This window comes from Chenopodium quinoa, unplaced genomic scaffold (genome assembly GCF_001683475.1).
Source record: "Chenopodium quinoa cultivar QQ74 unplaced genomic scaffold, ASM168347v1, whole genome shotgun sequence".
Taxonomy (NCBI): Eukaryota; Viridiplantae; Streptophyta; class Magnoliopsida; order Caryophyllales; family Amaranthaceae; genus Chenopodium; species Chenopodium quinoa.
Window position 1 is genome coordinate 1,051,381 of NW_018743444.1, and position 72,089 is coordinate 1,123,469.

At 39.2% G+C, this 72,089-nt stretch overlaps 2 protein-coding genes and 1 pseudogene across 2 annotated transcripts; 2 read left to right on the forward strand and 1 right to left on the reverse strand.

Annotated features, from left to right (window-relative positions):
- Positions 1–22,146: 22,146 nt before the first annotated feature.
- Positions 22,147–24,038, forward strand: LOC110739178 (DNA topoisomerase 6 subunit A-like). Its single transcript, XM_021919643.1, has one exon. It carries the CDS (start codon positions 22,353–22,355, stop codon positions 23,685–23,687), a length of 1,335 nt encoding a protein of 444 aa, XP_021775335.1. The 5' UTR covers positions 22,147–22,352; the 3' UTR covers positions 23,688–24,038.
- On the reverse strand, positions 24,005–38,590 carry LOC110739165 (annotated as a pseudogene).
- Positions 38,591–38,802: 212 nt separating this feature from the next.
- On the forward strand, positions 38,803–42,312 carry LOC110739179 (serine/threonine-protein phosphatase 7 long form homolog). The gene is made up of 7 exons (XM_021919644.1): positions 38,803–39,077; positions 39,613–39,710; positions 39,789–40,445; positions 40,536–40,675; positions 40,751–40,838; positions 40,936–41,370; positions 41,452–42,312. The coding sequence occupies exons 2-7, from the start codon at positions 39,618–39,620 to the stop codon at positions 41,854–41,856; spliced, it is 1,818 nt and encodes a 605-aa protein (XP_021775336.1). The 5' UTR covers positions 38,803–39,077; positions 39,613–39,617; the 3' UTR covers positions 41,857–42,312.
- The last annotated feature ends 29,777 nt before the right edge of the window (positions 42,313–72,089 follow it).

The window sequence follows — 72,089 nt, forward strand, 5'->3', positions numbered from 1 at the left end:
TTTTTTTTTGTTAAAAAATCTAAAATTTGTTTGATTTTTCGTTTAGCCATGGTAATAGATTATTGTTTGTATATTTTGCATGTTAATTTAATCGTTTCAAAACCAATTTTTGCCATTTTTTTATGAAATTTTTGTTTTGAAAACTTCTATCATAATCAGATCTAGTATTTTTCGTTATTATCGCTCACTTTCCTTAGTATGGAGTCGGATCTGGTATTATTCGTCATTATTAAGTTCGCATTAGATTTTATATATTTCTATTATCATTTTCAATTTCGGTTTCAGCTCTTCAAATTTAAGTTCTGGTATACTTTATTTTTTATTTTTAAATTTCTTTTAATTTAGAGAATTTCCTGATGAATTGTTCTTTCGCTTGTTAGTTTTTGAAATTAGTTTTTTTTTCCTTGCTTTGATTTTTTTGTTCATTCATCAATTTAAACAACTTTTATTTTAGATCTAGTATTTAATTTCTTAAATTAAATAATTTATCATTTTTTTAATGTAAACGAATTTTATTTTGTATCTTGATTTTTAAATTTTTGCTTTTTCCTTTTTTTTCATTCCTTTATAATTGTTCTGGTTTATTTCTAGATCATAAGTTGTTTTAATTTTTTTTTGAATAGAAATTTGTAGTTTCAAGTTTCATATGATGATGACTAGAGGCAAATCGCTTGTTGGGAAGTGTCAGCGAAGCAGAAGTGGTTGCCTAAGAAATGATTTTGATGCTGGTTTCGCAAGCTGGATATATGAGCGTTCAGCTACTCCACCTTCCCTGCTTCAATTCCCATTGTTTTTTTTTTTGATAAGGGGGTTGAGTAATAAAATTTGTTTCTTCAATTTATAGAATTTTTGTTTTTTATTTTTATGTATTGAATTTTCTTTGACATCTGTACTATGAACGTAATTTTTGAGGAGTATACAAGAGTTATTTTTCTCCTTTGTATTTAATTATGAAAAATATGAATGAAATTACGTAGTATATAAGTTAATATTGATGAATCGAATTGTAATTATAAAAATCTAATAAGCTATTTTTTTTATTTAAAATGTGACCAAAGAGACCCTTTGAGTTAAAAAGCGAACTCACTTTTCTAAAAAAAAGAGACTGCCTAAATAAGTTAGGCGGTCTCAGTTTTCTTAAAATAGAGACTGCTTTTCTTATAATGGCAGTCTTAATTTCCTAAAAGTTGAGACCGCTTTTCTTAAAGAGGCGGTCTTAGCTTTCTCATTCTAGAGACCGCTTTTAATAAAGCAGTCTCTTTGCCAAAGAGACCGCTGCGTTAGAGACCGCCTCTAAGGCAGTCTCTTTCGCTAATTTCGGCGGGTCTCTTTGGCCAATTTTGTAGTAGTGAGAATAAAGTAGAGGCCTATTATTAGGGCAGGTTCAATCTCTTTTAGGTTGGATTTGTACCAGCATCCTTGAACTTCCAGTCATGGTTCACCTATTGGAGTTGACGATCTCATGGATCGATAAGGGGTGTAACCTTCACCCTGTGAACGGTTTACAAGTTCCTAAAACTTGTTGGCGACTCTTTTGCTCTAGCTTCTTTCCCTTTGGACGCCACCATGCTTAAGTATAAGATCATAGTGGGGTTTAAGTTTGGGGTAATGTTTGAGATGTTCCCTACAAAGATTCTTTTGAAGCAAGCTCATGGCAATAGGAAAGCTCAAGATGCAAGGAAGTGGGTTCTCCAAGTTCTAGCTCTTACGCTCTCAAGTCGTGCTCTCATGAAGATGGGGTGTTAAACCCACTGTCAAGTGCTTTTTAAGACTGCCCCTCTTGGTGTCCATCATCATCATTCGTTGCGCTCAATCAAAGCCATTACCGAACGCACGAACCTCGAGAGGAAAACCTAGAGGAGCGCAGGTGCGTGGCCACCTCGCGCGGGCGCGCAGCACAGTGGCGCAACCGCGCGGCCACCCCCCGCGAGCGCGCAGCACAGTGGCGCGGGCGCGCCCCTCCGAGTCCCTGTTTTGCTTGTCTTCATTTCGCGCCTCCTATAAAACCAATTTGTAACCTGATTTTTGTAAGTAGATTTAGATTGAAATTGGATGATAATTTTAGCTTAGTTGAGAGCTTCTCTCTCTAGTTTTCGAGTTAGTTTAGGAGTAGATTTTAGTGAGAGAATGTGAGGAATTTCAATGGTGATTGAGAGATTGAAGATTTAATGGTCACAATTGTGTTGAAGATCTTCTGTATTATCAATGAGCATTTCTAACTCTATCTCATTTTATTGCTTTGTTTAATATTCTTGTTTTTTTGGATTGATTGTGATGTTTGATGCTTTATTAGTGTAGTTGTTCTTCATATATTGTTGATTTTTGATTTCTTTAGTTGTTAATTGATTAGATGATGATGTTAGGGTAGTTGTTTGGCTAGGGATTGGGTAAAACTTGTATGATTGATTGATTATGCCTAATTTGGGGATTATGTTGATTAATTATTGAGATAAGTGATTAATGGAAATTGTGCATGTGTGTAATTCGATAGGCCTTGAGAATTATGCTAGATTACATTGTAATTGCTAACGATACTGACCATTGATTTAGGAATTGCAATTGCCGATTGAGTTTGATTTGTGACGTTCCTAGTTAGTGTCTCTCGTAGTTGGTGCTAGTTAAACCTCTATGAGATAGCTTGTCGAACTCTTTTAATTGCTCTTACCATTAGTTTTCGCAACCATTGATTTGCATCTTGTTCCCGAATTGCTACAATTGTCATGATTGCTTGTTGATCCCCATTCCCTAGTGCTTTATTTGTTTGGTTTCTTTGTTTTTTAGTTGGTTAGTGTTTATCCCCATTCCCTCGTCAAAATGGCGCCGTTGCCGGGGAACGGTGTCTATGCTTGAGTGTTTTTTATTGCTTGAGTATCGGTCTTAGTATATATTTTTCTTTTATTTGATTTTTGTTTGTCTTGTAAAAAAAAATCCAAGTACCTCGCTTCTTCAATTAGAGAATGAGCCATTTTGGGTGTACTTTAATAGACTAGAGAACTTCATTATTTACCATGGTTGTGATCTTTGGCAGGCTTGCGAGATTTGTTATCATGATTTGAATGAGCAAATTAGAGACATTATTGAAAGCATTTTTAATGGTAGATTTCATTGTCAATCGATGATGCTTGGGACTTTTATGTATGGTTTGCTAGAGATACTTATGATCATGGTCATGGTTATTCAAATGTTATTGTTGATAAATGTTTCTTTTTCTTTTTGGACAGCTGATCAGGCTCTTCAACTACCAAACGTCTTTTTGCTTTTTGCTCTCTTCGGTTTTTCTGAGCCGACTGAGCAGACCGACTTTCTTTTTGTTTGTCAGACTTCTTAAAATCTAACTGATGGCTGGACAAGCAGAGGTTGGTAGCTTGAGTAAATCTTTCTGACTCTATTGGCCTCTTGGATTAAACAGACCCTCTTCCGAATAAGCTCGACCATCCTTTAGACCCTTGAAGAAGTTTGTATAGGCTACCTCATCAGAGAGCCCCTGGTTTTTAATTCTCACCAAATTGAACTGTCTTACATAGGAGTGAAGCCCTTCTCTCTCTCTCTCTCTCTCCGTCCCTGCCTTACGGTGCTCAAGTCAAGACTTGTTTTCTTGGCAGGGATGCTCATTGAGAATTTGGAGACAAATAGGAAAGCAAGCTTCCTGAAGCTGTCAATGCACCCGGCTAAAAGATTGTTGAACTATTGTTGGGATATTCCCTTCAAGGTATCCGGGACGCATCGCACCACATAGCATCCTCCAACCCCTGCATGTGCATAAGGTTGGAGTATGCCATGAGGTGGTCCTTCGGGTTGGAGGTACCATCATAGGCACCTACCAACACACTCTTAACCTTGGCCGGCTGTGTCGCCTTGGTTATCTCCTTGGTGAACGCAGAAGTTTGTCCACCAAGTTTGAGCAGACGGAGCTTCCAGTCCAAAGGTTGGACCATTGTATGTCACCTGTCCTTCAAAGAGGGTCGGCTGCATGAAATGAGGGGCGTATGGCTCGTATGTCATATGGGGCACATACGGGGCATTCCCAATCATCTGAGGGCGAGAGTGGACGGACTTACCGCCTGTATGGATCTCATGAAAGGATTAAGTATTCCTTACAGATGTATTCTTGAAGCTGTTTGGAAAGCTTGATATAGAGGCTGACTCAGACAATTGTTGGTTCCGATTTCGTTCGATGATATGTCGAGAAACGGTAAAGGTTTTCTTGTTGCCATTAGGCTGAATAGCACGGAGAACCTTCCTTGTGACCGTCTAGGGCAAAAGGATCTTGGTCAAGCCAATGGCAGGCGTAGCCTTCTCCTTTGGATGTGGAGTAAGTCGCTTGTCTCTGACTAACTTACTCCTCTCAGCTCGAGGGGATTTTTTGGCCGACTGACTCTTGTTAGAGCCAGTCGTCTTCTGGTTGATCAGGTCCTCGATCTCACCCTTGAAACTTGTCATGAATTTCATGAGCTCGTCTCGGGTTACTAGATCCTAACCTCCGGATGCCTTGGTATTCTAATATATCCAATTTATATAGTGTTTTACCCCCGTCCTACGGTCATAATTAGTAGTGTTTTTGGCTATTTAGGGCCACTTTTATTACTAATTTGTGTTTTCTAGTGTTTTCGTAATTTTACTTGAGTTTTACAGGAAATTGCACTTTTGGAGCATTTTCCCGAGTTTTCATGGATCGACTACGGAGGATAGAAGGACACGACCATTCTTGAAGCCCAGGATCGGTGAGAGCCGGTTATTAAGGGCTCGGTATGTGATACCGGGGCTATTGGATCGACTAATCAAGACCCGATGAGGAATCCGGATTGGGCTGAGGAATCGAGCCCTATCGAAATCCAAGCCTCAAAGAGGAAGCCGGGCCCGATCGGGCAAGCATACGCCCGATCGGGCGGCTGCGCGCAAAGGCACCCTCAAGGAAGAAGCGCGCCCAATCGGGCGAGCGTAGGCTCGATCGGGCGCAGCATACCAAGCATGGGCAAGTAAAAAGGCGGGCCCGATCGGGCGGCCCTTCGCCCGATCGGGCGCGTGTTTTTCGTAGAGCTGATTAGTTTTGTTTTAATTTTTGTTTTGAGGAAGGTTTAAGTACGAATTATGTACGTAAATTCTGATTACCATCTTTCTTAGACTTTTTCTTTCTACTTAGGATATTTTCTCTGTCTTAATTTCTCTCTCAACTTTGTTCTTAATTACTTTCATTAATCCAGAGTTTTTTTGGTAACAATTTCTTCTCTTTTAATTTCATTTATTTTATTTACTTCTTTGATTATGTTTTGCTTTATTCATTTGATTAGTTTAGTTATGATGATGTTTGAGTAGTTTTATTTCTAGGGTTTATGGGGATCTAATAAATAATATGAAGGGGTAAATTTATGATTGTTGATTATCAATGCTTGGTTTATTTCCTATTGATTGAATTAATGCTATGCAATTAGGTTTGGCCAGATTTAATTGTATGAGTTTAGCAATATTAATTCGAGATTCGACAAATGAGAATTGATGTTTAGGTTTAGTTTCAATAGGCGGACTAATTTATAAATGGTTTAGTCGAGATTCGACAGATGAGATTTAATACCGGTGAATTAACTCTGTGATTATAATACGTAGTGAAAGTCCTTTATAATCTGATTAATCAATGCTTGATGATTGCTAATTATGATTTGCCCTGGAATATTGTTTATTAGTGAACCTATGCCCTAGGTCTCTTAATATTTGATTTCTCCCTACTTTATTTCCTTCGATCTTATTTTTCATAGTATAGACTTTATTTACAATAATATTGGTTACTTTGATAATTTAGGTTATAATAATTAATTAGGAGTAGAAAGACTTGTTTCCCTGTGGAGTTCGACCCTACTTCCCTATCTACTTTAGTTAGAGGACTTAGGTAATTATTTTTTATTAGGGGATACGACTTTACCCTGTCAAAATTTGGCGCCGTTGCTAGGGAAACGGTTCTATTTTTATTTTCTGATTAATTTTTTTTGTAGTCTAGATTATCTCCCTTTGTCTCAGAGAATGTTAGTTTTTTGAGGCAATTCTCATATTTGTCTTTTAGTTCCTTGTTTATGCCCAGGTGTTCCAGATCAGGTTACATCCCATTTGATCCTGAGATCGAGCGCTCATTTCATAGGCAAAGGAAAATCTATAGACAAATTCTGTCGGGTTCTGAGGAAGACAACAGTCGAAGAGACCCTCCCTCTGATTCTAGTGACGCAGAAATTCCTTCAAATTCAGAATCAGAGATGATGGCCCAGAAGAAACTCAGTGACTACTTGCAGCCAAAGCTCACAGATTTCCCGCACCTTACTCCCACTCCGGCGCTAGATGGAGTTCAGTTTGAAATCAAGCCCCAAATTATCACTATGATAGAGAGGAAGCAATTCAGCGGAGCTAAGGGTGAAGATCCTAATCTTCACATCGCAGATTTCTACCAGTATTGTAACACCATTAGACAAGCCGGGGTCACGCAGGACCAAATCAGGGAGATTATTTTTCCTTTTTCATTATGTGGCAAGGCTAAATTATGGTTTAATGGTTTTAATAGAAATTCACTTGGTATTACTGACTGGGAAACTCTTGCTTTGAATTTCTATAATAAATATTATCTTGTAGAGAGAACAGCGGTACTAAGGAGTGTTATTCAGAACTTCGCTCAAGAAGCCTACGAAATGCTATATGAGGCTTGGGAGAGGTTCAAGGACCTACAGAGAGAATGCCCCCACCACAATCTAGCACAATGGTAATTGATCCAAGCATTCTACAATGGACTTAGAAATTCTTCTAGATCAGTGCTAGATTCTGCAGCCAGTGGGAGGTTCATGAATTTAAATGTGGACGATGCAAGACAGGTTATCGAAGACATGGCAATACACAATTCCCAATACGGGAATCCGAGGGGGTTTGCAAATAAAGGAAAACATAATGTTGATTCTGTATCCTTTTTGCAAGCTCAATTAACGTCTATTTGTAAAAAATTAGATAATCTTACTGTTGCTCCTAACTCTGTAGCTAATGTTTCTGCTGTTGCAAACAATGAAGCTTTTTTGTGAAAATTGTGGAATTGTAGGGAATTGGGAGCAAGATTGTAGAAGCTCCATGGAACAAGTTAATGCCTTTCAAACCTATAGGCAGAATAACCCATATTCCAACTCTTACAATGCCGGTTATCGAAACCACCCATATCTTTCATACCGGAGTACCAATGTACAAAACCCTCCACCTCCACAATAACCACAACAACAACCCCCACCACAGCAAAAATATTATCACCCAAATTCCGGCCAGAAAAGCCAAGCATCACCCTCATCATCTTCCGACCCTGCCATGACAGAAATTAGAGCAATGCTTGTCAATATGCAAAAGCATATGGAGAGTAGGGATGCGCAAATTGATTCTATTCTAGCCCACAATAAAATCATGGATAATCAAATTGCACAACTTTCATCAACCCTACAATCCCGTCAACAGGGAGCTCTACCATCACAACCTATCCATCCTACAGATCATGCCAATGCAATCACTATAAGGAGTGGTTCACAATATGATGGACCTCCTATGCCAAAGGAAGATGGACCAGTTCCTGATCTAGATTCCTCTATACCAAATGCTAATCCTGCTAACCCTGTAGGGATACAAATAGATACTAACTCTACTAATGTTTCTGTGCAGGGTAAATCTCAGGATAAGGGAAAGGATGTGCAGAGCCCGGTTATCAAACTTCCATTCCCTAATAGACAACTGAAGAGTAAGTTTGATAAACAATTCAGTAAGTTCTTAGAGGTTGTGAAAACCTGCAGGTAAAAATTCCTTTCACAGATTTAATCACTCAAGTTCCTGCTTATGCTAAATTTATGAAAGACATTCTGACTAGGAAAAGGGCCTTTAATGAAGTAGAAACTTTAGCTTTCATAGAGGAGTGTAGCGCTTTATTGCAAAACAAATCCCCTCCTAAATTAAATGATCCCTTTAGTTTTTCTATCCCTTGTCAATAGGGAATGTTTTTATGATAAAGCTTTGTGTGATTTGGGTGCTAATGTCAGTGTTATGCCATCGTCTGTTTGTGCTAAACTTAATATGGGAGAATTAAAGGTTACTAATATAACTTTGCAAATGGCAGATCGTTCCGTAAAATACCCCTTAGGTATTTTAAAGGACGTCCCTGTCAGACTTGGTAAATTTTTTATTCCTGTTGATTTTGTTGTTTTAGACATGGCCGAGGATACGCAAATACCCATTATATTAGGTAGACCTTTTCTTCATACTGCAGGAGCCATTATTGATGTTAAAAATGGCAAACTAACCCTTTCTGTAGGTGACGATAATGTTACTTTTAATTTAGGGAAAGTTTTGAAAGGGCCTATGCTAGAGGAAAATTGTTGTATATTGATGTAATTTATATAATGGATGATATTTGTGATGATAGCTTGCCACAGGTTCTTGCGAGGGATCCCCTAGAGGAAGTTCTCTGCGGGAATTTATCTATAGTCAATGCAAACGTTTGGGGTAAAGAGGTACTGGATATTGAAAAAGCTCTTTCCTTAAAAGAGTTAAGCCCCAAGGAAACAATGAAGGTAGTAAATTTAGTTCAGGAATCAAAACCTGCAGAGGTCAAGAAACCTGAACTAAAACCTCTCCCTTCTCATTTAAAATATATTTTTTAAGATGAACAGGTACTATACCCCGTGATCATCAGTACTGCACTTAATGAGTTACAAACTTCCCAACTTCTAGGGGTTCTTCAAACCCATAAGAAAGCTATTAGGTACAGTATTGATGATCTCAAGGGTATTAGCCCTGACTTTTGTATGCACATGATACATCTAGAAGACAACTATAAGCCCTGCATTCAACCCCAACAAAGATTAAATCCCAACATGCAGGAAGTAGTCAAGAAAGAGGTTATGAAACTACTTGATGCAGGTATTATCTATCCTATTTCTGACTCCAAATGGGTAAGTCCTGTGCAGGTAGTGCCAAAAAAAGGGTGGTATGACTGTGATAACCAATGAAAAAAATGAATTAATTCCCACTAGAACTGTAACAGGGTGGCGTTTGTGCATTGATTATCGTAGATTAAATATCGCCACTAAAAAGGACCACTTCCCTCTTCCCTTTATAGATCAAATGCTTGGGAGGTTAGCTAACCATAAATTCTTTTGCTATTTGGATGGGTATTCGGGATTTTTCCAAATTCCGATTCACCCTGAAGATCAGGAAAAGACAACTTTTACATGCCCTTATGGCACTTTTGCATATCGTAGAATGCCTTTTGATTATGTAATGCACCCGCTACCTTTCAACGTTGTATGATGAGCATATTTTCTTATTTCATAGAGTCTATTATGGAAGTCTTTATGGATGATTTTAGCGTGTATGGTTCTTCATTTGATTCATGTTTAATTAATCTCGCTAAAATTTTAAAACGATGTGAAGAATGCAATTTAGTCCTATATTGGGAGAAATGTCACTTTATGGTGACAAAGGGAGTAGTTCTAGGTCACATTGTATCTAATAAGGGCATACAAGTAGACAAAGCTAAGATTTCAGTGATTGAGAAATTACCTCCCCCAGTTAATGTTAAGGGAGTTAGAAGTTTCTTGGGTCATGCGGGGTTTTATCGCTGCTTTATCAAAGATTTTTCTAAAATTGCTAAACCACTGACTCAGCTTTTTCTCAAGGATGCTCCTTTTATTTTTACTAACGAGTGTCTTGAGGCTTTCAACAAGATTAAGCAGGCTTTGATATCGGCACCCATCATATGTGCTCCCGATTGGAATCTTTCTTTCGAGATCATGTGTGATGCAAGTGACTTTGCGCTAGGAGTCGTGCTCGGACAACAAAAGAACAAGGTTTTGCATGCTATTTATTATGCAAGAAAAACTTTGGATGAGGCCCAAGTCAACTATGCCACTAAGGAGAAGGAGTTTCTTGCTGTTATTTATGCTTTAGAAAAATTTAGATCATATCTTGTTGGTTCTAAAGTCATTGTTTTTACTGACCATGCAGCATTGAAGTACTTGATAGCTAAGGCGGAATCAAAGCCAAGGCTACTCCAATGGGTTCTTTTGCTCTAAGATTTCAACATTGAAATAAAAGATAAAAAGGGAGCAGAGAACGTAGTGGCAGACCACTTGTCACATATCAGGTATGATGAGGGTAAGGATTCTCTTCCTATAGATGATTCTTTCCTTGATGACAACCTATATGTAGCTGTAGAGAAACACCCATGGTATGCAGATTTTGCTAATTATTTAGTGCGTGGTACTCTACCCCTGACTTGTCCTACCAATAAAAAAAGAAATTCCTTTCTGATGTTAAACATTATTTTTGGGATGATCCTTTTTTGTTTCGTGAGTGTGCAGATGGATTGTTTCGCAGGTGTGTTCCCGAATGGGAAGTCCACAGTGTGCTTACTAGTTGCTGCACCTCACCCTATGGAGGACATCATGGCCCCACTAAAACAGTGGCCAAGATTAATGAGTCAGGTTTTTATTGACCTACGATGTTTAAGGATGCTAACATTTTTGTGCAGGCTTGTGACTCTTGCCAGAGGACTGGCAACATCTCGCGGAGGCATGAGATGCCCCAAACCGGAATTTTAGAAGTTGAAATTTTTGACGTTTGGGGTGTTGATTACATGGGACCGTTCCCTTCTTCAAAAGGGAACCTCTATATTCTTGTTGTCGTTGACTATGTATCCAAGTGGATTAAGGCCATCACCACTCCTACCAATGATGCCAAGGTGGTCCACAGACTTTTCAAGAAGACCATCTTTCCAAGATTTGGCGTGCCTAGATCGATAATAAGTGACGGAGGTTCTCACTTCCATGAACGGAAGTTAGACACTCTCCTCAAAAAGTATGGTGTCTACCATAGGACAGGTTTAGCCTACCACCCCCAAACTAGTGGCCAAGTTGAGGTTTCTAACCGTGAGATCAAGGCCATTCTAGAGAAGGGTGGTGGTAAAGTCAAGGAAAGATTGGAGCGACAAGTTGGATGACACCCTTTGGGCGTACAGAACTGCATTCAAGACCCCTATAAGTACTACTCCGTATAGACTCGTGTACGGTAAAGCATGTCATAACCCGGTCGAATTGGAATATAAGGCATATTGGGCTATTAAGGAGCTCAATTTAGATGCCAAACTAGTGGGAGAAAAGAGGTTACTTCAACTCAACCAACTCGATGAGTTTAGGTTAACGGCCTATGATAGTGCTCGAGTCTACAAGGAGAAGACGAAGAGGTGGCACGACAAGATGATCCTTCCGAGAGAATTCAAGGAGGGTGATAAAGTGTTACTATTCAACTCTCGACTTAAATTTTTCCCAGGAAAGTTAAGGTCAAGGTGGTCGAGTCCTTTTATTGTAAAAAGGGCCAATAAATTCGGTTCTGTGGAGGTTTTCGACGAACATGGTAATGATTTCAAGGTTAATGGCCAAAGACTCAAGCTATATCATGAGGGGGCTACGATTGGTGCATTTGAATTACTTCACCTAAGCGGTTCCGATTCACTTTGAGTTTCAATGTGGTAAGAGGGTCGTTCGGGACCTAGATAAACCAGTGCTTTGCGGGAGGCAACCCGTATTTATTGCTTTCTAGACTAAATTTTTTATTCATTTTTTTACTTTTTCTTAGAGAGGTGAGGAGAGTGAAATTTTACCTTTCATGAGTGTTTTGCACAGGTTTTAGATCACAAAGTACGGAGGTTTCAAGAGAAAAAGGCGAAGAAAGAGAAGCTCCAGGATTGGGTACGGGCCCGATCGGGCGAGGCTCGCCCAATCGGGCGCGCACCTAAGGTTCGGAATTGTAGAATATTTCGCCTGATCCGGCAAGGAGTCCCGATCGGGCACGCAATATTGATTTTGTCGGAGCTTAATTTTTCCCGAACGGGCAAGGGGTCCCGATCGGGCGCGCAAGTGAAGGAAGAAATTGAGGGAAACTTTGCCCGATCGGGCGAGGCCGCCCGATCGGGCGGATTTTTGGATAAATCGAGCAAAAAAAGAAATATCGGGCGAAGCTCGCCCGATCGGGCAGGCGAATTGGCGATTTCGAGGTTCGAGTTCGCGCCCCCGATCGGGCAGAGGTCGCCCGATCGGGCGCGCACTTTACAAATCGTCAGGAGCTACCTTCGCCCGATCGGGCGAGGCTTGCCCAATCAGGCGCGCCTATTTTATCCGGGTGTTTAAACCCTCCTTCTCCCTTTCTCTTTTCTTTTTCTTTCTTACTTCATCTTTCTCTTTCACACTTTCTCTCTCTAAAACCTCCATTTTCAAACCTTCAACTCCACTTTCAATCCAAGATCTCCTCAAATTCACCCATCAAAACCTCAAAATCTTTACATATTCTTAATCCTCACACCTTCCTCTACATTTTCCACCCATTTTCTCCCACTTTCTCTCATAATTCCTTCTAACCCTTAGAGAGAGAAAGCTCCAAATACCAAATTTTTCACATACACATGGCTTCAAAGTGTTCTAGGCAACAAAGGGGCGAAAGTTCGAGGCAACAACAACCAATAGTCAACCCGGAGCTTCAAGTACCGGGATGGGAGGAGGTTGTTATCACCTCTGAGGAACAACGGCCTAGGATGCTAAATCTCATCGATCGACAAGTAATCTCAACCCGCTTTGTTCATCATCCCACATTATCTAGATTAGGTCTTGATAAATATGTGGAAAAATTGTTTAAGGGTATAGGCATGAGTGGATTTTTTCAAATGTGCCATGATACATATGATAATTTAACATTAGAATTTATCTCTAGTTTTAATGTTATTAAAATGAATGCTATAATCACTCATGTGCAATTCCGATTATTGAACAACGATGTGCGTTTAACTCTTAAAGAATTTGGGAAGTTGTTTGAATTGAAATCGTATAAACCAATCGAACCCTCCCAAGACCACATTGTCGTGGTCTACAAGAGACTCACTGGGAGGGTTTGGCTAACCTCCAACACGCCAAAGGGACGTGGATTCAACATCCCGTCCCAAAGTTTTGGCAAAGATTTGTCGGCCTCACTATTTTTGGGAGGTATGAACCGGCAAATGTAGGGAGGGATGAATTAGAATTATTAGCATCCTATGTTATCCCTAATGCTGAAAAATTGAACATACCCCATAGGATAGCCAATCACTTTCAAAGGGCGGCCAATGCGGCCGAAGCGGGTAGGTCTAGGGCACCTATTGATTTTGGGGGGTTAGTGACCCATATTGCCATAAAACACCTAGGTTGGAACCCGGATGGGCATAGGAAAGTAGCGGGATGAAACCTCATGGACCTAGCCTATTTAGGGAGTCTAAATTGGGTGCAACTCGTGGGAGGTGACACTTGGTGGATAGTCCACCGATAATCGGGTAGGAGGGACCAAGCCTTTACCTTACCCTACCCCGCCTTGACCAAATTTGAGAAGGGAAATCCTTCTTACACATTTGAGATGAACGGTCAAGGCGAGGTTCAAGCACCTCACCCTTCACCACAACCCCACCAATCACCCCAAGACCAATCCCCCCACACCATTCACCACGCTACCCACCACCTCCACCCTTCACCTATGGCATACCCACTTCCTCGGTTGATTATAACGTCGACCCCAATGCCCCTTATGACTTTTCAGCTTTTAGGAGCCAATTGAACCGTATAGAGATGGGGCAAGGGAGAGTAGAGGGCATGATGCAAAACCTAGATTCTAGGTTAAGCACCTTGGATGGTCGGGTAGGTCACATAGAGAGGAACCTTGGGAGGGGTCTATACCCCATGTACAATGACTACGCACGCCGAGGGGCTATTTCCCCCGAGGCTTTAGTTCCCGACTGGTTCCAATACCCCCAAGGAGGGTATTCCACCCCCGGAGCATTTGGTACTTATGTGGACTACTCTTCAGTCCATGGATATGGGGGTGATGCTCCTTTTGGGGGTATAGGGGGAAATGTGAACCCTAACTACCTGCAGGTGGTTCGGGTTATGGTGGTGCTGGAACGAGCCAGGGTGGTGCCGCTCGAGCTATGGAGGAGGGTATGAGAGGATGGATGATGATGAGGAGTAGCTTCTCCTAGCTATACCTTCCCAAGTAAATGAGGGCATTGCTTGATTTGGCTTGGGGGGAAATTTCTTGTATATATGGTAACTCTCTTTCTCTCTTTTCTATTTATTGCTTTCCTAGTGTAGTTTTAATTGCTTTCCCTTATGAAAAAAATACAAAAAAATTTGAAAAATAAAAAAATTCAAAAATACGTTCCAATGAATTGTAAATCATGCTTCCTTGTGTCCCATACTTAGAAAATATTGTTTTGATTCTTGGTATATGATAATGAGCTTTGTGAATTTGTTGATCATGATTTGAAGTTTAATTGTTTGGATTCCTAAACATGCGTCAATTTTGCCAACTATTTGTGAATATAGTGCTTGACTAGTTGATTTGGTTAGGAATGTGTGTTAGTTCCTGGTATGTCAATGAATTTGAGTATTGGTTTGCAACTATTAGTAATGTTTGTGTAGCTCAATATTATGCACATTGAGGAGGACGAAGGCATTTGTTCTTTTAGGAAGCCTTCAGACGATATTAGATACATTTGTTCCCTTCTTGTTACCCATGTTGTTGCTTGTGCCCTTTTACTGTTTATTTAGCCACATTACAAGCCTATATGAGCCCCATTAATTACTAGTCTCAAGCTTGGCTTGGGGGAGCTATTAGTTGGTGAGGTGAGGGAGTTGTGGTGTGCACATCATTTGCACAATGTAGGAATAAAAGAAGAGTGATTGTTCTTTGATATTATGATTGGAAAATATTGATGTTTTGTGTTACAAAGTTAAAAATTTCCAATATGAGGAAAAAGAAAAAAAAAAAGAGCAAAGAAAAAAAGATGTTTCATATGTTCAAATGTTCTATTTGAAGGTTGTTCAAGAAAAAAAAAAGAAAAAAATTCAAAAGAAAAAAAAAGAGTTTAAGTTTGAAAATAAGAAAGAAAAAAAAGAATGAGTTCAAAGTTTGTTGTTCACTCAAGTTTTACATTGTTATATTCTTATGAGTGAAATTGTAAGTGTTGGGATTGTTTATATTGTTTGGAGTTGTATTTGGTGGATTCTTGTTGGAGTTAGTTATGTTGTTGGAGATGTATGATCAACATCTATTTTTGATCATGGGTTTAGTAGGATTTGGATCCATTAATGCATAGCTTTTCTCTCACATATTCCCAAATTTATCCTACCCTTTACCCTAGCCTTACATTACAAGCTTTAAAGACTTTCTGACCTTGTGCATAGAGTTGTATGAATGTGAAAGTGTTGTTTACCAATGCAAGTTATGATTTGACATATTTCGAGTCGACTAGTAGGTTGAGCGTTCATTGTTATAAACACACGAGAGTGTGAGTTGGGAGGGCATTGTTCACAAATAAAGGGGTTGGTTGGAGAGCAATCTAGTACATCTTTTACTCACCACATAAATGAGAGTTGAGTGCGTGAGCACTAGTCTTGAATTCTATATACTCATGTGGTTTGCTTTACTTGACAATTATTGGGGATGAAGGATGATTAGATGAATGAGATTGATTGACATTGAAGCATGTTCATTAGATTTATCTTGAATCGTTTGTGCTTGATTTTGTTTATTGGGATGAGGCATGTTTATATGTTCATTGATGAGTTCTTTGCTTAGGGACAAGCAAAGGTTTGTCTTGGGGGAGTTTGATATATCCAATTTATATAGTGTTTTACCCCCGTCCCACAGTCATAATTAGTAGTGTTTTTGGCTCTTTATGGCCACTTTTATTACTAAATTGTGTTTTCTAGTGTTTTCGTAGTTTTATTTGAGTTTTACAAGAAATTGCACTTTTGGAGCATTTTCCCGGGTTTTCATGGATCGACTACGGAGGCTAGAAGGACACGACCATTCTTGAAGCCCAGGATCGGTGAGAGCCCGGTGATTAAGGGCTCGGTATGTGATACCGGGGCTATTGGATCGACTAATCAAGACCCGATGAGGAAATTCGGATTGGGCTAAGGAATCGAGCCTTATCGAAATCCAAGCCTTGAAGAGGAAGCCGGGCCCGATCGGGCAAGCATACGCCCGATCGGGCGGCTGCGCGCAAAGGCACCCTTAAGGAAGAAGCGCGCCCGATCGGGTGAGCGTAGGCTCGATCGGGCGCGGCATACCAAGCATGGGAAAGTAAAAAGGCGGGCCCGATCGGGCAGCCCTTCGCCTGATCGGGGGCTCGTTTTTCTTAGAGCTGATTAGTTTTGTTTTAATTTTTGTTTTGAGGAAGGTTGAAGTACAAATTATGTACGTAAATTCTGATTACCTTCTTTCTTAGACTTTCTCTCTCTACTTAGGATATTTTCTCTCTCTTAATTTCTCTCTCAACTTTGTTCTTAATTACTTCATTAATCCAGATTTCTTTTGGTAACAATTTCTTCTCTTTTAATTTCATTTATTTTATTTACTTCTTTGATTATGTTTTGCTTTATTCATTTGATTAGTTTAGTTATGATGATGTTTAAGTAGTTTTATTTCTAGGGTTTATGGGGATCTAATAAATAATATGAAGGGGTAAATTTGTGATTGTTGATTATCAATGCTTGGTTTATTTCCTGTTGATTGATTTAATGCTATGCAATTAGGTTTGGCCAGATTTAATTGTATGAGTTTATCAATATTAATTCGAGATTCGACATATGAGAATTGATGTTTAGGCTTAGTTTCAATAGGTGGACGTACTAATTTATAAATGGTTAACTCGAGATTCGACAGATGAGATTTAATACCGGTAAATTAACTCTGTGATTATAATACGTAGCGAAAGCACTTTATAATCTGATTAATCAATGCTTGATGATTGCTTATTATGATTTGCCCTGGAATATTGTTTATTAGTGAACCTATGCCCTAGGTCTTTTAATATTTGATTTCTCCCTACTTTATTTCCTTCGATCTTATTTTTCGTAGTATAGACTTTATTTACAATAATATTGGTTACTTTGATAATTTAGGTTATAATAATTAATTAGGAGTAGAAAGACTTGTTTCCCTGTGGAGTTCGACCCTACTTCTCTATCTACTTTAGTTAGAAGACTTAGGTAATTATTTTTTATTAGGGGATACGACTTTACCCTGTCATATTCCCTGGCGGTGGTCAAGCAGACTTGCTGGTACTAGCTTCATTGTTTACTCGTTCTAGCTTGTCTTTGGAACGGATTTTCTTGGCAATGAGTGACCCATCAGAGGCCACATATGTTTCGACGTCCACATCGTGGTCGTCTTCATGGTCTGTAAAGACCTCCCCATCAACCGTGAACGGGTAGGGTCTGGCGGTGGTACAGAATCTTGAACCTTTTTGAGGTACTCTCCCCATAGACGGCGCCAAATGTTTTGGGTGTTTTTGTCCCTTGGGAGAGTTACAGCTCGAAGACTGGTCTGGTAGCGCCTGTACCTACAAAATAACGAAGACTTCGGGTGGTTGGAGCTCTGCCTCCGACGATCAAGTTAGATAGTGTTGGAGAAAGTGAAACGGTGCGGAAAGTAAAGTGAGATCTTCTTGGATTCTGAGATAATGTGTTTTCTTTGATGAGAGAGAATGTAGAGTGGTGTAATAAATGGTTGAATCTAACCTAAAAATGGGGGATATCTCCCTATTTATAAGATCGTTGGAAATTGTGCCCTCTCTTAGGTTTTCTGACCTAGATTTGGGGCCTGCGTCGTTTTGAGGCTTTCTCGAGAATTACGCCTTGAAGGCCGCAATTTCAGCAGATATCTTAGGCTAACATGTGTCAGTTGGTGAGCGCTCAGGTGGAGTTGTCCAGGCTTAACACGTGTCTATCTCTGATTTGTCCACGTATTTATGGTATTTTTACCCTAAACAATACCAAAGTATTCGTCTCTTCAGAGACATCTGATAAAATTGGAACGATACAGAAAAGAGTAGCATGGCCCCTGCACAAGGATCACATGCATAAATGATACCAAAATATTTAGTAGTACCAACAAATCCAAAAATATTTTATTGGTATCAACATATTATTTGTTGGTATTTAGATGATATTATTTAAACACAAGTTAGGGCCTATTCTTTTTAATTTATTTTCAGTTCAGTTTTATTCAATCATTATTTTTTCCTCATATAAAATATTCAGTTCAATTTTGTTCTGTTTAATTCAGTCAATTAGAACAAGCCCTTAATACCAATGCCAATTTTTAAATGAGCTGGTAGAGGTGTCCACCGTGCGAGTCGTGCGAGCTGGGTTAGGGTTAGGTGGGTCGCGGGTTGGGGTTTCATGACACACGGCACGACACACGTAGGGTAGGGTGGGCCGGGTCGTGGGTTGGGTCGGAGAAGTTGGACACACCAGGGTTAGGTTCGTGGGTTAGACGAGTCGTGGGTGGGTCGAGCTGGGTTTGTGGGTTAGACGGATCGTGGGTGGGTCGAGCTGGGTTTGTGGGTTAGACGGGTCATGGGTGGGTCGAGCTAGGTTCGTGGGTTAGACGGGTCAAGGTGGGTTAGTGAGTAAGGGTGGGTCGAAGGGTGGGTTAGTGGGTTAGGGTCGGGTGGGTTTGTGGGTTAGGTGGGTTAGGGTCGGGTGGGTTTGTGGGTTAGGGTCGGGTGGGTTTGTGGGTTAGGTGGGTTAGGGTCGGGTGGGTTTGTGGGTTAGGGTCGGGTGGGTTCGTGGGTTAGGGTCGGGTGGGTTGTGTGGTGTTTTAATTTTTACAAAATTAACAATTTGATGGCTTGCTCTTAATTAAGATGCCTACGTATCCTTATATTATAAAATAAGGAATCAAAGCCAGCGTAGTTCTTATATTGTACTTCTTTTGAAATTTGGGGGGGGGGGCTTGGACCTATCTTTAGAAAACTAAAATTTAATTTTGCAATTAAATTGTAATTTTCGAAAAATAAGTTGCCTACGTATCCCGAAAGAATCAAAGCCCACGTAGTTCTTAGCGTACCTGATTTAGACTTTTCTAGCCACCCATGTTTGTTGCATCATCATCCCCGGAAGCTGCATCATCCGTTGACGACTCCAATATCATCACATGATCATCTTCATCGTCTTCGTCTTCCTTTAAACCTTGAGTTCTTCTTTCAGCTTGATCCCAATCTTTCTTACAAACACAAATTTGAATGCTTTCCGGAGTTAAGCGAGATCTTTTTTCATCTAACACTCTTCTACCTGCACTAAAAGCAGACTCGGAAGCAACAGATGAAGCGGGAACTGCAAGTATATCTTTTGCAATTCTCGCCAATATAGGAAAACTTTTTTTATGTTCTTGCCACCATTTTATAATTTGAAAGTTGTTGTTGGTCTCATGTTGATATGACAAATAATCATTAATAGCAAGTGTTGAAGAAGATGATGATGAGAATGATGTAGATGCTTTGTGTTTTTTTTTTCATAACTTTATCAAGAAAACCAAATCTAGAATCGGAAGTGCTAGTAGTAGTTGGTGTTGCCAAATCAAAACCATAAATAGATGCATAATGATCATAAAGGTCTCCCAAAACAGATTTGCATTTGTTAATATATTCACTAACATCATAATCGATACTTAAACTTGTATAATAAAATTCTAAAAGATTTTCCAAACCTTCAGCTTTGACACCGGGGTCAAGAATAGCAGCAATTCCATAAATGATTGGAAATTCACTAAAATAAGTATGCCACTTACGTTTCATGCTATCAAGAACGGGACGAAGTCCATCAATCTTCATATGCTCTTCGATGGTGTGAACAACTTTAACACACTCAATTATGACTAAATGAACGTTAGGCTCATAAATATAAGAGAAAATATGAGTTGCACTATCAAAAGCATTTAAAACATCACGAACAAAAGAAGCATTAGTCCAATGACTTTCGGTTATTAACTCAGTAGGATCAACACGAGTCTCATTGTAAAGTTGGGTCAAAATATCACGATACTTTATAGCATCACTCAACAACTTGAAAGTAGAATTCCAACGGGTAGGGGTATCAATAGACCATTGTCTTTTCTTAAGACCTCTCTCTTTACACATAGCTATGTACTTTCTTCTAACTGACTGAGTAATCCTAATCCATTTTATAACTGTTCTAATTGGGTTTAGCAATGGTTGCAACTCAGCGAGACCCTCTTGAACAGACAAATTCAAAATATGAGCACAACATCTAACATGCAAGAGACTACCACCCAACAACAAATTCAACTCGGAGTCATTTTTCAAATAGTCAATACACTTTGTGTTTGCAGTTGCATTATCAAGAGACAAAGAAAAAACTTTATTATTCAAGTGAAATTCTTTTAAACAATCCAAAATACGAACTTTGATGTTAAAACCGGTATGCCTTTCTTCCATAGCTTGAAAACATACGTTTTTGAATAAACCAATCATCATCCACCCAATGAGCAGTAATGCAAAGAAAAGGTTCGCCAAAACTAGAAGTCCATGTATCACTTGTAAAACTAACACGACCATCAAAAGTACGAAATAATTCAATCAAACCACTCCTATACTTATAATAAGAAGTTTGTGTATAACGTCTTAGGGTATTTCGGGGGACACGAGTAAATGCAGGTTGTAATGCAACTTTATTAAAATGCTCAACGTTTGCATTTTCACCGTAACTAAAAGGGTATTCATTAGCAATAACTAAAGTACTCATTTCATCAATCATTCTATCTTTATTATAAATGAAAGGTGTACCTCCGCCGGGTTGGTTCATGTATCCACCCAATTGTGTTTGGACGCCACCCCCGAAGGACGGGGGCCATTTTCGAACAAGTCGTGTTTATTTTGCAAATGCCGACTCAAGGTTCCGGTTCCATCTCCCGTTTTCCAATTATATGACTTGACATTTGCACCTAGCGCCTTGCAAACTAGGCATGTACACGTGAACCTCTTTGGTTGACCAGGTTGTCATCCCGGGGGTGTGACCTCAACTCGTTCAAAATGTTTCCACACCCAAGAAAAATGTGCTCGACCTCTACTTTCACCGCCACCACATTTCATAAATCAAATTATTAAAATTAATTTTTAAATGCTATTCATGAAAATAAGCTTTTAAATTTTAAATATTTTAATTATACTTATTTAAACGCATTTTTCATGGTAATTAACTAATTGTAAATCATAGAAAATTGGAAACTAAACTAACTTTATAATCATTAATAATAGTTTTTTTAAATATTCATAACAATAAAAATTTAATTAGAAATTACCTTGAGATGAAGGTTGAGATGTTGGTTGCGATGGAGGTGGCATAGTTGAACTTGATGATTGGTGGGACTCGTGGGAGAAATGTTGTGGTGGAGACGTTTGAATATTTTGCCTATCTCCTAAACCATAATCTCCATATTCATTGACAAATTGGTTTAAATTTTCCGTATTAATTTCATACGAAAAATTTGCACCACCACTCCTTTGGCTACCACTTCGACCACCACTTTGACTCCTTCCCATTCCTCCTCTTGAGCTCATTTTTTTTTGTATGATTACTAATTATAATATGGAGAAGAACTTTTTTTTTTTAGAATCTTAAGAATACTAATAATAATATTAAGGAGATTTTTTTTAACAAAAATATAACTCTATATAACACTTGAGAATTTGAGAACAATAAGAATTTTTAAGTAAGAGAGAAAGAAAGCTTGAATTTGTGTGGAAATTTGAGTGAAATGGAATTGGTATTTATAGGAAAAATAGAATGGATGATCATACACTTAAAAAACTAGCCGTTAGATACAAAAAACTAGCCGTTAGATACAAAAAACTAGCCGTTTTTTTTTTAAAATGGATGTTAGGCCGTGCGAATTGTGCGGGCTGTGCGGGCCGTGCGGGTTGTGCGGGCCGTGCGGGTTGTGCCGGCCGTGCGGGTTGGGTGGGTCATGCGTGCGGGTTAGGTGGGTTGGCTCGTGCGGGTTGGGTGGGTCATTCGTTGCGGGTGGGCCGTGCGGGCTGGGTTGTGCCAGGTGGGTCGGGTTAGGTGGGTTCACGGGCTAGGTGTGTCGAATTAAATGAGTCAAAACGGGTTGTGCGATTTGGGTCGAATCAAACGGGTTAAACTGAGCTGGGTTGAAATGGGTTGTGTCGAAAATTTTGGACCCACGACACAACCCGGATTAAATCCGAGCTGTGCCGGGCTGTGCCGGATTGAAACCGGGTCGGACCCACGTGACCCACCAGCCGTGCGAGTTAGGGTGGGCTGGGTCCAACCCGGCCCACTGGCCACCTCTATGAGCTGGTCTGCTGGACCTTTGAGTCGCATAGAATTTGCCCATTGAACCTTTTTTTTTTTTTTTTTTTTTTTTTTTTTTTTTTTTTTTTTTTTTTTGGTGTAATATATCACTTCCCGCCTCACACACTCTTCTCCATCTCAAACTGAATCACCATGGGAGAAGAGAAGAAGAACAACAAGCGCCGCCGTCCCGACACCGACAATTCAAATTCCGACACCGACGATTCTCTCTCCACCATCAAAACTCCTTATCTTTCTCACAAATCCGCCCCTTTCCAAAAACGCCTTAAACCCGACACCACAATCCTCGAATCCCTCAAACAACTCGCTTACTCCATCAAAAACCCTCCTCCTTCCTCCTCTAAAAAACCTATTACTCTCGCCGACGTCTCTGCTTCTCTCTCCTCCTCCTGCCGTGAAGTTACCGACCTTTCTCTCTCCTCCGTTCAGTCAGAAATCGAAACCCTCGTTTTATCCCTCACTAAATCTATTCTCGCCGGAAATGGTTTCTCCTTCAGTGTACCCTCCCGTGCTTCATCCAACCATCTTTATATTCCTGAGCTAGACCGTATTGTTCTTAAAGACAAGTCCTCTTCTCGCCCCTTTGCCGCGGTTGGATCTGTCCGTAAAGCTACTGTGACTGCCCGGATTTTGTCGCTGATTCACCAGCTTTGTCTCCGTAGCATCCATGTTACGAAGCGTGATTTGTTTTACACTGATGTGAAATTATTCCAGGATCAATCTCAGAGCGATGCTGTTTTGGATGATGTTTCTTGTCTTCTTGGGTGTACTCGGTCGAGCTTGAATGTGGTTGCTTCTGAGAAGGGGATTGTTGTGGGTAGGCTTGTGTTTAGTGATAATGGAGATATGATTGATTGTACGAAAATGGGTGTTGGTGGGAAAGCGATTCCGCCTAATATTGATCGTGTGGGGGATATTCAGAGTGATGCATTGTTTGTTCTTTTGGTTGAGAAGGATGCCGCTTTTATGAGGTTGGCTGAAGATCGGTTTTACAATCGATTTCCATGTATCATCATTACTGCGAAAGGGCAGCCGGATGTTGCCACTAGGTTGTTTTTAAGGAAGTTGAAGCTTGAGTTGAATTTGCCTGTGTTAGCTTTGGTGGATAGTGATCCATATGGGTTAAAGATCTTATCGGTTTATGGGTGTGGCTCAAAGAATATGTCGTATGATAGCGCAAATTTGACTACACCAGACATCAAATGGCTGGGTATTAGGCCAAGTGATTTGGACAAGTATAAGATTCCAGAGCAATGTAGGTTGCCAATGACGGAGCAGGATATTAAAACGGGCAAGGACTTGCTGGAGGAAGATTTTGTGAAGAAGAATCCTGGTTGGGTTCAAGAGTTGGAGTTGATGGTTAAAACCAAACAGAAGGCTGAAATTCAGGCTCTCAGCTCTTTTGGGTTTCAGTACTTATCTGAAGTTTATTTGCCCCTCAAGTTGCAGCAGCGAGATTGGCTCTAATTCGATCTGTTTTGTATTGGTATTGAAGAGTGTCAATACTTGTATGCATAGAGGCAATGTGCATTGGCAGTGCGTATTATGTATCTGAGATTTTGCTAACAAGATGTATCTGAAATCTTTTTTACATGTCATATTTCTGAGTTCCAAGAGTCCTGTTATATTAGTTTGTTGTATGAAATCATTTTTTACATGTCCAATATTTCTTAGTTTGTTCTTGGTTATGACGATTAAGATGCATAGTTGCATACACTAAGTGTCATGGACGCAGGGGTGTGTATTGCCCAAAGCATCCACAAGTGTGACAGAATTTGCTCGTATTAATGAAATAAAAACAGTAAGTATTTTATTTCACCATTTCTATTTATTGGAATTTCTGTATTCATACAAGGCTCAGCTTACATAGCTATATAGCTGTATGAGATATTTCGTATAAAAATGTTGTTAGATTTATTACAGTATGAAATAATGTACATGTACAATTAATGTCTATAGCCAGCATCCGACCTTTGTAACCAATGGTTCAAAGATTTCCTTGGGACCAATAGCCTTTGCAGTACTGCAGGTCGTCGAGCTGAAGTGTCTAGACTATTAGGCAAATCACTCATTTTAGGAGCACCTCTCGAGTTTGAACCTAAATTGGAAGCACTTTCTTTATCTTTGGTTCTGTCAATTGTCATACCTGGATCTTCTGCAATGACTTCAAGCCCAAGTTCCTTCTTCAAAAGATTTTCTATTGCATCTCTGACCATACACCGTACGCCTACTTTTGTGATTCCTATGATAACTGTTAGATCATCTTTTACAGAACATCCTGCAATGAAATAAGAAGTTGAACACTATTGGATAACAATATTGCTGTTTATGGGACAACAAAAAATCGAAAGGAAATAGAAAGGCATATGATGTATATTAAAGAACAGCTAATTCAACTTAGCTGTCTATGCTGTACTAAAATGCTTTTCTAGTTTGGCAATTTCCTCCCCCCCCCCCCCCTCCCAGCACACACAATCATTGTACTTCAATTCCATTTTCATACCTGATTTATAATTTTCTTTAATCATACGTAAAGCTGCTAGAACTACAAGCCGAGCTTCTACCTGCACAACAAGTAGAAAACGTTCAATGAAGAAAAAGGCAGAGAGCTGAAGGCTTGAAACTGCACTCATATCAAATTACAACTCAGTGGAGTCTGTAAAGTGGTAGATAAGTTATAAAACTTTCAACATTACAAATATACCATGATTAGGAGAGTCTTCAATCAAGACTAAACAACAATATTCAACAGATTGACCTTTTGACAAAAGTGCTATGCTTAGTGTGTGACTCGGATTTTGTTAAAAAAAAGCTAAATAAACTCAACTATCCTGGCTTTTGCTACGGGCTCAACTTTGAAGCTCCAGACAAGCACTCTAAATAATAGGCTTGCTATGCAGATTCAATTGTGTAATAGGTAGTCAGAATTGCACACATCAATTCTATGAGGCAACATTGGGTGGGGAACCTAAACCATCTCCTGTTTTCTCTATAGTCTATAAACTATGCCTACTTGCCTTATCAAGCCAAGGAAAATTAGAAAAGATTTGCTGCTTTGATGCCACTGTCTTGATTACTTTGAATGTGAAAATCTTAATTAATAGCCAATTTGTTTAACTCAGGAACAAAATCATATCAAGGTCTCATTAGAGAAAGAATAAAAAAAATCCAAATTTCTAATGGTGGTACATGAAGATGGAAATAAAGTTTAATAAATTGATTAGCATTAGTTATAATTTGCTTTTTCATCTATTTTTATTAAAGCAATGCAGAAGAAAAGAGGCGGGATCTCAAGTCCCAAAAATTTGTATCTCTTCACTACAAAATGAAATGTTGCGTGTAATGAAAAAGCAAAGCTTCAAATTAATAGTACTTCAAATATATATTCAATGAGAAGATAATACCTCAGTCAATCTTATGCTAACAATAACAGAATTAGAATAACTATATCTTGAGATTCAATACCAAACAATGGATTCAACTGAAGTTATACAGATTTTGTGTTTTAGCTGAAGTAATTACATTGATATACAACATAAAAATTAAAATAAAATTATTTAATTGGTTATTTAAGAGAAAATAATAAATATAAGTGAATATTTATATTTTAGTAATTCTTTTTTTTTTTTAGGTTACACCATTAAACATACCTTTGTCAGCCCCTGAATATCAACTGCAAGACTTTTAACTGTGTTCTTCCGTAAATGGGTTGCTACCCTTTCAAGAATCTGACTTCGCATTTCCCCTAGGTCAGCTTTGTTGCGTGAATATGAAAGTCCTTGCAGATTATTCCCTTGAATTACTCCTTCACACCATTCTTCAATCAGTAGTTTAAGATAGTAGTCATTGGATTTGTAGCTGATAGATAAAGTTAATGGAAAATCAAGAAGCATGTGAGAAAATATTATTTCATCAGAGCATGATATGCTGTGGAAACATATATCCATAAATATCAAGACTTTGACTGAGTCCCAACATTCAAAACATTCAACATGCATGTGTATAAATCTTATGAACAGTATCATGCATGTGTATAAATCTTATGAACAGTATCATGCATGTGTATAAATCTTATGAACAGTATCATGCATGTGTATAAATCTTATGAACAGTATCATGCATGATATGATGATTGATACAATATCACCAGCTATAACACATAGCTGAACTGCAGGAAGCTGAAAGGCAGCAAAGCAAGATATTAAATGATTCAGGCCCCATAACACTGCTCCCCAGCAATTTTTAAGTCAAAATAATATGAACAACTGACAAGTTCACATGAGGCATAATGACTCCAGTAGTTATTTGTCTTCTAAACAATAAATCAATTAATAAAAGCCTTAATCCCATAAATGGGGTCGGCTACATGAACCAAATTTGATTATCTAGTGTGGTCATCCACAAAAATCTTCCTCTTCCATCCCTTACGATCCAATACATCATCATCATGCAACTCCATATACTTCATAATTCATATCCTTCCTAACTCCTTCCAACTAAGTCATTTTCGGTCTCCCTCTCCCTCTTTTAACCCCTCCATAGTCCCACTCTTCCACTCTTCCACTCTTCGTACCGGTTACATGCCCAAACCAAAGCAGACGATTTTCCCTTAGTTTGCACTCCTACTTTCTTGTGAATAACCTCAATTCTGATTCTATCTCTTAGATCGTATATGTTGTTTATGTTCAGCTTGGTGGATACTTTTAAATATTTTATAAAATAATATAGGTTCCGTTTAGTATGACGAAAAACATTTTCAACGAAAACAGATTTTTCATTAAAAAGCACAATTACGATGTAATTTTCCTTCGTTTGTAAATGGGAGTGAAAAGGTGAGGATGGATGAGGAAAAAAAAAGGAGGTTAGAGGGAGGAAAATGTGACATCCCTTCTTTTGTAAATGAAAATGCTTTCCACTTAAGGCTAATTTTTCCACAATTAGAAACTTGTTTCCCACCCCTTCACTAAACAAACATAGGAAAATGAAGGAAAATCATTTTCCATGAAAACATTTTATATCAAACCAAACACTCCAAATAAACTTATAGTGCTAATTGTGCATACATGATATATCTTACTTTTTTTTTTTGAATGGGACGTGATATAGTTAACTTAAATATAACTATATGATTTTTATATGGAAAATTTGTCACAGACCCTCTTAACAATTTATTTTTTTTAAATTTTTTGTTAAAACATATCGTATTTCAAACCTTTTTTTTTTTTTTTTTTTTTGTCAAAAGCCACTTTTATCTGAAATATGGTCATTGACACATTATTCTGGCCTTGACCCCCACATCACTACCACACCACCTCCACCCGCATCATCATTGCCGCCCTACCACTCATCCTAACGACCTAACTACTCTCCCAAACGAAAATCACCCCTCACCATCCCAAAACCCTACCCTAACCTCTCGAAAATCACCCACACAACCTGAAATCACCCCTCATTGGCCTAAAACCTACCCTAGCCAGTCGGATACCACCCCTCTCACCCAAGAAGTCCACCATACAACCTCCTCTTTTCCCCACCGTCGAAACCTTCTTCCCTCTCCTTGCATCTTTTCGGTAGTGAATGGGGAAAGGATGGCTAAGGGTTTTGGGGTGGGGGAGGGCGGTTGAGGGTTTTGCAAAGAGGGGGAAAGGGTCTCTAAGGTTTTAGGGGAAAGGGTCTCTAGGGTTTCGAGGGGAAGGGGAAAGAGTCTTTAGGGTTTGGGGAAGGGGGAGGGTTTTCCGAAGTTTGCTGGGTGGTTAAGGCAAAGGGGAGAGGCAGCAAGAGTGAAGGGAGAGACAGTTGGGTCTTCAGAGGGAGGGGAAGGGTGACAAGGTGATAGGTGGGTGGCGAGATGGGGTTTTGGGCTGGTGAGGGGTGATTTCAGGTTCCAAGGGTGGTTAGGGCTGTGATAGAACTGAAAAGCTAGTTCATATAATGGTGGTGGGTGGCCGAGTAAGGGTCAACACCGGAATAGTGGTTCAATGACCATATTTCGAGTAAAGGTGGCTTTTCACAAAATAATTTTGAAAGTAGGGCTATTTGGACAAAAGAAAAAATAATAAGGTGGTTTTTGACAGAATTTGTGTTTTATAAGGTGGTTTTGACAAATTTTTCTTTTTGTATATATTTTTGTTATAATTTCTTAGTTTTAAAATGCTTATATAATTAGCTTTACTACATAAGCATCAATAATAATTTGCTTATAAAAAGGTTATTAAAAAAGAATAAAAAATATTGTAAAAAGGAGACAATAAATAAAGGATGATCTTCCATAATTTAATACTCCTTAAAGAAATTCCTTTGAACGCCAAGATATTCTCTGAATCGTTCAAAACTTGCATTCGGAAGTGCTTTTGCAAATATATCAGCAATTTATTCTTCGGAAGTAAAAAAAACTAAGCTGAACTTTGTGCACTTTAAACTTCACGCATGTAATTTTATTTTAATATGTTCTTTTTTTTTTTTTTTATTATGAGTATCAAATTCTTCGCATTAGCGATAGCATATTTACTATCACAATATATCTTTGTGGGTTGTTTTTGAACTTCTCCCATTTTTGTTAAAACTCTTCTTAGCCGGATTGTCTGATTTGCTGATGCACATGCTGTAATATTCTGCTTTTGTAGTTGATTGAGCCACAATATCATGCTTTTGACTTATCCAAGAAAATTCACCATTTCTAAGTGAAAACATGTATCCCAATGTATTTTTCATGTCAGTGATAGATATAGATCCAGCTCAATCACTCTCAAAATATCCAGCAAGTTCCAAATTTTTACTAGTCGTGTACCATATTATGTAATATGAGGTTCCTTTTAGATGACAAAGAACTTTTTTAATTGCTTGTGGGTGTGTTTGGCTTGGTTTCAGCATTATTATTGCTAACATGCTCCAACGTACATGGTACATGATGTTAGAACAAATTTAGAGTAATTAAAAAAGGAAGATCACATATTTCTTCTAAGTACATATTACAGCCGCTTTCATAATAGTTTATTATCAACACTCTACGAAACACAAGGTTAACACGATATAACTATTGGGGTACAAAGAAAACACAACTGATTTTGGTTGTTTATCAAAATCAATCAACAAGAAGTTTGTGAACAAGTGTTTGTAAAAACCAAGAGAAAATGATCTAGAAAATTTTCTCTCAAAGGAAGCAATTTTAATGATGTTTTAATTCTTTATCATCTATCATGTATGTCAAATAAACTCAAGTTTATAGAGTTTATATGAAGAGCGGTTAACATCCAACAGATATGTCCGTTCACAAATCAATTTGTTTAAAAACTGCTAAAAGTCGTCACTTTTGAACTTCACTCAATCAGATAGGGCAAGCCCACACAGTTTGGCGTGCAAAAAACATTGAAAAAACAATGTAAATTCTGAAAGCACCTGTGCTCGATTAGACTGAGCAAAGTCGCCCAGTCGGGGGCCCAACATCGCAGTAAAATTTGAGATTTTCAGCGAAACTTGACTCGTGCAGTCGTGCTCACCCTACTGATCAGAAAGGGCGAAGCACAAATCAGTCGATTTTTTTCATGTATTGTCACTTTTGCACATCTTGCTTTGCAATGCCTCTAAGTATAATCATTTTATTATTCCTTCCAAACTCATTGTATTGTAAAAAGACTAAAAACCTCATATATGAACCCATAAGCACATTCATCTATTAATGTTCCAACATATCATATGTGGTTTATAGCATTTAGCATCTTCTGAATCATCTTCTTTGCTCAACTTTTCATTTTAAGCTATAAGAGAGGATATTGATTTGCTATTTTCCATATTAAACCTTTTTAAGATGTTTTGTCTTTTGTGCATATATTTTTTTTTGACTTATGAAGATCCCTTGTACAAAGAAGGATTCATCTTTTCTCAATTTGGATCATTCTTCGACAATTTCATCCCATATTCCATCGGAGAATCGTATTGAATTTACAACACTAAAATATATACTTGTTGTAATTAAAATTTCACTATGACATTGTACAACTTCAATATTTCATTAATCTGGGTTTTATTAAAGTTTAGTTCAAAATGAGAAGACATCTCATTAAATTATTCTTGTTAGTTTTTCCAAAAATTAATTAATGAGATCCTAAAATGAGGTGAAGAAAACATAAGATTAAATGTGTTGCAGATGAGTTAAATAGTTATACTATTCATTTGACCTCAAGTTCTACGTACACTTCATTTGGGCCAAAAGCAATAAATTTATCTATAAAACTAGTTTTGTCCCCCGTGCAATGCCAGGGCTGTTAATTGTATTTTAAGATTAATTTTTAATCTATATGTCAAATTTTAAAATATATCATTGATACAAAATTAGTTAGGAATTAATGTGATTTTATGACAATTTGATATCTAGTAGGCATGTAATGACTAACAATAAGTTTGGTAGAAATGTTCGAATTAATACATTAAAAAAACAAAAACATTAGCAAAAAATAAATTAAATAAAATTAATGTTCAAAACCCGTTGGATTGACCCGAACCCAAAACTTTAGGCAAGGGTTATACATTTCTTGATTCATAACCTGAAGTGACCCAATCCGAGATAACTCATGACCCGACCCTAATTAACAGGTCTACATAGTTTTAAAATTTTATTAGATAGTGAAGTATATTATTTAATAAATGGATGTTTTACGCTTTGAACTATTCCTTCGCTCTAAAAAATGTTATGATATAAAAAATAAATTTGTACGATAATTTTTTTGAATTATAATCTAATAATTTTTTTGAATAAAATTATAATTCAATTTGTACATATGAAATATTGGTATTTTAACGAAAATAAAACTCTAAACTAATAATTTTATCCTAAATTTCTATCCAAATATAGTTCTAAACTAACTTTTTTTATCTTACGAACTTTACTTATTCTATCCAACGTGGCGCGACACTTAGCGAAAAGTTGGAACGCCAAGTGTCGCTGCCTTGTGACTTGGCTAAAATTTTAGCTTTATATATTAGTTATATGATGCCCAAATCTACATACTAGGCACATTATATTTTTAGCACTAGCAGAGATGGTTACAATGTCCTAAATTCCTGATGGATATCAAGGGTGAGGGAAATAAAGGCGGAGAGAAGTGAAGGGAATTAAAAAAAAAAAAAAAAAAACAAAGGAATCCCTGTAGTGTAAGAAAGGCACTAAAATTAACAAGTTTGCATCATGACTTAATACCTGAAATTGAGAGCTATTATTTGAGACACAAAAAATCTTTGAACTTACCCAGCTTCCCGCATATCTTGATATATAGCTAGGCATTGTTGAACTTCTTGTAGGGAGCCATATTTGGTACGAGCTCTCAGCAAAGTATTATATGTTACCTGAAATAACCAGACTTTCAATCATCATCACATATTGGGACTTGGGAGTCTATAGTAAAATGCAGTTACTGCACAAGTGAAAGATATACACAAAATACGCTTGCCATGCCACCAAAAATAGACTAGTAGAACAGTAGAATAGCTTGAAGAATCCAGTCAATACAGATACTTGTACTTCACAGCTCATACCTACCAAATTTGGTTTAATGCGGTTCCTTTTTATTTCTGAGAATAATGAAAATGCCATATTCAGGTTTTTACATTCCACACAAACCTACATTAGAGGCCAAATATATTAATAACAAGAATTGACCTCATTCTGATAATATTCAAGATGACAGAAGCAAACCTTTATAGCAGTTGTATAAGCAACAACATCAGGCCTAATTCCTGAGTCGACCATGGATTTCATAATCTGCAGGGGTACAGGAAAGATATAAAGAATTTAAATTTCAATGATAGAATAGGAATGATTTTCAAGATAAGAAACAAACAAGCATGGTACTTCTTAAGGTGGAAATTGACATATAATTAAAGACAAAATTAAGTGTTTGTGTAACTGGAATATGTATTACAATTAAGCAATGAAATTATAAAACCCTCTTGTCTTGCATCTTAAGCTTGCTCATCTTCAAAAGTAAGGATAGCCATTGATCCATATAAGAAATTAAACTTATACTTGAAATTTTGAAGGCCAGACCAAACTACAATAATTAGTCCATACTGTAAATTTATACATAAATCAAGACAAAGTAATCACTATCCTGCATGATATGTTGGAAAAAGCCAAAAAAGTACTTTCTTTAGCTTATGCAACTCTAATTTATAATAGCCCCATTAAAACCAAAAAAAGATCATTATTTACCTGTAAGGCACCCGCTACATTTCCTGCTCTACCACAAATATTAATTAAAATTGTATAGCTGATGTGATTCGGAGTAAGACCCGTTAATTTCATCTCATCAATTAAAGATTTTGCCCGGTAGAAGTCAGTACCACAAGCCTTCAAAAGTATATTGTATGTTGCAGTCGTTGGACTAAATGGAATACTCTTAGAAAAGCTCAAATTATGTGATGCAGTCATAATGTGCGGTGTATTTACAGTTGAATTTTCATCTGTTCGCAGAACATTTGAAGTTTTATATTCATTGGTAATAAGATCTTCACTAAAGTTTTCTGGAGATCCACTACTCTTCCAGGCATAGAAAAGACGAAATGCTCGGTCATACTGACATCCCTCCACACAGGCATGAAGAAGTGTGTTGAAACACTGTGAATTTAGGCTGACAACCAGCCATAAGCATCTCTTCAAAAAGCTGAGTTGCCTGGTCGACAAGACCACCATTAGCACATGCACTGATCAACGAAGACCATGTAACTGTATTGGGAGTAACACCAGCAGATAGCATATCTTCTTTGATTTTGATAGCCATTTGCCACAATTTTGCATCTGCAAATACCTGGAAATTTTATGCACTTGTTGAAATAAGCTATGCAAATGAAACAATCTAACTGCATATTTCACCCACAAATTACACAGAGAGATGCATAGGGCAATATGCAATAATGTGACTAAACTGAAGCATCAAGGGACAGCCAGAAAAGCCTGGCAAAAAAAGAATACCCAGTAAACATGGAAGGATATACCTTGATGATAGTGCTGTAAGTAAAAACATCTATTTTAATTGCTCCAGTTGATTCCAAATGCAATACCTCCCTGTATATGTCCTGAGCCAAGTCAACTCTTCCTGACAGACAGCAGGCCTTCAGAAGTATGTTGTAAGATGTCATATCTACCTCAACACCCATACTCTGAAAGGACAAATAAAATATGAGACTGAATAACTGTTAATTATACAAGTCAAGACATATTTATAAATGATTCTCAAATTTTACTCTGCTGGTTATACCACACACATAATACAAATTAGGAAATCTGGATAAGTATTTAGGATGAGAAGTTAAAATTATTTTTAACAATTGTAGCAGCACATGTTTTGAACAAAGAATAAAAACAGTATGCAATAATTTTCGTTGGTTGCAACTTTGTAATAAAACAAGATACATTATGTGTATTGCAAAGTTAATCCAAAAACCAAAAAGGACCATAGTTGTCTGAACCAATAAAAGATCACTTTTGTCCCTTTTCCTGTTGGTTACTTGACTGGGAGTAAAGCTAAATACATTCAAACTTTCCAAAATCCACTAAGGTCACCAGAACATACAATTGGTTATTTCCGTTGTTCTAAGATACAACATTTACCCACAACACCTTTGTTATACCACATTGACTGATTGTGTATAATCAAAATTAAAACAGTACATAGTTAGATGGACGTATGATGTTATACTACAGCAGACAAAGGGATAAAGAAGAAAGGAACAAATCTATTCCAAAAAAAGTTAGGTACATGTCTCTCTCTAGTGTTCCGCAAGCTTTAGTATGTTACTACATAGAAATAGATGCTAGAAAGTTGAGACAGGACATTACTTGCATTTGCTTGTACACTTCCATTGTGTAAGTCAAGTCATGTGCATTCACATTCATGAGACTGTTGAAAACATAGATATTTGGGGTAACTTTCTGAGCCAGTAGATCCTGTAGTAATAACAGAAGCTTCAGAAAACAAGGACAACATACACAATAAAATTGAATTGGAAAATAGAATAAAGCGTGAAATGAGACAACACTCAAAAATTTTAGATGTTATAACTGATTCTTTTCAGACAAGAAGAGTTGGCCTATGCAGACAAAAATTTAAACTGTCCCTGCACAGGATATATCTAATTCTTCCTCTGCTCCATATCGCTTGCAACATACCTTTTGGGAGTGCATTTTGAGGAATGGATTTGAGGATGTAAAAAATCAAATTAATCAAAATAATTTTAACACCTGTAAATTATTACCTTGTGCTTGTGTTTAAATTATATCGATTAATTTTGCTTGTTTAAACTCTCAAATATCTTTCTTAAAATGTGTGCCGAAAGGCATGTTGTGAGTAATATGGAAGTGCATACATTGCATTTATATCAAGGAAGGGAATATCATAATATGGCAAGAGTGATTAAGGATGTACATGGGATACTGTGCTCATCCTAGTACTATAATACTCCTTACATGTATGGAGTTTTATTATCTAAACTGGTTGTTTCCTTTTAATGCTTTTTGTTTCATGTTTGCTTCCGATTTCAATTCCATTGTTTCAATTCCATTCATAATACAGCTACTCCATTCCATAGAATCAAACAAATAAGCAAAATTCAGTTCCTTTTCATTCATTTTTCACTACCATTGACTAAATCAAAACAAAGGAATACCATTGAAAATGTCCCTTATTTGTTTTAGGGAAAATTGATATGAATTATATATATAATTTTTTCCATTTTTTTTTAGAAAATTGCACCATTTGTTAGATCCTATTCCTTTTTATGTTGGATCCCTTAGGTATGTTGCAAATTAGGTCTCTCCAAAGCATAGGATTTTTCCTTTATTACAACATCTATATTTTATTTGCAGATTTTAATCAAGCTATCGCCTATCGGTTTAATTTACATATCTTCAGTTTAGAATCCTCTTAACAAATCGTATTAGCAACACGCTCTAATAATGAATCCTCCTCAAACAACATTTGCAGTAGAATTACTAATTTTTTATTTCTCGGAAGTTGAGCAATAATTAATTTTAATTCATAGCTCATTGCTCAAAACAGGCATCACAAAGACTAGCAAATCTCAAAATAAAGTCAATTTCAAAACATGCATGTTGATACACCACATATTACAGGTAGTAATTATATACCAATACTAGCATGAAACCGAAAAGCTACTACAGAAGGCAAGTCAGCTTATCAGTCGATTAGCCTTCACGCATTATACCCCAGTCAAGTGTACAGGAAAGTTATATCAAAATAAAATAAACATTATTGACAAAACGCACATTGTAGTGCTTTATCCTAACATAGCTGTCAAAGAAGCTACCTCATAGATCAACCTGGACTTGATGCAATCACCACATAAGCCACAAATATCGATTATAGTGCGGTAGACATACATGTTATGACCACTCAACTTCTGTTTCGAAGCTTCAAATACTTCTACAGCTGAAACCAGATCTGATCTCTTTCCAAATTCTTTAATCATGGTACAAAACAATATCTCTGCCTGTGGAAGGAGACAGGCATACCTGCCAAATTTGATTTTGACAATACCTGTTAAAGTGGACGTATAATTTAATTGTGTATCTACAAATGTTGCTTTAAATCATATTCTACTTTTCAGGTGATAAGGTAAATTGGTCCACAAAAGATATAAAAAGCCAAGATAATAGAGCTTCATGAATTTCTACACATTATAAGGCCAAATAAAGTAAAAAAAACCGATCAGACATCACAATCCCAAATCTGTAGACAAACATCCTTTGGATCATGACATGTGCTAAGGGAGTTAAATAGGAGACCAATGCCACTTTCACGATCACAAACTATATGACAGATACAAATATAATGCAGCAGCTAGATTCTATAACAGGAAGCTAAGAAGATCCAGTATGGCTAACCTTCAGCTGTGGATGATATGCGCTAGTAGGTCAGTCAGAAATTGGGTTTAGAACCATTTTGGACTATATAACAGAATGATTAGTAATTTGAAGTTTTGATCACTTTAAATGTAACATCTATGTCTCTCCTTCATACTATGTCATATACAAAATGAAGGCATGTGAATTTGAGCCAAGCTCTTGAGTTGTTGCTTGCACATAAATAGGGTTATAACAACATAAATGAAAATCACTCCAATTCAGCACTTTAATATTAACATCTAGAACTAGGCATCTTCCGTACTATGTCAATTACAAAAAGAAGGCATGTGATTTTGAGCCAAGCCCTTAAATTATGCTTGGTTTGAAACGGAATAATATCAGCTTAAATGATAATCAACTCTTAAGAACTCTACTACGAATGCAGCATTACATGAGAAACTTAACTTTCGAATAGGATATCACTGTATTGACAAAGTTTTTTAGTCAACACTCTTCATAAAGATGCATGACAGTAGAAGAAATTAACAAAAGAGCACAACAATATTTTATTTTGTCCTAAAAGACAATGTATGATATTACTTCCATAAGAATATATTAATGGAGAATCATAATAGTACCTTACGGCCAAGCTTGGGCTGCGCTTATCTATAGATATTTTTATCATTTCGCTGGGCTTGATCAAGTCTTTGATTGAAATTTGGAAACCTGGATGATTCAATAAAATGTCATAAAATAAAAGAAGTCAAACGATGAAACCCTTTTCATGATCACTCAAAGAGAACCAAACAATGACATTTCAAACCAAATTTGTAGGGTTTGGAAGTAACAACTTTTTGAGATACTCCTTCTATCCCTCTACAATAATGCCCCAAATATTTCACTATTTTAAAAGTTGTTTCGAGAAAAAACATGTGGTGTTATGAACTTGACATCTTCCATGCATTTATCTATATCTTCCAAAAAGGGAATTTGGGTGAACACAGTGGGAGAAGCAATAAAGGAAAATGGGGCAAACCTTATGGGACGGAAGGAGTACTAGGCATTCAAGAACTAAGACAATAGAATATCTTCAAGTGAACCAACAACCATATGCGAAATGCAATAAACCAGCATATAGTATAAATGAGAAGAAAAAAAGACAACTATGAACACAAAATCCAAATATGAGAAAGTTACCCCCCTACCAAACAAGTATATGCATGTCATTTCTACGCCTCAACAAGCAATAATCAAGTCAGAGGTAATCACCCTTGAATCCTTGATGGAACTTTCATGTGCTGCGGGTGTGTGTTGAGCATAGCCTTCTTAAAATCAATGTGGGACACTCACATGTGTTATTTGGGAAGGCTGTGCTTCAACTCTCTTCCCAAATTTGAGGTCTTTTCTAACTTAGTCACATGTGATATTTCATGGGTGAGAGTGCATTTTCACAAAACTTCAATTCAATATGTCCCGAAGTATGTTAAAGCCATTAAAGGTCCCAACCATGGACCTGGCTCTAACATACCATGTTAGAATGAGGACTAGGTCGAACTAGAGAAAGAGAGTCCGCCTCACAAGGCCAAACGAGGTTTCATCACACAACTATATCGATTACAAAGTGATGGTATTTCAACGAGGGACATTCATATGTGTTCTTGCTTCAACAACTTGTCACATTTCTTTAAAATAAAGAGACATTAGTATTATTGTTTCCAAACATAAGTCGACTTAGACGATGCGGCAATTAAATTCAAACAAAGGAAATACTAAGTAAGTCACCTTTGGAGAATAACAATGAAACAACTATTTGGAGAAGAAAAAAAAAAAAACATTTTCATAGTGAATCCTTAAATAACAAAGAAACAGGGTGTATAGCAAAATTACCAGCCAACATTTCCATTAATTCAACGGCTTCGAGTAGATATCCCTCTTCTACAACCTTGAAACACTCTTTTTTAAGCAACTCCATAGTAGACCCATCAAACATTTTTAAAAGGGTAACATTCAATTGAAGCAAATATCCCAACAATTCAATAACATCTTTAATTCTCCCTTGTCTCAATCCCTTAATAACACCTGAAACCACAAGTTTAGAATTCAATTGTGTACCAAAAGACAAAGAACCAGTAGCATCAGAGCTCAAAACACGCTCCACAACCCTGACAAAATCATCGAACAACCCATCATCAACGAGCTTCGAAGCGATTTCGGCGTAATAAGTAAGATCATATTTACTAGAATTGAAGATTGGTGAGTCAGAATGAGGGAAAGTAAGAGGTGTAGAGGTAGAAGATGAAGAAGAAGGTGGAGTTAGGGAGGTGGGTTTGGAGAGAGAAAAGAAGATAATGTTGTGGAGGGAGAAAATTGGAGTTTGTTTATGGCTAAAGAAATGGTGATGGTGGTGGCGGTGGTGGTGGTGGCGGCGAGTTGAGGTAACAATGGAGGATGAAGAGAACGTTTTTTCCAATTTGAGCTCTAAACGTAAACTATTGACAAAAATGGTTGCGTGGCAAAACTATTTACCAAACTAAGCTTCCAGGGTAAATCGCTGTCTCGGACAGCGTTTTACCCCTGGTTTTTTTTTTTAAAAAAAATTCAACTGGTAAACGCTGTCCCAGACAGCGTTTTACCTTCTGTATTTTTTTAAATTCAGTAGGGCATAAAACGCTGTCTCGGACAGCGTTTTATCCTTGGGTTTTTTTTAAAAAAAAATTCAATGGGTAAAACGCTGTCCGAGACAGCGTTTTATGCCCTGTTTTTTTTTTTAAATGAAACGCTGTCCGGGACAGCGTTTCATGGCCATATATCAGCATGTTCACTTCAGCAGAATGCGCAAGAACTCAACCTCAACCTCAACGCTTTCCCTCCTCCCTCTCACACTAAACCACGACCGTACTCAAACACCCGCATTGCCGCCGCCGCCCACCCTTGCGCCACCGCTGCTGCCGCCACCTTGCTGCTGCCCTCCTCCCTCTCACACTCACTCACTCAATTTCGTGGTTAGCCCTAAACTGAATTTAGTGTAATTGCATAGTTATTGTGGTTAATTATTGTGAATTGTATGTAATTGCTCTTACTTGTTGTTAATTCATGTCAATTGCATGTAATTGTTGCTAATTATTAATGAAAATGTGGTACATTGTGGCCAATCCCTTGCGAGACAACCTGGACGCCCTATAACGGTCCCAGAATCATTCCCGACGGGAGCATGTTGCGTGGAATAGGGCGACCAAGGTCAAAGCGCATACGTAATGAAATGGATGAGACTAACCGGCCCGCGAGCAAATGTAGTCGTTGTCACGTTCAGGGCCATAACCGGGCAACGTGTCCATCGAGACCCTCAGAGGACCCATGACTGTTAACTGAAATTCGTTGTAATCGTAGATGGAGGAATTATTTTGTAATAGAAAATTTTGATTTAATAACATTTGGAACATTTTGATTTAATAACATTTGGAACATTTGATCGTTAACATTTTGGTTAATTGCTAATGCGTTAACTCTGTTGGGATTTGTTAAATTGCATGTGAACAGATACGATGGACGGTGAAGATCGTACGCCTGGACCCGTTGACCCTTCTGTGCTTACACTACAGGGCACACACCGCAGCGTTGCCGTATGGGATCAGACGGTAATATTGCATTTGTTTGTTCATGGACTACAGCTTGTTGAGTTTATATGGTATATGATCTTAATTTCTTTCTAACAGGTTGATCCGGCAAAGCAGCTCGTTTGCAGGCATTACACCACCAGGTTCATGGTGGGGTGGGGAATCGATCCTCGCGTTTTGGCGTACGTCGAGTTTGTCGGTTTAGGTGGTTTTCACCGTATGGCGTATAGGGAGATCGATCGAGCGCTTGTCACTGCGCTCGCGGAGAGGTGGAGACAGGAGACGCACTCCTTCCACCTACCTGTTGGTGAGACGACCGTTACGTTACGGGACGTGGCGATTCTTACGCGCCTTCCAGTACATGGGTCTGCGGTGACAGGACACGCGTTAGTCGATCCCGTCGGTTTGGTTGGTCGGGTACTTGGTGTCCAGCCAGGTCCCGCCGATATTAGAGGATCCGGGTTGAGGACCGGCTGGGTCCGTGAGACTTTCCGTGAGCTACCACCAGGGGCTGATGACGCCCAGGTTCAGAGATACGCCCGGGCGTACTTGTTCTTCCTCATCTCGGGCGTGTTGTTCGGGAATAAGAGCGGGAGCCATCTCCAGCTCATTTACGTGCAGCTGTTGGACCACGACTGGGATCATATCCGAGGCTACAGTTGGGGTAGCGCCTGTCTGGCGACGTTGTATCGCCAGCTGTGCAGAGCATCCCACGTAGGTGCTAACGAGATTGGAGGTCCCCTGATTGTCCTCCAGGTACCTCACTTATTTCTGTACCAAAAAAACTATTTCACCACGCACTTACATATTTCATACTGAAGCTAGTTTTGTGTCTCTGTGTGCCAGTTCTGGGCTTGGGAGCATATCCATGTAGGCAGACCAGGCAGACCTGCGATACACCGTCGGGGGGAGCAGGACCAGGACGACCAGTACCAGGCGTACGATGCTCCCCCGCTCCCTACACCGGATGAGGCATATGGTTGCAGGTTCGATACAACTTTCATTGAGTTAGGCTTTATTTAATGCGCGGGGTTGTTAACTGAAACATTGTTCGATATTAGGTGGGTGGTACCCAGGCTGACACATGCTCATGCGGCGAGGGGTCTTCCGTATTACCGAGACGCCCTAGACCGACTCACCGAGGACCAGGTAACAATTTAAAATACAGTTTTAGCTTTTTTGTTTTAACATTGTACTTGTTGCGAACTAACATATTCATAATATTACTGTTGATGTGTATTTACAGGTGACATGGGACCCGTATGTACCTGACTTGGTAGATGCCATGCCTCCACATCTGCTAGACCATCAGGCGGAGTGGCGTGCTAGGGTCCCCCTGATCTGTTTCGAGGTTGTGGAGAGTCACCTGCCCGACCGAGTCATGAGGCAGTTTGGACTACGCCAGACTATCCCACAGGGGTGTGACACTAGTGTACAGCTTCACGGCATTGATCGTCGGGGAAAGGGGGAGACCAGCTGGGCGCTGGAGCATTGGCGTTTCCTTCAGCTATGGGAGCAACGGTTGGAGTTCATCGTCGGAGGTGATCTAATGCAGGGGGCTATGGATCCCGACGATCCGTACATGGTGTGGTACAGGCGTATCACACGACGCTTCATCAACCCCAGCTACGCACCACCATCCACACATTACCATCCAGCATATGACATCATTAGCGGATATGTGAGTTATTATTTTTCTACTCCTTTTCAACAATTTCCATATTTGTATGCCATAGATCTGACTGATCGATGATTACTGCAGGCGGCGGATATGGTGGCGATGGTTGATGCGCTATCAGTCTCCCTTGAGTGCGGACCCACTAGAGCCCAGGTCGAGCAGGTGCGAGATATGGGCGTCGCTACCTTACGGAGATATGGTCACGCTCATCTCGCCCACCGGCGGGACGGTCATGATGGCAACTCACAGTTCGATCTCGGCCAGAGCAGCGGTGGATGTGATCCTACGTCACCCAGACACGCAGAGGATTACAACATCCACAGTACTGCGCCCTCTGGTACCCAGGAGGACCCCTCGTCCAGTCAGCTGACTCCCCCACCGCCCCGAGACCCATTCACCACCGTCACTCATTACAGGCGGCGACGTGTCAGACGGAGGGCCGACACTCAGGAGGCAGGACCTTTACCCCGAATAAATGAGTCGGGCTAGTATTATCTGTTGTATTCCCTGTTATTTTGTGTAATGATGTACATAACACTTATGAAATTAATATAATAAATCTTTTTTGAATGACTCCGTGTGTGCTTTGAAGTTAATTTGGTGGTTGGACTGTTGTTGGGCTGTTTCGAGTTTTCTGCAGTGCTTAAAGTTGACGGAACTCCCAGAATATGGTGGTGGTACGTGGTGGGGAGTGGCGGAGTTGGTGGTCGACGGTGGTGGGGTAGGGCTGTGGAGCTGGCTGTTGTGGTGGCTGTTGGAGGACTGCAGCATGCAAGCTGTTTGCTGAAGCTTGTTTTCTGCCTGGATGCTGGTTGCTGTTTCCAGCAGAAAAGCGCTGTTTGAGACAGCGCTTTATGTTCAAGCATAAAGCGCTGTCTGAGACAGCGTTTTATGTTCAAGCATAAAGCGCTGTCTGAGACAGCGCTTTATGTTGAACATATAAAATAGTTGTAGTTGAATTTTTTTTAAAAAAAAAACCAGGGGTAAAACGCTGTCCGAGACAGCGATTTACCCTGGAAGCTTAGTTTGGTAAATAGTTTTGCCACGCAACCATTTTTGTCATTAGTTTACGTTTAGAGCTCAAATTGGAAAAACGTTCGGATGAAGAAGCTGTGGTGATTACAAGATTCCTCATACTACGAATTTGGAGCACGGAAAGATGCTGAGGAAATCGGATGATTCTTCTATAGTGATGAAAGAAAATATTATCACCATAAGGTTAAAGTGGGCCCAATGAGGTGTCATTTTCATGGTCATATAAGAAAAAAAACCCTCTATTTTTTATTTTCCAAAAATTTATTTATGTAATTTTTTTTTAATTTTTTGATAAAGGATACAAACAGATAACATACTAATACTAAAGCTAATTAAATTAACTGCTGCTTCCCTGGCAATTTGATGAGCTCGATGAACACGCGGACGATCCGCCTTATGTAAGCTACAATATTTAAAGGCTGAGTCAAGTAGTTGAATCTTGCGGATGAGCCGGAGGTAAGCCACATTACCATGGCCATCCCCCCGAAGAAGGCTAACAAGATTATATAAATCAGTAAAAACCGTGATAGAATGAAACCTACGATCAGAAGCCCATTGTAGCTCGTACCAGCACGCCAAAGCCTCCGCATGTAAAGCTGAATTACACACCCCAAAATTACTTCCTCCCATGATTCGATCATCCAACAGGTCATCATTATCCAAGCACCAACCCATCCCAGCATGATGAGAGTCTTTGAACCAAGCACCATCAATTTGTAGTGAAAGTAAAGTACCCCCATGGTTACTCATACCAAGCTCAGCTGTGTAAAACTTAAGCGGAGGAGAGGCCCCTGCGTCACCTCCCGCAGTATTAAGGGTACTAGCCAAATCTGTCGAGGAGAAAAAGACTGAATGAGTGTACATGATCTCCGCAAACTGTGAATCAAAGGGTTTGGAAGCAGAAGAATCCCTAAAGATTCTGGAGTTTCGGCATAACCACAAACTCCAAAGCGTGCCAACGAAGGTACCTAAGCGAGCACTGGAAGGTCCATCCTGACTAATAAAAAGTCGGATATATTCTTGGATCCAATCTGAGAGAGAAAGGTCTCCATTAAATTCTGAGTGGATACCAAGGTATCCACCCCTCCAAACCGATCGTGCATTAACGCACATTCTGAAGAGATGTTGTAAGTCCTCGGGTTCTGAATGACAGAGGTCACATGACACATCTTGAACCGGGACTCCTCTGTGATACAATTCTACCTTAACAGCTAGAGCCCGATGAAGCAATTTCCATAGGAACAACTTCCATTTAGGTTGTAACTGGAGAGACCAAAGCACTTTCCAAAAAGAGTCAAAAGAAGAGTGAGTGGCCTCTAGAGAACGTTGTTGTTGAAGCATTGCATAGCCTGTTTTTACCGAGTACCTACCCGAAGGGGTACTAGCCCGATAACGAAAGTCTTCCTGAGTCGAATCAGGATCTTCCGATGCGAGGATTGCAAAAGCATCCGAAGGCACAAACCAGTCGCGAATATTAGTATAATCCCACTCCAATGACTGAGGACTAACAAGGGTTAGAACTAGGTCATTATCTAATTCCCCCTAAGTCAAACTAAATTTATAAACACTTAACAAACCTTATACGAGTATAGAGGCAAGCTAAGGGTCGAACCCAAAGGAATGAATCAAAGCCATGTTATAGTCTAACATTAAGCTAAATCGAAGAGTTGTTAATGGTTAAGTATGGTAACTATGATAACAAGAATCAAGAATTCAATCAAATTGCTAAACACTAAGGATATAGGTTCCACATGCAAGCTAAACAATCATGATAATTGATAGATCACCCAATTGATTCATACATTGCAAAGGACAAACGATAGTTGCAATCAAAGGAATTCAAAGGTTACCTCCTATAAACCAAACTAGGGTTCACTTCAAATGATTAACAAGGATAATCACAATTAAATAAATCAATTCCCAAATCAATTGTTCATGTCATTAGAATTTGCAATGCAATCTAGATTAATCTTATAGGTTGATCACTCCTAGTCTAATTAATCACGTGCACAACTATGTCAACCAATTTAATTGCAACAATCAATCAATCAATCAATCAAGGATCATCAATTAACAATAATCATCAATAAAGCATGCTTCCCCTTCTCCCTAGCAACTAATATACTCACTAATCATGGTGAATTCTAAAGCTAAAACAAATTCAATCACAAACACATTCATTTCAAGCTAAATCAAAAGGAAATTCAATCAATCAACAAATTCTCAAATCTAAACCAAACATTCAAGCATAAAAGTAAATTGCAATTGAAGTAAATTCAACGGAAAGAAATCTTACTAAATTTGATTGATTTGAAGAAAAATCAAATACTTGATTGAAGAAACAATGTTGAATTACAATTCAAATCCAAAGATTACAATCTCTACTTTCTCTCTAACTTCTCTCTAGTTTCTCTCTCTAAAAACTAAGCAAATGAAATATTATCTAAAAGTTGGCCTTAAAAAGGATTTACAAGAGTATATATAGATAAAGAAGAAAAGCTGATCGGCCGCGCCCTCTCCTCAAAGACTCCACGAGCGCGCAGAAATGGGTACAGAACCATAACTACCTCCGCGGGCAGTCTAGGAAAAACCCGCGCCCATAGGTACTGTAGCCCGCGCCCGCGGCATAACCACCCGCGCCAGCAGGTACTGTAGCCCACGCCCGCGGCTCACAGCGCGGCAAAATGCCCTATTCCAAGCTCCCTCTCCAAAATATCCGCGCCCGCAAGTAGACCGCGGCTAGGGCGCGGAGAGTTCCTGCCAAAAATCACCAAAATGTGCACCAAAACCTGCGCCCGCGGCTCTGAGAAAATGAGGAGAGCCCTCTCCGAGCCCTCTCTAAGCCCTCTCCATGAGACTTGAAACTCCTTTGGTTGGCTCTTTTTGCTCCTCTTGAATCCTTTGCAAAGCTAAGTCTTTAGGCACTTACAAGAGAAACCAAAGAGAGAAAATAGAAGAGAAAAAGAGCAATATAAAAGGAAAACACGAAGAAATGCACATAAAGGAAATTAAAACACGAGAGAAGAAGAAATAGAGAAACTAGAGGAGAAATGATCAAAATGGTAAAAGAAAAGCATGAAAATCATAGTGAAAATTTCCTTAAACACTACCCTATGAGTGCCATAAATGACACTCATCAAATTCCCCCATGCTAGACTTTTGCTCGTCCCGAGCAAAAAAAAAGCTAGAAAGGAAAAAGGATGGCTTATTAAGAAAAAAGAAAAAGAGAAGAAGAATATACACTAAGACTCACTAATGTAGGAATCACGGTTGTTTTTAGCTACAACAAGCCCTTTAAACCCTAAAGTCTCCTATGAGGATGAGTGAGGTCTCATAAGAGTTTCCTAAGAGCTTAACCACAACTCTTTGAAACAAAATGAGGCAAAATCATTTAAAAATAAAAGAAATTAAAACAAAAGTTCAAACAAATAGCTCTTTACAAGGACTTTCATAAATAGTTAAATGCAAATGCATAGACACTTTTCTATAAGGAATGGGTATGCATGCTTCAATATATTCACGGTTGATTGAAACATAAGGTTTTCTAAGCGTAGAGAACTAATGAGGTGCAATCCACTTTCATCCCAACCAATCTAGCCGCGTTCTCCCTATGGTTTCAAATCTTCCCTTAGTGAGCGTCTTTATGGTTCCTCGAAGGAACCGAAAAAAGAGTAGAATTTTTAGGGTTTCCCGACATCTTGACCTTGCATCCCTTTTCCTTAGGCTCCTTCGGGCCACTTTTATTACTAATTTGTGTGTTCTAGTGTTTTCGTAGTTTTAGTTGTATTTTACAGGAAATTGCACTCTTGGAGCATTTTCCCGGGCTTTATTGGATCGACTACGGAAGCTAGAAGGACACGACCACTTTTGGAGCTCAAGATCGGTGAGAGCCGGTGATTAAGGGCTCGGTAATTGGGATCACGAGGCATTTGGACCATGTATTCGAGACCCGAGAGGAAATATGGATTGGGCCGAGAAATCTAGCCCAATCGAAGTCCATGCCTTGAAGATGAAGACCGGGCCCGATAGGGCAAGCATATGCCCGATCGGGCGGATGCATGCAAGAGCAAGATGCGTGCTGGTGCGCAGCAAGCCAAGGCGCGCCCGATCGTGTGAGGCTTAGCACGATCGGGCGGTGCTGTGAGAAGACCCGTGCGAGAAAAAAGGCAGGCCCGATCGGGCGGCCTCTAGCCCGATCGGGCGCGTGTTTCTGGAAGGGTCTTTTGACGAGCAATTAGTTTCTAATTAGGAGTAGTTTTTAGTTTTGTTTAAGTACGTTTTTAGGACGCTTAATTTAGGATCTCTTCTTCTTCTTCTCTTAATCCTTCACTCTTAGATTTTCTCTCTCTACTTAGTTTTCTCTCTCTTAAACTCTTTCTAAACTTTTGTTCTTTATTCTTTCATTAATTCCAGATTTATTTTGGTAACGATTTCTCTTCCTTTAATCTTAGTTATTTATTCTATTTCTTTCATCATGATTTATTTTATTACTTTGATTAGTTTACTTTTTAATATGTGTGAGTAGTTTAATTTCTAGGGTTTATGGGGATCCATAAATAATATGAAGGGGTAATTTATTGTTGTTGATTATCAATTCTAGATTAATCTCCTATTGATTGGATTAATGCTCTGTGACTAGATTAGGCCTATCTTTTATGCATGAGTTTGACAATATTGATTCAAGAATCGAGAGATGAGAATTAATGTTTAGGTCTAGTTTCAATAGGCAAGTTAATTTATAAATGGTTAAGCCAAGATTCGAGAGATGAGATTTAATGTCGGTAAATTAATTGTGTGATTATAATAAGTAGTTTTAGCCCTTTACAATCTAGTTAATTGATGCATTGATGATTGACTATTATTGATTATTGGTATTGCATGATAATTTCTTATTGGATTGTTTTAATGTTTTACAATTACGGCGTGTAAAAGTATAGCAATATTAAATTGATGAATCGAGCAGATGTTAATTTGATATTAAAGACTATTTTCAATAAGAACTTAGATCTAGTAAATTGCGAGATCCTGTTAGATCTATGTTGATTAATAAATTGCGACAGCCTATTAATCATGTTATTTATGCAATGTCAATGATTGATTAGTATGTTTTACCCTGGAGTATTATTTATTGGTGAACCTATGCCCTAGATCCTTTCATATATTGTTTTATCCCTATTCCTATTCTTTGTAGTTTAGTTTCATAGTTAATTATAAATATTGGTTACTTAAATAATTTAGATTATAATAATCAATCAGGAGTAAAAAGACTTGTTTCCCTGTGGAGATCGACCCTACTTCCCTATCTACCTTAGTTAGTGATTTAGGTAATTATTTTTGATTAGGGGATACGACTTTATCCTGTCATTATTCAAAGTTATATCCACAAGTATATATACAAAAAGCGTAAACGCTTCTTCCCCAAGCTAAAAGGAAGCATTGTCCTCAATGCTTGAAAAGGGAAAAGAAATTATATCAAAATATTTATGAGTTTTTCTCATTTTCACTTTTTTTTTTCTTTGATAAATTTTGTGTTTTCATTCATAACAAAACAATTTTCCATGCCTCTTACACTTAGGACGACTTCTACAAATATGCAATTGCATTGTCCTTACCTTTTGTTTTACATTGGACGACTTTTACTTATTCATTTGCCATTATTCACACATATATCACAACATAAGCTTGCTTTCAAAAGAACCAAATACCCAAACTTCCTCACCACAAACTCCAACAATAAAGATCAATTGCTTCACAAAAACCAATAATGGAAACGAAAATGAAACAAAAGGCTCAAGATCTAAAGATGTGGCCTGAAAAGAAGGGAAAAAGACACAAATTGTTAGCAAGATGGCAAATGTAAACCCAAAGAACTAATACGAAATAAAAATCCTAGAAATGAAAAATTACCACCCCGAAAAGATGTCTTTTTCCTCCCTAGTTAGTTCGGTCTCGAGTTTGAGAATTATGAGTCAAGATTCTAGATTAGGTCCGCAATAGTCAAGGATCCATGCCGCTCATGCAAATAGATGTTGAAGGCTTGAAAAATATTGAAACTCACTTGGATGTGGCAAAAACTCACTAAAGGTGTCAAATCAACCAAAGGAAGCAACTTCGTCTTACCACAAACCCAACGGAATCCGGCTTCAAGGCCCCAAAAGGTCTAAACCACTACCTTAGCATACCCTATCCTATAGTCAACCGCAAATTTTCTCAAAACATGCACACCCATTAAACATAGGAAATCATACATGCAAAGGCAAAATTCCAAAATGTAGAATGTCCAAAGAAAAGAGCTAAACAAGCAAAAAGAAGAAAAATTGCCTCAAAAAAATGTTTTATTTGTAATTAAAAGAAGGAAAAGAGCTAAAAATCAAAAGATAGAGTGAAAAGCACAAGAATGCAAGCAAAGACAAGTAATACCCAATCGTCAAACAAGTGGTCATTCGGCAACAACGCCAATGACCTCAAACAAGTTAGGTGTTACAAAGCAAACATCCTCGAACCATTAAACTCATCCTAAAGCTAATCCTAAACTAAGCAACCAAGAAAGAAATAGAAGAGATATAGAAAGATCTCACCGAGCGCCAAAACTATGCTACATGATCAAGGTGAAAGAGCACCTTACGCATCGTTGAAATCCAAAGCATAAGCAATATAGCAAGGTGAGAATATAAGAACTATATACAAAGAAAATTGTTAGTAACTTCCAAACAAAATCAAACAAAATAAAGGGAAGAAAATAAAATAAAGAAAATAAAGAAAAAGCAAATAGCAATTGGAGTAGTATCCAATAAGACGACAGAACGAAGTAGTAACAAAAGGCAAGATATCAGATAATCATCATCAGGAATCATCATAACAGAGATATAGAGAAAACGCATCAGACAGCGATCAGCGAATCAAACAACAAATCCGAAAAAACGGGTAGAGAAATCAATAAAAGCATAGCATCATCATAAAACCAAAGGACTTAGAGATCGGTACCAGAAGCAGATGAGACCAGGAATGAACTACAAAAGAAAGGGGAGAAAACAACGAAGCTCAATCAACAAACGACATATAATACCCCCAAGCTTAAAATGGGCCACCCCCTAAGTCTAAACCTAAAGACAAATAGGCAAAAGAGAAACATCATATATAAGGCACAAAAGAAGGGGGGGGGCATGTATCATTCCGCACTATGGTAAGGGGTAGAATGAGAACACCCCTCACCGGTCTCCATCAAATGACTAGAGATTGCCATCTCGCTCACCTCCATGGGAGCCTTACCCCTCAACCGACTTTCCCTCCAAATTCTATCAAGCTCAAAATAATGAGACCAATCATCTAAGATCGGCTCACCCTACCTACCCCACCTACCAAAAGTCTCGGGCTCCGGAAAAGGTGAAGGATTAGCTGGATCATACGCATAATCACAACCCCCGGGATGCCTATAGTTGTAAGTGCCCGGGGTAGTGCCTATGATATATTTAGGGTGAATATGGGGGCCCTCCCAATAAGGGTACTAAAGTCTAGGACCCACAATAGGATCGAAAGGCTCTCATTAAGGGACTGGTTCTTGTTGGACCGGGAGGTACGAATAGTTGACGTAAGGATCTATCTCCCCCTTACAAACATGCAAATCATACAATCGATACGTATGGTAATCATAACCAAGGGAAAGGGGTTTCACAGAAGGCATGGAGTACAACATGTTAGCAATAGAATCAAGTTTGGCATGAATTGTTGACATATCGAAAGTAGAAAGAGTGGGAGAAAGGGAAAGAATAGATGTACCTCCCGGTTCAACCGGGGGAAGAGAATGAGCAATCGATGAGCACACATTGGTTGAACGTCCTCTTGTACAATTTGTCCTTCGTCGGATTTAGGGATGAACATCTCGCATCGAGGGCCTCTAGGACAAAGAATCTCTCTCCTCGGGCCGAGTAGTTGCCTCCTTGCAAGGGATGACGAACCATTCCTTATACCGAGAGACCTTCCAAATAAAAACATCGTCCTTTCTCGTTCGATCAAGAAATTTTTGATTCACTTGCGCGAAGATGTTTAAGAAATGCAGGGGGACTTTTCTCTAGGATCCATAATCGGTGGAAGCTCATTTAGCATGGCCTTGTAATTCTCATTGATGCAAAGGCTAGGATAGGAATCATCCCACCCAATTGGATGCACCCCAAAAGGCAAACTCTGTCACAAATATCCAAGAATCGAGAGATCAAATGCTCCGTGAAATCCACCGACTCAATCTCAAAATCATTTTGGTCGGCTATCCACAACCAACAAAGCTCCTCACGGGAGATAGCTCCCAAAGAGTCCTTGGAGCAAAGAGCGTATGTGAGGATTCAGTTGAAATATCGCATAGACGAATGAATCATGGAAACGGACTTTAAAGTTTGAGGGTCATACTTTCCTTCTTCCAAGATACTCCTCCACCAACGTTGCTCATCATATTTATGCTCATTTTCCATTCTACTATGAGCCGGATAGATACAATGATCCGGATCCTCGGCCCAAGGACACTTGAAATATGAACATAATTGAGAATCCGTCAAAGAGTGATCATTGTTGAAGAGTTGGAAAGTCAAAATTTTTGATTAATTTGCACCGGGTTCATGGACAACCTTGAGAGAAGAAAGGAATTCATAAGTCACCCTATCATAAGTAGGGGCACTCAAATCCAAGAATTCCAAAAGATCAAGGCCTTCCGCAAGGAGGCGAACATCCTCATCAATCCCTAGAAACTTTGTTGTCGTTTGATCGTAGAAACGCGTTGGCCTAAGCTTTCTTTTGGAAAGACGTTTGAAGCACTCCCAATGAGATTCTTTTGAAAACTCAATGCCATAAGTTTCCTCAACCTCCGGTGGAGGCGGAATAATATACCTCGGCTTGCTTGACCTAGCTCTAGCTCGCTTCTTATAGCGAAGTGTGGCCATCTACAAAATATCAAGACTTAGCATAAGTAGTTGTTCAACAACAAGCACACAAAATGGAAATATTTCACAATAGAAGCAAGATATGGTAACAAATGAACAATGCCATTGATAACATCATGAGTATTAAGCAAATAAACATGGATTGAAGGCAAATTTGAACATAAGAAACCAAATCATGAGTCAATTTGAGCAAAATAAATCCCAAACATTGAATTATCAAAGATATGAAACTAATATAAAGAAAACCCATGAGAGAGAAAATAGCCAACAATTATTATTCAAGATTTCAATCAAAGTTCGCACATTTATCATGTGGGAACTTCAATTCAACACCCAACAATATCATTCAACATAAATTCCAAGTGAAAAGAATTAACCATAGAGTTTCACCATGAAAGCATAGAGGTTCAAGCTTAAATCAAAGAGGAAGATGATGAATAGATAATAAGAAACCATACCTCAATGAAGCCTTAAAATTCTTGGAAAATGCTCAAAATAAAGATGTAAGAACAAATAAAACTCCCTAAAACAAACTCCAAACCTCAACACAAAACTTCAAAATTTTGAAAAAGTCTCATTATTTTTTTTTTTGCTTGAATTGGGGAAAGAAATCTGAATTTTTTTGGGTTTTAGATTTGAAAACTTGATTTTGGCAATTGAAATAGATGTTGAAATGATAGTAAAAGAGGTGAAGTATGTTTGGTATTGCAAGAGAGGGTATAGGGTTTTAGGAGGGAAAAAATGAGAGAATTGAAAGATATGGTGCGTTTTGGGATTATAGGGGCTGCCATCATGTGCGCACAACAGAGGGCCGTGCCTGCTCCCGATAATGCCGTGCCCACGGGAAAATGCCCGCACCCGCGGGTAGCCCACAGCTAGCTCGCGGGAAGTTCCTGGTCGGATTTTGGCATTTTTGGTGCACAGGCATCCGCGCCCGCGGTAAAATACCCGCTCCCGCGGGTGATATTTGTGGTGTGCGTGCGCACCACATACATCTCGGGAAGGATCTAAAATGGTAACACCCCTTAATAATGCTTTCGTGTTTGCCTTCTCACCGTCCCTACCAAATGTCATGATCAAGGACTCAAAACTTTCATAAGAAACAATCCAAAATATGTTTGAACATGAATAAAAATCGATGAGAATGCAAACACGAGAACATATAACCTCAACAAACCCTTTCCTCTAAGCATAACCAAACCTCATGAAGTCTTGAAGTAGCACCAACATTGTTGGAATTTTTCTCCGATTCAATTCCCATGGTACCTAAGATAAAAAAAACAAACTAAAATAGAGAGAAATAAGAAAAGTTCTCAAAGGAGGAAACAAGAGAAATATTAGATCAAAGAAAAAGGTTAGAAACCGGGTTGCCTGGCCTCCCGGGTAGCGCTTTTGGTTAACATCGTTATCTCGACGTCCTCCACAAATTAAGGTGGTTGGCGGAGAAACAATGAGTCCACAAAAACAACAAAAGCATCGTCGAAATACTTCATTAGACGATTGCCTTTAGCCTTGTATGGAGAAAGAAAATCTTTCATTGAGACTTCTACAAAGACATTTGGAAAACCACTCTTAGCCGAATTGGGATCGCTCCATCTTGATCCTTTGATGCTAAGGTGTGATGGAAAAGGTTTGACCTCAACACTTAATACACCTTCACCTTCCTTTGAATTGGCGGCTTTCAAAGCTTCTTGGCTTGATATTCATGCATATATGCTCATCCACTTCCTCAATGCCTCCATTAAACAAATCCTCATACATTGTCACTTCCTTGATAGGAGCACATATCTTATCCTTATTCAACAAGACATTCTCAAGAGGATCATTAGAAGTGAGCAAGTGCTCATGCATGGAAGATACAACAAGATCAAGAGAATCGATCTACATGCAATTTTCTAAAGATGAACATGGATATATCATGCTTTCATTCAAATAAAATTCAATAACCTCTTCTCCTATCTTGAGTGAAATTTTTGCACTCTTAACATCAATCATAGCACTCGAGGTATCAAGAAAAGGTCTACCAAGAATAATGGGAATGGTAGCATCTTCATCCATTTCAAGCACCACAAAATCTACCGGAATTACAAACTTCCATACTCTCAAAGGAACATCCTCAATCTTCCCCTTGGGAATCTTAATTGACCTATCAGCCAATTGCAAGGTAATCTTAGAATGCATAAGTTCCCCTAACTCAAGTCTTTGATAAACCGAATATGGCATTAAGATAACACTAGCTCCTAAGTCACTTAAGGCATTATCAATTTGCATCTTGTTAATGGCACAAGGGATAGAGAAGTTTCCGGGATCTTTCAACTTGGGTGGCATCTTGTTCATTATAATTGCACTACAATTCTCGGTCAAGTTGACCGTCTCCACGACATCACAAGACCTCCTACCACTCAAAATGTCTTTGAGGAATTTTGCGTAGTTGGGCATTTGGGTAACAACTTCGGTAAAAGGTAGAGAAAGATGAAGTTTCTTAAGCATGTCAATAAATATTCCAAATTGTTCATCCAACTTATGTCTCATGAATTTTTGTGGATATGGAAGCTTGGGTTTCACAATCTCTTTCTCCACTCTCACCTCTCTAGGTGTCTCAATCACAACCTAACTCAAAGATGCACCATTTCTCTCATCCTCTACCAAGACCTCCTTAGGACCCTCCTTAGTTCCACTCTTCCTAGGCAAATTCTCCAAAAGAACCTTACCACTCCTTAGCTTGTAACAATAGCATTCACGGGTCTCTTGGGATCTAAGCCTTGGGAAGGTAAAGAATAAGGACTAGCATGGTCTTTCAAAGCATTAGCAAGTTGAGAAATTTGGTTTTCAAGCATCTTATTATGAGTCATCACTTCATTGAATTTCTTGTCACTTACAGCCATGTAAGTGCTCAACAACTTTGTTTGATTTTCAATGATTTCCTCCAAATTAGTCCTAGAAGAAGAGGATTGTGAATAGTAATTATCAACTTGAGTCTTTGGAGCAAATCCGGGTGGAGGGCCTCTTTGAGCATTATTTTGAAAATTGCCTCTCCCTTGATTGTTTCAGTTACCCCTATTTTGATTTTGACCATAACCTTGATTATGGTTACCACCACCTTGATTATGATTTCCATAACCTTGGTTTTGATTACCATAATTTTGGTTTTGATTACCATAATTTTGGTTTTGATTTTGGCCACGATAACCTTGATTGTTATAGTTCCCTCGAGAACCTTGGTTCCCTTGGTTCCTATAACGACCACCTTGGTTATAATTTTCAAAATTACCATGGTTTTGGTAATTCCTATTCCATTGACCCCTTTGGTTATCAAAATTTTGCACATTATTATTGTTTGACACAAAGTTCACATGTTCACTTTCATTATTGTCAAAATCATCATTACTCTCCGGAAAAGCATGAGGGCAATTATTAGAACCATGATCATATGAACCATACACATCACAAAACAAACAACCACTAGGCATGTTACTAGAAGAAGGAGGGGGATGAGAGTTAGAAGGAGTATCTCTCCCCTTAGATTGGGAGGGAAGACTTAGAGCTTGGGAAGAAGAATTCTCCAATTTTTCCTTGATTGCACTTACTTCCTTCCCCAAGTTTGCCATTTGTGAAGAGAGATTGTTAATTGCATTCACATGATCAACCGAATACACCGAAGAGCTACTCTTGCTAGTTGATTCTCTTTTACCATCTTGCCAATCTCTATAGTACTTCACAACATCCTCAATGATATCCACCACTTCTTCTTCCGTCCAATTCATGATGGGACCTCCCGCTCCTCCATCAAGGCATGACTTGCCTTAGGGACTTAGGCCTCCATAGAAATTTTGAATAATTTGATAGGTTGGAATCCCATGGTGAGGACACTCCCTTTGATACTCCTTATATCTCTCCCATGCTTCATAGAGGCTCTCACTTGGATTTTGTTTGAAGCCTTGAATCAAAGCTCTTGCCTCCGCCATTTTCTTTTGTGGATAGAAACGAGTTAGAAATTCCTTTGTAACCTTGTCCCATGTCGTTAGAGAATTCGGCTTATCCTCCTTGTCTAGCCATTCTAAAGCACGCCCAATGAGAGAAAAGGGAAAGAGCTTGAGGCGGATGAATTCTTGGGAAACTCCATTCACCTTGATAGTATTGCAATATTTTTCAAACTCCTTGAGATGATTTAGTGGGCTCTCATGCTTGGCTCCACTAAATTGTCGCCTTTCTATCAAAGTGATCAGAGCCGGCCTAATTTCAAAATCATTTGCCGGTGTTGTAGGTGGAGCAATTCCACTCTCAAATAGGTAGCTTGCCTGTTCTTTCCATTCCACTCTTAGATTCTTTCCATTCTTGCTTGTTCCTCTTGTTGCGGTTCTTCTTCACTTGAAATGCTAGAGCTAAAAGATCGCCTAGCAACCCTTAGTTTTGTAATAGTCCTCTCGATCTCCGGATCAAATGGCATAAGTGAATGACCACGTGCTCTATGCATATAACTCAAAGGAAATGATTAGTAGCACGGCTACAAGTGTAGCCTTAAAGAGGAAAATCTTTGTTATTTTTTTAGAATGAAATAAACTCAACAACTATAACAAAGCATCAATGTCATTCCCCGGCAATGGCGCCATTTTGACAAGGGTTGGAACTAGGTCGTTATCTAATTCTCCCTAAGTCAAACTAAATTTGTAAACGCTTAACAAACCTTATACGAGTATAGAGAAAAGCTACGGGTCGAACCCAAAGGAATGAATCAAAGCCATGTTATAGTCTAACGTTAAGCTAAATCAAAGAGTTGTTAATGGTTAAGTATAATAACTATGATAACAAGAATCAAGAATTCAATCAAATTGCTAAACATTACGGATATAGGTTCCACATGCAAGCTTAACAATCATGCTAATTGATAGATCACCCAATTGATTCATACATTACAAAGGATAGACAATAGTTCTAATAAAAGGAATTCAAAGGTTACCTCCTATAAACCAAACTAGGGTTCACTATGAATGATTAACAAGGAGAGTCACAATCAAATTCAATCAATTACAGCAATTCCCAAATCAATTGTTCGTGTCATTGGAATTTGCAATGCAATCTAGATTAATCTTATAGGTTGATCACTCCTAGTCTAATTAATCACATGCACAACTATGTCAACCAATTTAATTGCAAAAATCAAATAATCAATCAAGGATCATCAATTAACAATAATCATCAATCAAGCATGCTTCCCCTTCTCCCTAGCAACTAATCTACTCACTAATCATGGTGAATTCTAAATCTAAAACAAATTTAATCATAAACATATTCATTTCAAGCTAAATCAAAAGGTAATTCAATCAATCAACAAATTCTCAAATCAAAACCATACATTTTAGCATAAAAGTAAATTGCAATTGAAGTAAATTCAAAGGAAAGAAATCTTACTAACTTTGATTGATATGAAGAAAAATAAAAAACTTGATTGAAGAAACAATGTTGAATTACAATTCAAATCCAAAGATTACAATCTCTACTTTGTCTCTAACTTCTCTCTAGTTTCTCTCTCTAAAAACTAAGCAAATGAAATAATATCTAAAAGTTGGCCTTCATAAGGATTTACAAGAGTATATATAGACAAAGAAGAAAAGCTGATCGGTCGCGCCCTCTCCTCGAAGACTCCGCGGGTGCGCAGAAATGGGTATAGAACCCATAACTACCTCCGCGGGTAGTCTGGGCAAAACCCGCGCCCATAGGTACTATAGCCCACGCCCGCGGCATAACTATTCGCGTCCGCGGCTTAGGGCTCGGCAAAATGCCCTGTTCCAGTAGAAGTTGGGGGTCGCGGTCTCTCTGAAGTGGAGCGCCCTCTCCAAAATTTCCACGCCCGCAAGTAGACCGCGGTTAGGGCGCGTAGAGTTCCTGTAAAAAATCACCAAAATGTGCACCAAAACCTGCGCCCGCGGCCCATAGATCTCGCTCCCGCGACTCTGAGAAAATGAGGAGAGCCCGCTCCATGAGACTTGAAACTCCTTTGCTTGACTCTTTTTGCTCCTCTTGAATCCTTTGCAAAGCTAAGTCTTTAGGCACCTATAAGAGAAACTAAAGAGAGAAAATAGAAGAGAAAAAGAGCAATATAAGAGGAAAACACGAAGAAATGCACGTATAGGAAAGTAAAAGACGAGAGAAGAAGAAATAGAAAAACTAAAGGAGAAATAATCAAAATGGTAAAAGAAAAGCATGAAAATAGTGAAAATATCCTAAAACACTACCCTATAAGTGCCATAAATGACACTTATCAAGGATGGATGAAAAAACTAACGGTATGAGCTGCAGAATTGGGCACTGAAATTTTGGGTTTAAACTCAGGAATGCGACCATTGACCCATTTAGCTGAACCAGCGAGAGTAGAGCGGCCGTTACCAATTTTCCAGTTGCAACCCTGTTTTGAAAGGGTGTCCGCCTTTAGTAACCCCCGAAGACTATAAGAATGACTACCACAGAAGGTAGTCCCATTATGAGAGTCAAAGAAAGGTCGTACGGGCGCCGAAAGCTCTTGAAAAGAGTCTCCAAACCTGTTTCATGAGCAAAGCCTTGTTTAAGGATGACAAGCAGCAAATGCCCAAGCCACCCAGGCCACGAGGAAGATGCATGGTATCCTTCTTGACCCAATGCATACCTTTAGTATCAGAATGCGCCCAGAAGTATCGCATTAGTAAGGAATCAATTTTCCCGATAACTGAGACCAGTAACTCATAGCAATCGAGAACATGGGACGCCATTGCCACCAGGATAGAGTTTGTGAAAATTAACTTCTGTGATTGGGAGAATTGGACAGCATTTAAGCAATTAATTCGTCCAATAATTTTTTAATGATGAATTGGAAGTGGTCCTTCTTTTTCCCGACAAAGTCGATTGGAGCCCCCAGATGATGATCGAACACCTGAACATGCTTCATTTGGAATATTGATTTGAACTCTACCCGAGAAGAAGGCCATATATTCGGGCTAAACTTTATCAAAGATTTTGACAAGTTAAGTTCTTCTCCTGAAATCTTAGTAAAACGTTGAATGATCTGCATGATATTACAGCAAGAAGCAGACGTTGCCCGAAAGAAGATAAGAGCATCATCCGCAAAAAATAAATGCAAGATAATAGGGCTCGCTCTAGACAGCTTGATTCCTTGAAAAAGCTTTAAATCCTGACCCATATGGAACATACGAGAGAAAATATCCATGCAGAATAGGAAAAGATGCAGAGAGATAGGATCACCCTAACGAAGACCACATTGTGGTTTAAAGGTGTCCGAGGTTGTACCATTGATCAAAGATTTGTAAGTAACCGTAGCAAGGCATTGTTGGATCATCTGTAACCAATGAGATGGGAACCCATAGGCTTTTAAAACCTGCAAAAGAAAACTCTAGTGAACTCTGTCATAAGCTTTGCTCATATCAATTTTGATCGAAGCAAGCCAATTAGTGCCTGTTTTGGAACAATTGATTTTCTCCATTAATTCATGACTTAATAAAATATTGTCCTCATAACACGACCTTGAAAAAAGGCGTGCTGAGAATCTGAGATTAGAAGAGGGAAATACTGGCGCAATCTAGCCACTAAGCATTTAGAAGCACATTTGAACACTATGTTACACAGACTAATAGGACGTAAATTTCCCATCTCTGTTGGGTTACCGATCTTAGGAATTATGACCAGGAGCGACTGATTCCATTCTTTCAAGAGGAACCCCATTTGAAAGAAACTTTGAATGCCAACTGTAGACACCTAAAAATGTCTCCCCAAAACCAGACCCGATGATGAACAATCTTTCACCGCCATTATTGGTCGGGTTCAGTATTTAATCCTGGTAGTGCTTAAAAAATAGTATTTAATTAAATTTAGTTTTTAAATAGTCCAGGGATCAGTCTTGATGTTTAGTCAAAGCATAGTTTATTTTTAATTTTAGCCTAAACCTTTTTTTATTTTATTTATTATTTTGGCCCAAGGTTTTTTTTTTTATTTTTTTATTTATTATTTTGGCCCAATTAATAAATAATAAATCAGAAATGGCCCGAAATTATCGATCGACACTTAAAAATGCTGAACGAAATTAGGGTAAAAATGAATTTAGACGGAAAAGCAAACTACAGGTTCCCGCGTCACGACAGTAAGCACCGTGTCACGGGACCCAGTGCCGCGCCACGGTGGGAATCCCTGTGACACGGTGCCTGTGCTGTGATACGGGGAAATTCCGTGTCCTTTCCGCATAAACCCTTTACGCGTTTTATTCCCCGTACCCTAAATATTTCCCGCGTCACACTGTTGTCCACCGTGTCACGGGAATTTCCCCCGCCTTACGGTGCCTGGCACCGTGTCACAGTGCTCTCGGCCGTGTCACGTGCTATTTTTTAGGGTTTTTATCTTTTTAGGGTTCCGTGTGTTCCCTCTACTCATTTTTCTATTAATACCCCTTCATTTATGATGTACGGGGCATTAATTAATTCTCTCTTTTTCTCTCTTCTATGCTCTAGCCTAAACACTAGCCTACCTTTTCTCTTTCAAAATTCCCTCTTCAAGCACTCCAAGGAGTCCATACTTTACTCGTGGTTTTGTTCTTAAACCAAGGCGTGAAAGGTAGAACTGTTTGAGGGTTTGGCCCCAAATCAACTCTATTTAATTTAATTTAATTTAATTATTGTTTTATTATTTTTCCTTGAAGTTACTAACTCGTTTATTATTTTGTAGTTACAAGAAAACAGAATCAAAGTAAGAATTATGTTCCTTTTATTTCTTTTATTTTTCTAATGATTTTATATTGTTGGATTTATTGTTAAATTGCTTCCAATATTAATGTTTATTTTATTATATTTATTGATCACCATATTGCATGTTAAAGGGAATATGTAATTGAAAAATCACGCCTAATAAGATAATTTGGACAACTGGTTTAGGTTCCTTTTTAATCTTGTTGTTTAATCAAGTGATCACTAATATTTTAGAATTATGTGTTGCATTAATATTCAACCAATTTAGCCTAATAATAGTTTGGAGCGAATTGAATATTTTGTTTTTATGCCTTTGAGATCGCAGGAATCACTTTTCAATATAAGAATCGAGTAGAGGCCAATACGGGCGAATGTGACTCCACAACTCACTTCGTACCATCATCCCCGATCCTCCTTTCGTGGTTTCAAACCATATGGAGTTAGTAATCTCATGGATTATGAATGGGGAGTAACCTTCACGGGTCAATCATTGTTGCCTTTCGTTGTCCCTTTATTCGTTGTTGCCTTTTATGATCCGTGAACGGTTTACATGTTCCTTAAAAACTTGTTGGGGGCTCCCTACTTTCCTTGTCCCTAATCGTATTATGTCAATTCCTACTTCTTATGAGTGCCAAGCATATTCATAACATGCTTTAACATAGGCGCACTTCAAACAACGCCTACACCAGCAGAATTCACTGATTCTCCCACAACGTCCCAATGAGTTTTAAAAAATTCTACTGTAATTCCGTCTGGCCCCAGAGACTTACAATTCCCTAACAAAAACATGGCGATTCGAATCTCAGCAGCAGTGAAGGGACGTTCCAAATTAGAGATTTGAGAGGAATTGAACAGAGGAAGATCTAACTCCTACAAGACAGTATCAATTTCTAGATCATAAGGAGGCATGTACGTAATTAATTTTAAAGGTCTTCTTAAGAGATTGCACAACAACATGCTGAACATCCGTCTTCCCATGCTGGAGAACACCAAGATCATCAAGTAACGAGCTAATCTCATTTTTCTTCTGTCGACATTTGACCTTTGAGAAAAGAAGCTTAGATGGGAAATCACCTTTCAAAATCTAGTTTTTCTTACAACGTTGTCTCCAGAATTGGAGTTGCAATAAGATACTCTCCTTTGAAGTAACAACATTTGTCATGTAGAGAGAGGCATCATGAACCGTACGGAGTAACTCTCCGTCATTGGAAAGATCCTTTGAGAAATGTTTCCAATTGACACCCTAAATTTTTTTATTGTTTAGACACCAATTCCTGACTAGTGCCTTGACGTGTTCCAGATTCTTAGAGAGAACAAACATGGGAGAGCCAGAGAAATTTCTTCGCCAAGTTGAGAGAACGAAGCCTTGTATTTTTAGATAGTTCAAACACCAATTATCCAATTGATATGAACGGTTGGGCTGTCTTTGAAACGGGGAGTCATCAAAGAAAATAGCAGCATGATCAGAAATGAGAATCGGTTGATTGAGTAATCGGCTATCAGGAAATTCATGAAACTTATCAGAGGTCATGTATGCCCGATCTAGACGCTGTAAAATGAGTTGATCGGCATCCTGATTATTCGTCTAAGTATAGGGTGGACCTTTAAAGGGGTTGCAAGTAAACTAGACTTGAGTCTAAATTGGATAAAGGAATCCCAACCCTTAATGACATTTGACCCACCCAACTTATCATAATGGTGCTCAATTTGATTGATATCTCCAATAATCAAGCAATTAGGAGCAATAACGAGTAAATATAAAATCAAACTCCAAACTTGAGGTCTATTTTCTACAATAGGAGCACCATAAACAAACATCACACATTTACTATTTCCATTAGTAAGTTTTATATTACAAAGTACAACATTTGCACAACAAAAAACACATGAAACTTCTTTCAGACCATAACAGAAAACCGCTAAACCCCTCGCTAGAACCTTCCGAATCAAACCCAAAAACCGAAGAAGGACTAGTACAACTAAGAAAGCCAGAAACTACGGATACCGAAACTTTAGTTTCACAAAGAAACAAAAAGTTAGGAGCAAAAGAGTGCAACGACCAAAACACATAAGAAAGCTTAGGAGAGCTGAGGTCATTTAGTCCCCTACAGTTCCAAGATGTGATCTTCATAATCCCTTGGGAAGCTGTGAAGGGCCAGCTGCCAAACCAAAAGAGCTTAAGAAAACAGGTGACAAACGAGCAGACTTGGCAGGTGAGCCCAAGTGTAAGGCCTTGGAAGAAAACCCAACTATAGAAACCTTGAGTAGCTTATGAGAAGAAGTGCTGCTACACTCCCCTATTATCCTTTTATTACCCACTAAGTTAAAATTTTCAAAAGTACTGAAAATCAATTTCAAATTAGATTTTCTTATTTTAATATATTAAAAAATGAAATAATTAGAAACTTAAAAAAAAAAAGATTTTAAGAAAATTTGTCAGAAACCTCCTTTTATAACACTTTTTTTTTTTTTTGAAAAACCACCTTATATATATATATATATATATATATATATATATATATATATATATATATATATATATATATATATATATATATATATATATATATATTCCGGCATTGACCTTTGCATGTGAGGGGCACGTGACTCAAATATTCGTCCCCCCTCTAATTTTCGCATGTAAGGGGCACATGACCCCCATTTTCCCTCGAATTCTGCTTTCTATCTCCTCTTCTCTCTTAATTAACAACGTTTTCTACTCCATTTAATCTTCTCATTCAATTCTCCTCGTCCACTAACATCTGCCATGGTAGGTAGCAATTGAATTCTTCAATTGGTGGGGTAAAGCTGGCCTAAGAAAGAGTAAGTATAGTTTTTCTCTATCCTCTCATTTGGTATTGAATTTTTAGGTTTTCACATTGCTTATTTATTTTACTTTGTCCTTTGTTTCTTGCTTCCATGGTTAGAAAGAGGAAGGCTCCATTCTTTAGAGCTTCTCTGCTCTGCTCTGCTCAAAAAAAATTTGCTCTGCTCTGCTCTATTTTTAAATAATAATTAATAATAACAATAATAGTAATTAATATTGTATTGATGATAATAATTTATTATTTTGAATAATTATAATAATTATTAATATTAAAAATAATTTTAATAATTATTAATATTAATAATAAATAATATTTATTAATCATAACAATAATTAATAATAATAGTTATCATTATTAATTTTTAATAATTCAAACTATTAAGAATTAATATTTAATAATATTATTAATTAACAATTTCTTATAATTATAACAATTATTTCAATAAATAAATAATAATAATAACAATTAATAACAATTTCTTTTATAAACATTTGATATTAGAATCACAATGTGTAGAAACATTATATGTATGTGGGTATTCATTGTTAGTTCATTGAGTTGAATTATTTTTCAAATCTTTCCATACAATTTCAGAATTAAAAAAAGAGCTTGTTTTCAAGTACTACTTTGTATATTATATTATTTTTAGGGTTAAAAATATATGATTAAGACAAATTTATAAATTAAATCATTATTACTCATTAAATCATTTTATTTTAAAATTTTTGTGAAATAAATATAAGTAAACCATTGTCTTTTATCTTTCTACTATTAACACATGTTAAATATGGAATACATATATTTATGTTTTCACTCACCTAAATCAATGGTATATGCTTTTAGTAATAGTAATAGTAATAGTAATAGTAATAGTAATAGTAATAGTAATAGTAATAGTAATAACAACAACAACAACAACAACAACAACAACAACAACAACAACAACAACATTAATAATAATAACATTAATAATAATAATAATAATAATAATAATAACAACAACAACAACAACAACATTAATAATAATAACACTAATAACAATAATAATAATAATAATAATAATAATAATAATAATAATAATAATAATAATAATAATAATAATAATAATAATTATAATAATTGTATTGGATAGCTCCCGCTAAACTATCGCCCAGCCTCCAGGGTGCGCACTCACTGCCAAGAAAGTAGCTGCGAAGGGCTTTCCAGCCTGATGGAGTCAGCCCGCAGGGCTGACCAGGCTAGACTCTTCACCAACATGATAGCACGCCTATAAATAGAAGGCAAGGTACAACGGAAAAGAGGTTAGACACTCAAGTTATTATACTTTCTATATCTCTCTAAGTACACTTTTTCTCCCTAAACACTCTCTAACTTAAGCTTCGGAGGGGAGGGTTCCTCGAACCACCCCCGAGGGAAGTTTACGTGTGCTGCCGTGTGTAGGTTGTTGACGGGACCCAACTCACCCAGCAGAACCCATGGATACACACCTGGAACAATTGGCGCTAGAAGGAGGGGTATGATCATCTAACCTGAGGTTCACCAACTGAGCTAGGGACTAGTTGACAAACCACCATAGCCGGGGAGGAAGTTGTACAAACACCCATACCCAAAGCCAGCGACACCAACCAAACACCACAAAAACACCAGCAGCAACTGTCGATCCAAAAGGATCCGCCAAAAAACCCAAATCAACCATCTCACAAAAATCCAACCCCATCAAACCGACGTCAGCTGCAACTAAAGCAGCGTCGAAACCAGTCGATCTGGCAGGATCCAATTCCATTTTCAAATATGGAATGCCGTTGGTAGGCGCAAACAGTGAACCCATTATTCCAACACCCATAGCCCAAAAACCGCAACATGTACACATGCCATTCATTTTGCAGAACCTCTCTATGTGCAGTAAGGAACAGCTGGCGGCAATGACAGTAGTCCTTGTCAATATGGGTAAGGGAACGAGCTCGCTATCAACAGCGGAAGCTGCGGAGCCAGCAGTAAAGAAACAAGCACCCCCAATCCTCAGCCCCTAGCAGAAGGAGCTCGTTCAGCTGAGGAAGAAGGTACTGGAGTTGGAAGCTCGCAACCTAAACCGAGAATGGAGTGTGGAGGAGATAGCCCAGGTTGGGACGAACCCGGAGAGGCGAGTTCCCCGCAGCAGGTCACCAGCCTTAGAGCGGGGGCCAAGCCCGGACAGAGACAAGCGAGCGCGGTTCCAGGTTATTCCAAATGATTCCCCATTTTGTCGGGAGATTCTAGAAGAACCGATGGAGAAGATAAAGATGCCGAGCTGTAGGTACAATGGAACCACAACACCTAAGAGCCACATATCAGCCTTTGAGAACCACATGGTGCTCTACACCATAACGGATTTTGTTTGGTGCAAAGCATTCCCACCAACCCTGGAGGGACTAGCTGCGGAATGGTATGGAGCCATCCCTAAAGGTTCTGTATACTCGTATAATCAACTGAAGAGGATGTTCATGGAGCATTTCATAACCTTAGTAGATCGAACCAAGATGACAACTGAGCTGATGTCAATGGTTTAGGGGAAGGATGAGCCCCTGAGGGGGTTCATCACCAGATTCAACAAGGAGGAAACAACCATCCCGAATATGAGCCAAGAGGTAACATTGTTGGCCATGCGGAGCGGCTTGCTGTCGGGCTCACCGTTTAGAGCGTATATGGGGCGTAAGAGCCTCAAAACGCTGGCTGAGGCGCTGGGTAAAGCGCACGAGTTCATCAAGGTAGAGGAAACTAATAGAGGAATGCTGAGCAGGAAGGCGCCAAACAACCCAGTTAAGCGGGCATAAGTCACTCGGGCAGAAAATGTAGCCAAGGCTGACCAGCTAAGCAGAGCTGAACAAGGTCGCAGAGAGGCGGACAGAGCGGTAGGGGTAAAAAGGTCAGATGCGAGGAGAGGATCAAGGCCAGGAAGGTTCGATTAGTATACCCCACTAACCCACTCGAGGTCTCACATCTTCAGTGTGAACAAAGCTGATGATAAGTGGCAGAGTCCCCCGAGAATGGTTAACAGGAACCGTGATCCCAGCAAGTGCACGCACGCACTTTTATAGAGACTATGGCCGTACCACTAATAAGTGCACGCACTTGAAAGATAACATAAAGGATCTGGTCAAGAGAGGATACTTGAATCAGTTTAAGCAGCACGCTGATCCTCCCAGAAAAAGGGATGAAGATAGAGCAGGTCGTGACCGCAGAGGAGGTCACAGGGATCCCACTGAGGACAGGGACAGAGATAGTAAGCCAAAGGGCAGAGTGTATGTAATCTGTGGAGGACAGTGCACGGGGGAATAGTGAACAAAGCATGAGCAGACCTGCGGGCAATGATACATTAAATAAATTACAATGAGAAGCGTAGATGGCCACCACCTTCGCAGCCGCGGGCTACATTTGATGAATACGATCAAGAAGGCATAGTCTATCCTCATGATGACCCGCTGGTGGTGACGATAAGAATAGCAAATTGGGAGGTGAATCGAGTACTGATAGATGAGGGCATCTCAGCCAACATCATATACATCAGCGCGTTCAAAGAGATGAAGTTAGACAAGAGAGATCTGAAAAGGGTGAGTTATGAAGTCACCGGGTTTAACGGATCCGGATTGAACCCAGAGGGCATAATTGAGCTCTTAGTTCGAGTAGGGGAGAGGTAAAAAAGGCGTGATGTACGGCCAGAGTTCTTGGTGATAGACTCTCCTTCACCTTACAATGTGATCATGGGAAGGCCGCTCATTCACAAGATCGGTGGGGTTGTTTCCACCTACCACCTTGCCATGGCCTATACGACCAATGAGGGACGGTCAGCAAAGCTCAGAGGAAGCCAGAAGACAGCTCAACAATGTTACATAACTGCCCTAAAGCAGCCTGCAAAGGCCAGGCAGCAGCCAACCTCAGAGCAAAGGTCCACCGAGCAGGCTAAGAGGAATTCAAGAAAAAGGAAGCGCGAAGAATATCATAGGGAGGAGGATAAACAGAAGTTAGCAATGGAAATCTTTGAGCCTACAAAAGAGGATATTGTTAGACCACTTCCCAGTGGGGAGCATGTCACAGTTGAGCTCATTAAAGGTGATACTTCGAGGACGGTAAAAATCGAGAAAGACATCGATCCTGGAGTAGGGGTACACCACATAGAGTTACTGAGAAAGAACAAGGATATTTTCGCATTTTCCGCAGATGAGATGCCTAGAATTGACCCTGCGGTCATGGCCCACAGGCTGAATGTGGAGGAGGATATTAAGCCAGTCAGGCAGAAAAAGCGAAGCTTTTCCATAGAGAAAAATCAAGCAATCCAGGAGGAGGTGGAGAAACTCTTGGAGGCAGGATTCATCGAGCCCTGTGATTACCCAGAGTGGTTAGCTAACGTGGTCATGGTGAAGATAGACAATGGCCAGTGGAGAATGTGTGTTGATTTCACGGATCTCAACAAGGGCTGCCCAAAAGACTGTTATCCGCTGCCACGGATTGATCAGTTGGTAGACTCAACCAGCGGGCATACACTGCTAAGCTTCATGGATGCCTTCTCAGGGTAAGATCAGATCAGCCTACATGAACAAGACTGGCAGAAAACCGCATTCATCATAGAAGGGGGAGTGTACAATTACATAGTTATGCCCTTCGGGCTGAAGAATGCTGGGGCAACTTTTCAGAAGACAATGGATAAGGTGTTCCTACACCAGAAGGGTAGAAATGTCGAAGTGTACGTTGACGACTCGATTGTTAAGAGCGTCACGCAGACAGGACATATTATGGATCTGGAAGAAACATTTGCCACCCTGAACAAGTACAAAGTCAAACTCAACCCGAAGAAATGTTTCTTCGGAGTGAGCTCAGGAAAATTCTTAGGTTTCCTGGTCAGCAAGAGAGGAATAGACACAAATCCGGAAAAGGTTGAAGCAGTCCTAAGCCTGCCTGAGCCTAAGTGCATTAAAGACATCATGCGGTTGACAGGCGGAAAGGCCACGATGACCATGTTCATCAGCAAGTCAGTGGACAAGGCTTTGCCATTCTACCAGCTATTGAAGGGGAACAGAGAATTCAAGTGGGGAGCTGTAGAAAAAGAAGCTTTTGAGGGTATTAAGGAGCATCTGACTAAGCTCCCAACAATGATCAGCCCGGAGCTAAGGGAAAAGTTGCAGCTGTATATTTCTGCATCAATTCAGACTATCGCAGCTGTTCTACTAGTAGAAAGACAAAAACATCAATGGCTAATATACTTCGTGAGCCATGTACTAACTGAGGCAGAGCAAAGGTACCCATTAGTAGAGAAACTAGCCTTCGCAGTGGTAACAACGACAAGGAAGCTGAAACTAAATTTTGACGCACACGTAATAAAAATCCTCACAAACCACCCGTAGGAAAAAGCGTTACAGAAAATGGATGCATCAGGCAGACTCTTAAAATGGGCCATCGAGCTTTCTGAGTACGAGTTTGAGGTCAAACCTAGGGCAGCCATCAAGGCAAAAGCCTTAGTAGACTTCATTTTGGAAGCCTCCTATGAGGAAAAAGAAAATGACATTTGGATATGGAAGGTAGAAGTAGATGGATCCTCAGCCCAAATAGGGAGCGGAGCAAGAGTCATAATGACATCGCTAGAGGGAAATGTATTTAAGTACATCATAAAGTTCAAGTTCCAAGCATCGAACAATGAAGCAGAGTACGAGGCAGCGCTGGCAGGCCTACGCATGAGTATCACAGTCGGGGCCAGCAAAGTCCATCTGCAGACTAATTCTCACCTTGTCGCCAGCCAACTGCAGGGAGCGTATGAGATTAGGGAAGCCACCATGTTGAAATATGTAACTAAAGTAAAGGAATTGGCAACCTAGCTAGTTCACTTTCAGATAGACTTGGTTCCTAGAGCAGGAAACTCCCAGGCTGACGCTTTATCGAAGCTAGCCATTCTACCCTGCAGAGCCTCACGAGGACGTTGATGGTAGTTAACCTGGATGAAAGCAGTATCGCTGAAAAGGAGTAAGTGAACTGCATCGGGCAGCATCGAGCTTGGTACACAGACATTCTGGCATACAAAGTCCACAGCTCGTTGCCAGACAATGAAGTGCAAGCTAAGAAAGTTAAGAAGGACGCCAACTGGTACGTGGTAATGAATGGGGAGCTTAATAAGAAGGGCTTCTCGAAACCACTGCTAAAGTGTATCCCAGAGTGGGAGCAGGAGAAGATCATGGAAGAAGCACACTCAGGGATATGTGCCAACCACATTGGTGGAAAGGCATTGGGGGTAGAAGTCCTCAAAAGAGGTGCGTATTGGCCAACTCTAACACAGGACGCACTGGCATATGTGAAAAAGTGCGACAAGTGTCAAAAATATTCCCCAGTCATACACCAGCCAGCAAACGATTTGACCCCGATCCTCAGCCCGATCCCGTTTGCTCAGTGGGGAAGGGATATATTGGGACCTTCCACCAGTGGGTCAGCGGGCAGGAAATAAATCATTGTGGCAGTAGATTATTTTACCAAATGGATAGAGGCTGAACCTACTAAGTACATAAAGGCAGTGCAAGTAAGGACATTCATATGGAAGAACATCATCACAAGGTTCGATGTGTCGCAATGCATAGTCTTTGATCACGGGTGTTAATTCGACTGTGACACCATCAAGGATTACCTGGAGGAAATGGGCACCAAATATGCAAGTGCCTTAGTCTGCCACCCGCAGAGTAATGGCCAGGCAGAAGCAGCGATCAAACTGATCTTAACAGCCCTACAGAGGAAGCTGGAGGAGCACAAGGGCCTATGGGCTGACCTAGTCCTAGAGGTGTTACGGGCAAATAGAACCACTGAGAAAGAATCCACAGGTAAAAGCCCTTTCACCTTAGCCTATGGGGCTGATGAAATCGTCCTAGTGGAGGTGCAAATTCCCAGCCTGAGGATACAACACTACGAACAACAAGGAAATGAAAAGCGCATGCTGGAAAAGCTAGACTTCCTACCAGAGGTAAGTCTGAAAGCAGCCCTCAAACTGGAAGCCTAGAAGAGCAGGATTTCCAAAGCTTTCAACAAAAGGGTAAAGCACAGAGAGCTCCTGCCCGGAGATTTACTCCTTAGAAGGACAGCAGCAGTAGGAAGAGGAAATTAGCATGGAAAGCTGTCAGCAAACTGAGAAGGTCCTTTCATCATTCATGAGCAGGTGGGACCAGGTGCATTCCTCCTCGCAGATCAAGAAGGTCAGTTCTTAAGAAACAGTTTCAATGTTGATGTGTTAAAGAAATGTTTTGTTTAAAAGACATGCAGTTAAGAAGAAACGAAGATAGTTGTTTCAATTTTGCAAAAACTCTATTTAGTTCATATTATGTTAACTAAGGCATTTGAGCCATTTTTATTCAATGAAATACAAGCCTCTACATGAGGAGTATGTTTCGTAAACTTGTTTTAATATATTATGCTTTAGCATCATATACTAACATGTAGAAGTAAAAAAAAAAACACGCAAGTGCTAGAGGCAAGAAGCACCCTAGCACAAAGCGACAAAATAGCATTAAACGGCAAATTAAAGCATCCCTCCCTATAACCTCACCTCACCTGCTCAAAGTAAAAGAGGGCACCACCTCGGGGACGCCTGAGGGGGAGGCCTGGCACGTTCAGCTTGAGCAGGAGAGAAAAAGGGAAAACGAAGACGATGAGCTATGTGGGCAACACTAAGGTTCTCTTAGTCCCACTTAGCTCACCTCTTTGAGGGGGAGAGGAAAGGAGGAGATGGACATATAATAAGCCCTTACGGAGAGAAGTAAGTTGCACAAAACAACAAGTCGCATCATAAACAAGCTGAACGACATAAAATAAGTCGTAACAAAATAAGCTGAATGACATAAGATGAGCAGTCAGAAAGCTGATCGACACAAATAAGTATCAGCAAAGCAAATGGAATAATGCCCAGACAGGCAACAATCGAGTAAACTAATCAACGTGCAAGCAAACCTCTATCAAATTTAAATAGAGTACATAATGCACAATCGAGTAAACTAATCAACGTGCAAGCAAACCTCTATCAAATTTAAATAGAGTACATAATGCACAAGCACCTAAAGTAAATAGAGCAGGAAGAGTAAAGCCCATCGAAGCACCTGCCGAACACAATAGAGAACAAAGAAGCAAGAAAGCACTCAACAGCCAAATCAAGAGAACAGGGAGGCCCAACCTACGAGGCTTCACTGAAGGCAACAAAGAGGCTGCTGCGCTAAGGTTTAGGTACCACTATACCTTGGCTCAGCAACAAATCCAGACAAACACGCAGATTATAAGATAGTCAACAAACAAAGATCACCAAATACATACAACATAAAGCTGAACCCCTACCCACCAGGGCAGAGTAAACATTCAGCAGGTTAATTACAATAGACGCAAAGCTGAGACCTCGTCCACCAAGACAAGGAAACACTCAGCAGGAAAAGTTAGAAAAATACAAAGTCAGGTTAAGATGGACAGGCCCAACAACAAAAGATAAAGTATTCAGCAAAAGTACAAGAAAACATAATCTTTGGCGGCTATACACCCCAAAAATAGCAACAAAAACTACTTGGTTACCACATATCTGGGCGAGGGAAACTCAGAAGATCCACTGGAGTAGGAAGGTGACAGCCGCCATAACCTTTATTGATCACCAGCCAAAGACTCCACTCCAATAGCCGCAACAACGTTAGGGAAGAGAGGAACTTCCAAGTTCAGCACAACTTGGTCAGGAACCTTGCAGCTAACAACACGAGGGTGATCAGCAGTCAGCTCAAATAAACTAGCATCGCCTACAGCCTCTACTTTGGTCCAGAAGGTGTTGAAACGAGCCTGCTGTTCCGCACCTTCACCATATAAGCTGCTCACGCACTGAGCCGTAGCCTCCCATCCACCATCAGCAGTCAATAACTTAGCAAAAGCAGGGGAGAGCGCAAAGGTATTAAGAGCCTCCTTTTTAGAAGTCTCCATCTCGGTAACATGCCTAGCCCGCAAGTCAGCTATCTCTGTTTCCAACGCTTGCACCCTGGCCTGAGAGGTCCCAAATTGCTCCTCGCAGCTCTTCAATTTGGTCTGGGTGAGCTGAAATTCTCTCAATTGGAGCTGATGGGCGTCCGCCCTCTCCCTCAGAGGAGTCACCTCATTGGCCATAACATTCCTCTCAGCCTGAGCCTACTGGACCTACAAATTCTTCTAAGAAAGAATCATGCCCTTATTCCGATGAATATTGA

Bases quoted from the DNA above. Each gene is read 5' to 3' on its own strand.
- LOC110739178 (XM_021919643.1), top strand. From the start codon at position 22,353: ATGGGAGAAGAGAAGAAGAACAACAAGCGCCGCCGTCCCGACACCGAC.
- LOC110739179 (XM_021919644.1), top strand. From the start codon at position 39,618: ATGGACGGTGAAGATCGTACGCCTGGACCCGTTGACCCTTCTGTGCTT. The intron at 40,446-40,535 runs GTACCTCACTTA...TCTGTGTGCCAG, and splicing joins GTCCCCTGATTGTCCTCCAG to TTCTGGGCTTGGGAGCATAT. The intron at 40,676-40,750 runs GTTCGATACAAC...GTTCGATATTAG, and splicing joins GATGAGGCATATGGTTGCAG to GTGGGTGGTACCCAGGCTGA.